This window comes from Dipodomys spectabilis, unplaced genomic scaffold, assembly GCF_019054845.1.
Source record: "Dipodomys spectabilis isolate Male_0828 unplaced genomic scaffold, ASM1905484v1 ptg000275l, whole genome shotgun sequence".
NCBI lineage: Eukaryota > Metazoa > Chordata > Mammalia > Rodentia > Heteromyidae > Dipodomys > Dipodomys spectabilis.
In genome coordinates, this window is record NW_024870952.1 from 3047 (window position 1) to 75135 (window position 72089).

Below are 72089 nucleotides of genomic sequence, written 5' to 3' on the forward strand. Positions count from 1 at the left end.
ATTCATAGGCAGCCCTATAACCATGGGAACAGGTTGTCATCCATGTCCGCACAGTTAAACCTGTCACCTTACTTAGTAAAATACACAATACCCCCATGAGGTAGAGACAAAGTAAGGAGAAGAAGTTCACCGAACACAAGATGCTGTACACACATGTATGTCAATATAGATCGTATGTTTAAATTATGAATTCATGACTATAGTGGACCACCCTGGCGATCAATGTCAGATCTTGGGAATGGCCTAGCTCGTTAGTTGCTCACAGGTTAGTGTGTTCACCTTGACTTATTGGCCAATTGGTCCTACTAGGCCCTGAGTTAAGATCCCAGCACTACCAACAAGTGAATCTTGGAGTAAGAAGCCAAGTGTGAAATTTGTTTTCCTTTTCTCTGAATATCCTTGGTGATCCTGAGAATCCTGGCAAGATGGAGAACATTTCTATAAATCTAGATGCTCTGTGAAAGGATGTCATCAATGTAATACATGGAAGGGGTTTCATCATAGTACAATCAATGGTAAATAAATGAATAAAACAAAAAATAAAAGAACAACCACGCCAAACATGTATGGACTGAATATCTATAGGTAAGTATAAATCCTATCTTTACAATGTATATAAATAGTATGTTTCCAGGGATGGGGCTTGAATTCAGGACTAGTGAACAGGCCTGACTTTCTTATCTTCATCCCCATTGCTGCAGGTTTACCCAGATCCTGAGTTCAAATCCAAAGCCTGGAAGAATAAACAGCGTGAATTGCAAACCAGGGAGCTAAATTTTTTTATTTTACTTTTCTCAATACGGCGCTTGAACTCAGGTCGTGGCAACTCTGCCTCAGCTTTGATCACCGTAGGCTGGGGTACAGCCACTAGATCTACAGTTCCTCCTGGGATCCTAGACCCCCCAGGCCTTGCAGGGAAAGCAATGCACAGAAAAAATACGGTCTTTTTATATTTTCTTCCTTTTCATGGTGACCTTCATGGGTCTGAATGTCACTGTTGCAAAGGGTACTTCACCTTGCATTGCTGAAGGCTGCCAGACTATCAGGATTAACAACGGAATGTTGTCAATGTCACGGTTGAATGAATTGATCATGGATGATGCTCTATAAAATTAGACAGCATCATTTCAGGAGGAGGCTGATTGATTTGATTCAATATTTATGAAGCATTGAAAGAATATTATTACTTAAAGGAACACAATAATTTCAGCACACTGATTTCATTAATAGTTTAAGGATGAAAACAATTAATTAATTACATTACATTAATTACACTGAGGCATAATTAATACCGAAGAATTGGTAAGAATGTAGTCTATATAACTGAATAATGTATAGACATCTTTGACACTCTATAAAGATATATATTTATTACCATAGGGCCATCTGTATGTCAATCTTTTCTTATTTTGGTAACCCCTGGGGCTTGATCTGAGGTCCTGGGAACACTGTGTCAGCTCAATTTGCCCCAGGATGGCATGCTAACACTCACCCATTCATGAATTGGGCCTTGTAGGCTTGTAGACCTTGAGTTCAGCTGTCAGCACTACCAACAATGAATCGTGGAATAAGAAGATGATGGTGAAACATGTTCTCCTTTTCTGTGAAAGTCATGGGTGTCAGGAATGAAGTGGAATACATATGCAGACCTATATCCTGTGTAATAAATGTAATCAATGTTTTATATTCCATAATAGTCAATAAAATAAATAGTCAACACATGAATAAAACAAAAAAAATAAAATAACTATACTGAATGCAATATGCAGTCAACCTATGTATATAAATATAAATCATATATGTAAATTGTACATGAATAGGATGTTTTCTAGTGGTGGGGATCTATTTTAGGCATAAGGAACAGACCTGAATTTCTTGACTTCAAGGAGGCCAGCTTCCCATTCCTACACAGTGCAACAGAGTTACCAAGACCATGAGTTTCAATCCCAGTCCTGGCAGAAAAATGGCACATTTGCAGTATGTGAGGACCAATTCTTATGTATTTTATTATGCCTAAATTTTGTGAATGTGATTGTTTAATTGTTTAATAAAGAATTAACTAAAATCGATCAGTGTCTTATAATTGTGTATAATTTTATCCTAGAATCATTCAAGAACTGCCCATTCAATCATAACATACATCACATTCCGTTGGCATTCATATGGATAAGAATGAGTTCCTTAGGATCTCCTGTAATTTGGAGGTGGCAGGACCAGGATTCCAACTGTGGGCTCCAGCTCCCACCACTTCAACCTGGGGATAGGGTACTCACCGGTCTGTCCAAGAATATTAGCAAGACCAATGATTAGGCAGGCACCAGTGGCTCTCAGCAGTCCTCCTTGATACTTACAAGGCTCTGATGGGAGGATCATGGTCAAAGTCATCTTAGGCAGGAAAGTCCTTGAGACCTCTGTCCAACTTCAGTTCCAACAAAGCCAGAAGCTCTGGGCTCCAGTGTGGAAAGCGAGCCTTGAGCAAAAGCAGCTCACAGACTGTCCCCAGATCCTGAGGTCAAGGTCCGGGTCTGGTAAAAAACAGACATACACAACAATCTTTGTAGCCATCCAGCTAAAGCAGGTCACCCTCTTGTCTCCAACTGAATTGGTCCCTGGGAAAAGGGCTGGGGGAGCTGCTGTCTTCTAGACTCCACCCATGCTGCTTGCATCACAGAATTCCAGCCACACCCCCATTATTTCATGGTTCTTTCTGACCAATGGGATACAAGAATGGTGGCCACGCCCACATTCCATGCTGCCCAGTAGCACCTGGATTCCCTAGGTTAGGTTAGTTTACAACACTACCAGCAGTTGAGGAAGGAAGAGGTGGCTGAATGGTGAGGAAGAGACTCAAGCCACTTTGGATTATAGTAGGAAATTGAGATGCCTACCCACACCACGGCTCCCTCCTCCCTTCCCAAGGTGCAGGATTTCAAACCTCAGGTAATGGTGCTTTGCCAGCCTGTCTAAAGGCCTGACCTGGTCCCTGGCCCTTGTTCTCTGCTCTTGGCCCATCTGTTTTCAATGCCGCTGCCGTTGATTCTTGCTCCACCTGGAACAGCCTCCAGCAGCTTTTCCCAGCAGCACAGGTGATTGGCTGCCCCCAAATCACCACTACCTGGGGTCAGACACCCCTCTCGGGGGCACCATGACCCCCTGCTTGTTTCCTCACCCTGGCTCTGAGGAGTCACCTTTCTGTCTTGGGCATTTCTGAAACAGAGACTCAATATATGCTCTGGTTGGACTGGATTGAGGTCCTCCTATCTGGGACAGGTATGTTCCACCAGACCTGGTCCTCTGTAGTTGGGATGGTTGACATGTGGTGCCATGCTCAGTCATCGATTTAGATGGATTATCCCAAACTTTTAGTCCACAGCAGCCGATTCTTGACCACAGGTGAAGCTCTGGGTAGGGCCACAACCATCAGACCTCATTCTCCTCACAGGACAGTTTTGAGGAAACAAGGGATTTATACAGAGGAAATCTCTGGAGCATGGCTTGGCATCGAGGGAGTGGCCTTTAGAGAAGGTTCTCTGCAGTTCTGTGAGCAAATAACAGGAAGATACCCGCAACGGGCTCAGGTGGGGTCAGTTATTAATCATGCAACAGGTGGGGATTTTGAAACAAAACATGGCTCTCTTTCATCATTACCCTATCCCCATGAGGAAGGGGATCCTTCACTGTGTTGAGTTTTGCATCTGGGGAAACCGAGGCACACAGAATTCAGGTGATTTCCTTATGACTTCAGCTTCACAGGAAGCTCGACCTGACTTCACTACCATGCGCCCAAGGACAATAGGTGCTATTCAATCCACTTCTTGTGGTAGGAAGTCCACTTCTTGTCAGTTTTGGGGCTTGAACCCTAGGCATGGGCACTGTTCCTGAGCTCTTCAGCAAAAGACTAGTGCTCTACCACTTGAGCCCACAGCACCACTTCTGGTTTTCTGGTAGTTCTTTGGAAATAAGAGTCTCAGAGTCGTTCCTGCTGGGGATGACTATGAACCATGATCCTCATATCTCAGCCTCCTGTGTACTTAGGATTAGAGTTCTGAGCCACCGGCACCCGACTTAATTGTAATTCTGACTTTTCTCTCTCTCTTCCACAAAAGCTGGTTGAATGGGTGCTGGAGGAGGGGGCCAGCATCCCCATGTGGCTGGAATCCAAGGTGACCCTCTCATTCTGGAGGTGGGCTATGGATTAGGAGCTGTCTCGCTTAGCCTGTTGAAACAGCTCCCAGAGGTAAGACCCACTGTGCCCTGGCTAGACTGTGTAATTCATTGTCCATCCAGCCTTACTGGACTTATTGTATTGTATTGCTTTCTACATCATTTTCTAGCACCTGGACAAACTTATGATACATAGTTACTGAATGAAAATGTAATACCTTCTTAGAAAGTCATTTAGGGCTCTGGGAATGTGGCTTCATGGTATGGTGATTGCCTAGCATGCATGAAACCCTGGGTTCAATTCCTCAGTAACACATAAAAAAGAAAAACACTGGAAAAAAATGCTGTGCCTCAAGTGGTAGAGTGCCAGCCTCGAGCAAAAAAAAAAAAAAAAAAAAGCTCAGGAATAATCCCCTACCCCTGAGTTTAAACACCTGGACTGGCAAAACAATAGTAAATGGAAAATAAAGAACCCATACTTGAAATATATAATTGCTCCTTCTGTACTGACACCTGACAATGGCCCTTAATTCATGTACTTTACTTATGTTAGGATATTGTGTTGAAAATTTTTGTTGATTAAGTCACAGCAATTAATGCCAGGAATGTGCTTAGATGTTAGGTGAAGATTTATTCTGGAAATTCAACGATTACAGGATTTTGTGTCATCACTGCTAATCACAAAGTGAAAATAGTCTGTGTGATTTTGAAATCTTTTTGGTCAGTTTTGGCACCAAAAAGGCAGAGGCTAATTAATAGTTGTGACAGAAAATAAGGAATAACTCCAGATGGAAGGAAAAAATGATAGTAACTAAGTTTACCAGAAACTGGTCTAGAGAATCGTTTTTGTTTATTGAAGAACTAGTTGTCAAGTAGGCTTTTCCTCATTGCCTTTAGCATTCTAAATCTCTTAGTCTAGTTCTTAATCTCTGGGTGATAAATGTATCTCCTTCTATGCTGTTCTTTCATACCTTATCTCATTTGTTTTCTAAAAATCTCATTCTTTCTATATTTCTCTATGAATATTTCCTGATACTAAATACACCTATACAGATGTCACAGGATGCTAATGTAAGGATCCCATAGCTCATAAGTCATTAATGTAACAAAATGGAAAAGGAGGACATATTTACTGCTACTTCAATTTTTCTGAAATGCTGCTATGTTATCATTTGGTTAAAAATTCCATTCTTTGTCTACACAGTGTCATTCAGTGTACATATATGCAAATATGAGCTGGGTGTTGGTGGTTTACACCTGTAATCCTAACTACTCAGGAAGTTGAGACTAGAGGATTGTGGTTCAAAGCCAGCCTTGTCAGGAAAGTCCATGAGACCCTAATCTTCAATTAACCACCAGAAACCCAGAAGTGTTGCTGTAGCTAAAGTGGAAGTGCGCTCAACTTGAACTGAAGAGCTGAGGGACAGTGCCCAGGATCAGAATTCAAGGTGCACAACCAACAAAAAAGTGAAATATGACTTTAAGTTTCCCCCAAAGGAACGACAAGCTCAATAATCTTCCCAAGCAAAAAATCGATTCCAAAATTATTCAGTGCACCTACTTTTGCTGAGTTATGTTATGGATTCTTTACTGGACATACCTAAAAACAAATTGTTTAGGGATCCAGGTGGACCCATTGCAACAATGAGATGTACAAGTCGTTATGTCAAAAAACGAACTTTACAACTTTGGTGTGGGGAGGATGGGGTAGGGGGAGAGGGGGAGTATGGGAAGGGATGGGAAGGAGAAACAAAGAAGAGGCAACAATGCTTGATAAGAAATGTGCTCGTTATAATGCCCGTGTAGTTGTAACTCCTCTGTATGGTATTCTCACAATAAAAAAAAAGAAAAAAATGTCAAATATTAGCTTTACAATAAACATCTAATACTTCTTCTTTGAAAAGAGACATCTATACTGTTGATGTCATTTAGCTTTACTCCTACGTGGAACATAAACTATGAGGCCACTCCCTTTCTAAATCATGCTTGCAACTTTGTAGACAGTAGAATGGAAGCATAATACTGTTTCCAATGCAAATCAGATAAAAGAGCATGGACTTAATTGGAAAAAAGTCCATCCTGAGAGAGCAGGGATTATACTAGCCATGAACTGGTGGATAAGATCACATTTATTTTCTTTCCTTTACTTATATATTTTTTGTTGGTGGTGGTCTTGGCACTTGAACACTGGGCCTGGGAGCTGTCCCTCTGCTATTCAGCTCAAGGCTAATGCTCTATACTTGAGCCACAGTGTCACTTTCAGTTTTCTTGTAGTTAATTGGAAAAAGAGTCTCAGGGACTTTCCTACCCGGGCTGGATTTGAACCCTATCCGAAGATCTCACCACCACCCAGCTTAGGATCTCGTTTCTTTTTTTTATTTTAATTTTTATTTTTTGTGAACATACTGTACAGAGGGGTTACAATTACATGGGCAAGATAATGCATACATGTCTTATCAAGCATTGCAGCATCCTCCTTTGCTTACCCTTCACATCCCTTCCCAGCCTGCCCCCCCTCATCCCCCCAACCCAATCCTCGCCCCCCCCCCCCCGCACCAACGTTGTAAAGTTCGTTTTCGACATGAAAACTTGTACTTCTCATTGTTGCAACAGGTCCACCTTTATCCTTAAACGACCAGTTTTTCCCCATCTCCTCCACAAATTATACCGGCATGAAATAGAGTGAAAACAGGGGTTATATTGTGGGGGAGGGACATACAAAGCAACAAAGAAATAATCTTATAAATGCGTTAGAAACAAACGCATGAAAGAAAAAAACGTTAAAATACATATTTAAGGGTTCATTTTCCTAACATCACATTATCTGACATTTTCTGCTTGACTCATACATATACTAGATATTGCAAATAAGGGAAACCATGGGACCTATGTTTCTTTGGGCTTAGCTTACTTCACGTAATATATTTTTTTCTAAGCCTTTCCATTTCCTAACAAATGGGGAAATGTCATTCATTTTGATGGAGGCATAGAATTCCATTGTGCATATATACCACATTTTCTTGATCCATTCATCTACTGAGGGGCATCTGGGTTGGTTCCATATCTTAGCTATGGTAAATAATGCTGCAATAAACATAGTTGTGCTGGTAGGTCTTACTTGTAAACATTTGGGTAAATGCCCAAAAGTGGGATTGCTGGGTCATAGGGGAGCTGTATGTGAAGTCTTTTGAGGAACTTCCATACTGCTTTGTAAAGTGGTTGAAAAAGTTTACACTCCCACCAACAATGAAGTAAGATTCCCTTCTGTCCACATCCCCTCCAGCATCTGTTGTTGCTATAGTTCTTGATTTTTGCCATTCTAACTGGAGTGAGGTGGTATCTCAATGTTGTTTTGATTTGCATTTCTTTTATGGCTAGAGAGGTTGAGCATTTCTTCATGTGTCTATTGGCCATCCTTCTTTCTTCTTCAGAGAAGTTTCTCTTGAAGTCTTTCGCCCACTTATTTATTGGGCAGTTGTTTCTTTGAGGATTTGTTGTTGAGGGATTTAATTTTTTTGAGTTCCAAGTATATTATAGATACGAGATCCTTGTCCATTGTATGGCTAGTCAAGATCTTCTCCCAATCCGTGGGCTATCTATTGATCTTACTAGCTATGTCCTTTGCCATGCAGAAGCTCTGAAACTTCATGCAATCCCATTTGTCCAACCTTTCTTTGATTTGTTGTGTTTCCGGGTCTCTATTAAGAAAATTTCGCCCTGCGCCAAGGAGACCTAGGGCTTCTCCTATTCCATCCTGTAATGTTTTCAGTGTCAGCTTTGACTCCGAGGTCTTTGATCCATTTGGAGTTGCCGCTGGTGCAGGTTGATCTATAAGGATCTAGCTTTATTTTTCTACAAGTAGTTAACCAATTTTGCCAGCACCATTTACTGGAGAGGCTGTCTTTCTTCCATTCTATTTTTTTAGTTCCCTTATCGATGATTAGATGGCTATAGGTCTGTAATTTCATTTCTGGGTTTTCAATTCTATCCCATTGGTCCTGAGGTCTGTTCTTATGCCAGTACCAAGCGGTTTTGATTACTATGGTTTTATAGTAGAGTTTGAAATTTGGTATTGATATTCCTCCAGCAGTGTTCTTTCCGTTGAGGAGCCTTTTTGCTATTCGGGCTCTTTTATTGTTCCATATGAATTTTTGGATTGCCTCTTCTATTTCCTTGAAGAATGAGGTTGGAATTTTGATAGGTATCGTGTTGAATTTGTAGATAGCCTTGGGAAGTATTGCCATTTTCAAGATGTTAATCTTTCCAATCCAGGAGCATGGGAAGTTTTGCCATTTTCTAAGTTCTGTTTTGATTTCCTTTTTCAAGATGTTAAAGTTTTCATCGTAGACCTCCTTCACTTCTTTGGTTAAGTTAATTCCTAAGTATTTTATTTTTTGTGGGGCTATTACAAATGGAGTTGCTTTAGGATCACATTTCTAACAGTGTACACTCAACATATGTAATGTGCATGTTCATCTATCTTTATATGAATTCTTGAGTTAAAAATCTAGGCTACAGCTCAGCCTTTACACTCACAAAATGTTTGTAATTTAAAAGTTGATACTACTGGAGAAATAAAACCTAAGAATGTAAAGGAGTCTGGGAAGTTCAATTTGCATCCAGCCTGGGCAGAACAGTCTTTGAGAAACTATATATAATTAACCAGCCAAAAGCTGGATTGGAAAAATGGCTCAAGTATTGGAATACCAGTCATTCGCAAGATTGCTGAATAAGATTTTGAGGCTTTTGCATACATACATGCAATCATACAAATATATACAGAGGCACTTATATGTGCAAAAATACACATATGAAGCAAGTCTCAGAATATGTGGAAAAGTTAGAAAACAATAGAAAATATGTTCAGAGTAAGACTAGAATCAAGTGATAATTGTTAATTTTAGAAAGTCCTCAAGTGAACTTTCTTCAAAAAAGTTTGACTATTACATAGATAGGGACCAGAGATAATAAGAGAGTCAAGTAATCATTATTAAAGGGATTGGATCCATGGAGGAATGAATCAGAGACTCCTGCAGGTACATCTGATAATGTTCATATCCTGTGTCAAATGTTAGAACATCTTTGAAAAGAGTAAATGAACACTCTGAGCACTGCAGTGTATAATATTACTGAGAAGTTTAGAATTGCTAGTCTGTATCTAGATTAAATAAACAAGAAACTATGGCAGGGCAATGTAATATAAGCCTAGAATTCTAGCACTCAGACTAAGATATGAGATTAGATAGTGGAATTACACAGTGATACCTTCGCTAGACCAGGTAGTATAATTTTGTCTTAATAAAATAAACCAAACAAGAAAGGAATACAAAGTTGGACATTTGGGCTAATTTTGTCATTATGTTTTGAGAAGTCAAGTTTCCTATTGAAATGCAACTCATATATAATTCTCAGTTGTGTTTTAAATGCTCTCTTCATTACAGAACATTCTTAGATGCAAAATGGTTCGTGATTCCCATCCAAAATTTGAAAAAGTAAGTAATCATCACTCTGTTAGATTCCAAGGAAAGGATAAAGGATTACAAAAACTTAAGCCTGGAGAAATAGCAAAGTTAATCTAATGAAGGACTATGTAGATCTTGCTAAATTAGAGTTTAGATTTAAAATGAATATTTTGGTTTTGATTGTAATTTCATATTCTATAGGATACTTACAAAATTCTTTTTAAGTAGAGTGTTAAATTGACAAATTTACAAATGTTTCTTGCATTCTACTTGCCTAGAATATTCTTTCATGAGAGTTATAATTAGAACTCAGTTAATAGATACTTCCAACACTTCATGTATAAAATGATAATGTGAATAATGTAGACAGAGTTGCCAACAAATGGATGATATTAATTTATAAATTTAGAAAAAGGTCAATTTTTTGAAGCTTTGGTATAACATGGTATGAAGAAAATAATTGTGTGACATCTTTCTTCTACCTGTATGTAACACAAGAAGCAAATTCCTTAATTGCGTGCCTCTGTATACAATGAGAAAAATGCTAGGTTTGGGATTTGTTTTTATTTTTGTTTTTGTTTTATTGGTTTGTCCTATGGCTTGAATTCTGGGACTGGACACTGTCTCTGAGCCTGTTTATGCTCAATGCTCGTGCCCTACCACTTCAACCTCAGCTCACTTGTGTCTGCCTTTTGCTGAAAAGTTTATTGGAGATAATAATCTAGGGATCCTTCCTGCCTGGGTGGGCTTTTGTCAACATCTACTGCATTGAGGTCCCTGGATAATGGTAACGAAATCACCAGGATATAGGGGATGCAGAGTGCAAACAGCAATTGCCACTGCATGCTGTGCTTTATTTAAGTGGTATTTAAAGACAAGCAAGCATGATCTTTGCCAAGATTTGGTCAGAAGACATTCACACAAAAATTTCAACAGATACATTTTTACTTGAACTATGAGGCAATGTCTTGGTATATTATTATCTAAACTATTTTAGAGCAAGCTCAAACCACTTCTTCAATATCAGTAAAATGCTAGACCAGCTGCTCATCTATGTTTAAGCAAGCAGAAGAGCTACTTCCTCAGCTCCCAGGAGTCTATGACATGTGTTTTGAGACAGGGAGAAAGAACATTTTCCCTCTCCAGCCCGGCATGCCAAGAGCTTTCCTAATACTCAAACACAGTCCTCAGATAATCCTGAGGCCAGAGCCTGCATCATTTTGCCCCTTTAACATAGACCCTGAGTCTTCACAATTTCCTTCTTTTTTCTTTTGTTTTAAAAGTAAAGCTTTCCACAGGGTTATCATAGACACTTGCACTGGTTTCATAAACATGAAATATAACAGTACAAGTGCAAACAAAATAATAACAATCATGTAGTGGCCATAGTTTCAGCAAACACCTGCATACGCCTGGATTCAGATGTAAAGTCTTTGCAGGCCCTTAAATATGTATTCACATCCCCAGATTCTTTAATAGGCAATAGGGCTCGTCTACAGTCCTCATTAGCATTCTCATGAGCCAACATGTGCAGCAGTTGTTGCCGTGGAGCCTCTCCCACAACAGTACGTTCCAAGGTCACTTTCAATCGTGATAAAATTTTAACATAGGGTTTACTAGGTTTTTGAATTACTTTAGTCCAAGAGCCATAATGCTCTCCTACTGGTGGAATCCTTTCCCATGCCTCAATTCCTACGTCTTTTAACTGCTCATGGATCTCTTCAGGAGAGTTTACTTTTATATGAGCATCCGCTTATTGTTCTGTTCCACTTAACATGGGAAACGTTATGATCTGCAGGTGTGGATTACTGCTCTGTGCATTTTGTCTAGCCCTTTTTGTACATAACTCAGTAAACCACATTTGCCATTGTAGGTATTTAGGTGTCTTAAGCAAGGCACTACAAAGCATCTTCCAATCCATGGGAGCAAAATTATTGTAATATCGGGCAAGCCCATTAAGCAATTCCTTAACATAATGAGACTGAGGACCATACAACTGCCTTCTTAAGTTTACCAATATCATCAACAACAACACCTTCATATCTGGCTGGTTGAGCTATACCATTCATAAAGGGTGGTCGAATTACAGGATAAGAAAAAATAGGCATTTCATCATCAAACTCACTGTATTTCTTTCGGATCCAACCCTTCCAATTGTTTAATAAATGCATCATCAACATTAGAAGCACCATCATTTGTAAATTGTTTACCAAAAATATCATGTACATTAAATTGTAACTGAGCAATCAATTGAGGAGCTGTAGAATTTCCAGATAAATACTGCTGTATTAAATTCTAATCATGTATAGATTTATTACATCTTACATTAGTAATGCAAAAGGCAATAAAATTCCAATCACATTTTAACAATAACTGTTTTTCCACAACCAATAACTTTTTTCCTAACCATCCCACTGTCTGTTTAAGAATATTAATCTGTGTTTATAATAGAGCATAAATTTCTACCTGTGAGACCCACAATTCATATGAATTCCGGTGCCATTCTTCCACAAAGTGCTTAGTTTGTAAGGCAGTGTATAGGGCAATTCCAGACACCACAGCAACAGTGGTAATAGAAATTAAGTTTAAGATCACAGATACAAGTTGCAGAGCTTCTGCAGGGCAAATGACATAGCTAGCAAGATCAATAGAAAGCCCACGGATTGGGAGAAGATCTTCACTAGCCATACAACGGACAAGGGTCTCATATCTAAAATATACTTGGAACTCAAAAAATTAAACCCCCCAACAACAAATCCTCAAAGAAACAACTGCCCAATAAATAAGTGGGCGAAAGACTTCAAGAGAAACTTCTCTGAAGAAGAAAGAAGGATGGCCAATAGACACATGAAGAAATGTTCAACATCCCTAGCCATAAAAGAAATGCAAATCAAAACAACATTGAGATATCACCTCACTCCAGTTAGAACGGCAAAAATCAAGAACTCTAACAACAAGAGATGCTGGAGGGGATGTGGACAGAAAGGAACCTTACTTCATTGTTGGTGGGAATGTAAACTTGTTCAACCACTTTGGAAAGCAGTATGGAGGTTCCTCAAAAGACTTCACATAGAGCTCCCCTATGACCCAGCAATCCCACTTTTGGGCATTTACCCTAATGTTTACAAACAAGACCACACTAAAGCTACCAGCACAACTATGTTTATTGCAGCATTATTTACCATAGCTAAGATATGGAACCAACCCAGATGCCCCTCAGTAGATGAATGGATCAAGAAAATGTGGTATATATTCACAATGGAATTCTATGCCTCCATCAGATCGAATGACATTGCCCCATTTGTTAGGAAATGGAAAAACTTGGAAAAAAATTATATTAAGTGAAGTAAGCCAGGCCCAAAGAAACGTAGGTCCCATGGTTTCCCTTATTTGTAATATCTAGTATATGTATGAGTCAAGCGGAAAAGGTCAGATAATGTGATGTCAGGAAAATGAACCCTTAGATGTGTATTTTAATGTTTTTTTTCTTTCATGCATGTGTTTCTAACACATTTATAAGATTATCTCTTTGTTGCTTTGTATGTCCCTCCCCCACAGTATAACCCCTGCTTTCACTATATTTGATGTCAGTATAACTTGTGGAGGAGATGGGGAAAAACCAGTTGTATAAGGATACAGGTGGACCTGTTGCAACAATAAGAAGTACAAGTTGCCATGTCCAAAACGAGCTTTACAACGTTGGTGCGGGGGGGGGGGGGGGGGAAGGGGGGGGAAGGGGGGGAAGGAGAAGGATTGGGATTAGGGGGGGAGGGGGGAGGCTGGGAAGGGATGTGAAGGGTTAAACAAAGGAGGAGGCTGCAATGCTTGGTAAGAAATGTACGCATTATCCTGCCCATGTAACTGTAACTCCTCTGTACAGTATGCTCACAAATAAAATAAAATTAAATAAAAAAAAAAAAGATCACAGATACAACGGCTCCAATCATACGCTTTGTACGTTTTAAAAGTTTGGTAAAAAAAATTCAATAACACTATCCAAAGGATTTTGGGAACATTTTCTTCCTAATTTAACAGGTAGCCAAATATGAGTTCTTTGTTGTAATATCATAGTACTATCACTGTCATTAAAATTAAGAGAGGAATTAACGCAAGAATAAGGAGACAATTAAAACAAGAAATAGTAGGAGAAAATGTAAAATTTCCCACTAAAAATACATAAGGCAGAGGTACACAAGCAGTTACATCATAAGATTTGTACAAAGTAAAATTATAAGTGGACGTAGAGTTCGACTTCCCTGAAAATGATCCATTTGATAGCATCACGGGTTTCAGCACCGGTCTGACCTTCCAAAGATGAGTCTGAACAGCAGTGGGTGCAGTCATGAAAGCCCATCGAGCATCTGCAATGCCTCCATCTCCCCAGGCCATCAGTTGATCTCCAGTAAGTGATTCATTAATGGTTTCCAGCATCCTAGTAACATTTGATAAATCACATCTGGTAATATTCCATTCTGAACATGTATTAATAAACTGTCCAAAAGGTCCCCAATTAATAAAATTATTGAACACTTTTCCAAATTTTCCTCTACACTCTTGCCACACAAAAGGCTGATATTTTAAATCAATATAAGTAAAATCGGGACATATAGGTAAGGATAACTTGCCATCAAAGGTGACACTTTCCCAACTACTATTAATGGACCAAGTAGTTAATCGCTGCAGCTGTGTTCTAGAATTGGAAGTGCGTTTCCCAGGTAAAACCCAATGTTGCCAATTCATAACTAAACATGGAGGAGGCCCCAGACAAACAGGGAAGGGATGAGTATAGTAAGTAAAATTTAAAAAGCTACCATCATCCTTATTGTAAAATGTCAAATTATTCCAAGGAGGAGACAAAACAGCAGGAACATTCTAGACGGCTATATCCATGTCTCTCCAAACAACAGGTTCCAATAAAGGAGGGTTAGGAACAAAGGCCCAATAAGTTAAATTAGAATTAGCATGGACAGAGTTTACAATAAGCAGGGCACACATGGCCAAGAACAAGTTCTCAGTCGTGACAGGTTTACCATTGCATTGTAACATCTTTTGTCCTTCTCCAGTCAACTTTTTAACCTGCCCCCAGGTGGGCAGTGGGGATTTCTTTTTACTCAACTGTGGCAGATAGATTCCTTGCAGGCTGTCCTCACTGGGCTGCGTCTGTATCCATCAGGCAGGAAGCTAGTATTGTTTCCATCCTGTGTAGACAGAAAACCCTATCCTTGCCCCTTATGTAATAATGTTCCTAGTTGCTATTCTGCATCCAATGCAATCTTAATCCATACGGGAGCATTTAAATAAAGTTTTTCTGATATTTGTTCAAAATGGCACTCAGCGCTAGTTAAAATATCTCCTTGTGGTAAGTTTAAAATATTAAGAACAAAAAGAGCTTGATGTAAAATTATTTTAGGATTTTGCATGGAAAACCACAAAATATTCATACCTTCATCCAAACTTTTCCTCCTTTTAAATTTTTTGATTTGTTGTTTTAGTGTTCAACTATGCTTCAGCAAGCAGAAGAGATACTTCCTCAGCTCCCAGGAGTCTGTGACATTTGTTTTCAGATAGGGAGAGAGAACATTTTCCCTCTCTAGCCTGGAATGCCAAGAGCTTTCCTAATACTCAAACACAGTCCTCAGATAATCCTGAGGCCAGAGCCTGCATCATTCTGCCCCTTCAACATAGACCCTTAGTCTTCACAATCTTTGAACTGTAATCTTCCAATCTTCACCTCCTGATTATCTATGATAGTTAAAAAAGTATAAATATAAATAATATTTTCAAGAATACCAGTGGAGGAAAAATGATGCAACCCTGTTTATAGTGGTGTTCTTTCCAGAATATGGAGGGCATCACATTAGCAGAGGTGCAGTGTATTTTCACAATGGACATAAGCTATTCTTGATATGAATTAAGGGAATTTTGAGGTGCACCCTACAAGTTGGAAACTGGTGGGCTAGGATGAGTTTATGGCATGAATCCCGTGATTGATGGTCATAGAAATAATAGCTTAATCTGATAAACAACTGCTTACTCTTGAAGAATTAATTATCACATGCTTCATAGTTTTATCCCATATCAGAATGTGGCTCTTTTTCTGTTCACTTCTCAGTCTGTAACACCCCATTGGAACATGCATCTACTGCAGAATTACATAACATGCAAACAGGTATATTTTGAATCTCTCAGGTATGGAATGTTCAGAATTTGAAAATGAGTTGTTATTAGTCATAGGAATTTTGAAGAACACATACATTCTTTCCTATTAACAACTTATTTACTTTTAAAAGTTATGGCTTTCCATAGAATTAAATTGTTTTCTGTTTTATTATAACAAAGTATTATTTTATTCTATTTTCAAAATATTGGCAAGTATATTGTGAAAAAATTGTCTAGTTGGATATCATTCAAGTTGATGACCCTCTGATAAAGAAGAGGTAATTAATTCAAATTAGATGCCAAATAATACTGATTTTTAAGTTACTACATAAAGAATAATATTTACTCTACCAAAACAGTGAAATTTTATTTCATCAGCTTATTTTTTAAATTTAATTTTAATGTGAAAGTGATGTGCACTGTGGTTAGAGTCATTGTAAGGTAGTGAATACATAACTTTTCAAAGTTGTTATCCCCTCTCTCATTTTTCTCAGTTTTTCCTTCACCCAAATACCTCTCCCAAGTTGTAATGTACATTTCCAACTTATTGTCTTGTGAGAAATGCTATTGCATTGGTTTGCTGTTTGTCCTTTGTCTCGCCATTTTTTTTTGTTCCTGTTCCCTTCCCTAATTAAGGTAAATGTATACACAATACACAGGGTACCAAAATCAAACACAGCAGGGGATAAACCATAGGGGAACATCTCAAAGAAAATAGAGATCACATAGTACATCAAAAAAAGCAACCGCAAATAAATATCTGTTTCCATATCTTGGAGTTCATTTTGCTCAGCATCAGCTTAAATGGTCAAATATATGCATAACAAAGCCCCTGGAAAATAGTAGTTTCATGGACACTATATCATGAAAACAACATGTCAACTGTTTTTGATGGTAAAGGTGGGATTAAGATTGGTGAATTAACGATTTTGATAAAGGAATTTCAAAAGATTTAAAAATTTATGACAGGTAAATTTTAATTGTTCAAACTTTTTAACAACTTAGCCTATTAAGAAAATTTAACATTGTCTGGGAAAATAGGCTTTCATGCAAAGAAATCCATGGAGACTTAGCTGAGAGGGAGCAATGTGGGTGAATATGGCTCATTTTCACACTAAACAAACAAACCTCACAAATCTTGCTGTAAATCCTGTAGGTTCCCTTGAGAATTGTCCTTACCCAGGGAATATACTCTCACTGTGTAAAACAAAGTTGTAGTGGAATTTAAATTCAAAATTCTTTTTAAAAAAGACATCAAAATTTGTGAATGGACATTTAATAACCAAACAGTAATTCTCTGAAAAAGAAGGAAATATAATTCAAAATCACTTGACTTTATTAAAAGTAAGAGAAAAGAGTAATGAAGAGAGATGAGAGAAACCATAGAGGACTGTTTTCTCTCCGGTGGTGTAATGGTTTCTTGATCTTGATTCTTCTATTCTATCTTCATAAGCTATGAAGTCACAGCTCAGGACTGGAGTAACCAGTTCAGACAAAGAATACTCACAGAATGGGGGCTGGGAAAGTGGCTCAGTGGTAGAACGCTTGCCTTGCATGCCTGAGGCCCTGGGTTCAATTCCTGAGCATCACATAAGCAAAAAAAAAAAAAAAAAGCCGGAAGTGGAGCTGTGGCTCAAGTGGTAGAGCGCTAGCCTTGACCAGAAGAGCTAAGGGACAATGCCCAGGCCCAGAGTTCAGGCCCCACGACCGGACCAAAAAAAAAAAAAAAACACAGAAGAAAATATTAGCAGTAGATGTAGGTGATTTATAACCTTAGACAATCTATTTAAATCTCTTCAAAATTCTCCCCTACCCTAAACTGCCCTCTTTGAACAGCTTTGTTTACTTTTCCCAAGACTGCCCTCCATTAACTGTTTAAAATTTTGTGAGGTCATATACATACTTTCTAGAGATTGCTGTTTGTTTGAAATTTTTGTGTGTTTTTGTTTGTAGTTGTGTTTTTAACTGAATTTCAAAAGGTTGTGCAAGTGTGTTAAAATTAAATATGTCCATCTAATTGTCCAATGCTCTTGGATCAGAGTCACTCCTATCATTGTCAACCAACCCTTTCTCCATGATTTATTTCAGATTTACCACTTCCTTTATTACATGTGTACATTGAGTATTCTAGCTGTACTTGCCCCTTGTTCCATTTTTCATTCATTCTATGTCTTTACTATTATTCCTTTCTGGTTTCAACTTCCTGATATTCATTCTATTAAACTGTCTGTTAATACTTTGAAAGGTTTATATACATTTCATGGAGTTTCAATCCTACATATACTTAAACTGATGTCAGCATATACTTCCATAATTCATTCATCTGTAATTACAATTTGCAAGACTGGAGACGTGAAGCATCTAAACATGATTTTATTCTCATCTTTTTGGAAGATTAATCTTTAGTCAACAAGAAAGTTTAAAAATCGCTTAGAATTTATAGCTAACTACCAGTTTTTATAAATGGCTTTGTGCAATGGTGTGTGATTATTTTATTTTACATAGGATATTTTCTACTACCTATAAGTTTTGGAAAAAGAAGAAAACTAAAATTTACTACTATAGAGGAATATGATAGAAATAGAAGATAGATTATAGGTTTGTCACATCTCTGATCAGTACCCATATTCAAGACTTAAAGTCATATTTATTACTATGTTAGACAGATAGGGAAAATATATGATAAGGCAACACATGATAAGGCAACTATTAGTGACTTTTTAAAATGTACCTTCTTATGTGATGAAATTTATTAGCTAATATTTGGGTTTGAATTATGGGAGGCTGATCTATTTAACACATTTCTGGAAGGCACCTACTGAACAACGCAAATGGTGGGAGATACTATTTCTACACTTTAATTAATGATTGAACTTATTTTGCATTAGTGCTGGGTAAATAAATCAACTCTATTGTAACTTGATTCCTACACTTGAAAAACTTTTAATGTCACTATCATCTACTTGTCAAGTGTTATTTTGGTGAATATGATTCTAGAAAGTTTATTTGAAAAGGAATATACTTGAAAGAGATTAAATGTAGGTTATCATTGGTTTGAGAATGACAACATTTTTATACTACAGAACCAAGTTTTACTGAAGTACCAGTGTTTTGAAGCACTAGGGTCTTCTCAATTAGTTTTTTTAAATTATATTTGACATCTAAGTCAAGTTTTCCTAGCCTTGGTAGAACAATTATGGAACTATCATTCCAGGAAATTTTTTGGCCTACTTATGCTGGACTGAAATCTTTCATTTATCATTAGCAGAGAGGTATTAAAAATCTTGTGACATTTGTGATTTTGTTTACTAATATGGGCTTGTCATCTGTAAATTGAAAGTTTGAACTACAGTACTTTCACTCATATTTTGTGATCTCCTCTTTCATTTGAAGTTGCCTTAAATTTCACAATTGCTTGCTGCTAATTACTGCAAGGAATTGGGGCCCTGAAATATTCTAGGAAATGAAAAATTGAGATGGGTCTTCAATTACATTCTGTTAGCATTTTGGATGGGCCAAGGTTAGAAGACTTGCCATTGTTATCTGATGATGCAGATAACCTGGGACCTGGTATCCTCGGACCCGTGGGTACTGTAGAAGAATAATAGCTTTTAGGCATAATATGGAGAAAAACACTTTGGGACCAGCGAGTTAATACAATAAACAAAGCAGCAGTGTAAAATCTCTTCTAGATTAGAGGAAAACAATACTGTTTTGTTTTTTTTTTTTACTATGTGAATTCAGAAGACCAAGAACACTTAGAAGGTATCACAAGTTTATACCAAAGACATTGCATTGATACTTTTTATATTCGAATATCTATTCTAAACCTAATTATTTATGTTCCAATCTATTTATGGGAATAAATTTCAATTTATTTGTCAAATTATAAATTAATTCTAGTAAGATTTACTGTGTGAAATTCAAGATCAGCACATATAAATATAAAATATATAAGTATATATAATATAAGAAATTGTTATGCATTGATCTGTTGTGGTTAGGGTATCAAAGGCAAATCTGTTTTAAAGTATTATTCCATTATCTCTACCTCAGTTTTTGGTAGAGTTAGACCTAAAGCTTTACCATTTGTAAATGTAAAGCCTGGAGGCAAGAGGAAACACTTTGATTTAAACATTACCAATTTAAGGCCTAATATCGAGGAGAAATATATAGACTTCTCCAGGAGCTATGAAAATATTTGGTGATGGAAAGTCAGTAGTGTAAGTTTCTGCCTGGTTGTATGGTAGACAGGCCAGGATATTAAGTAAACATGCATATGAACAACATTTTCACCTTCTTGGCTTTAGCTACTTTTGAAATAATAGGTAAAATAAATATTATATATATGTATATATGTATATATATATATTGTTGTTTGGGTCCAGTCATGGGGCCTGAACTCTGGGCCTGGGCCCTGTCCTTCAGCTCTTCAGCTCAAGGCTAGTGCTCTACCACTTGAACCACAGCACCACTTCCGGCTTTTTTCTTTTTCCTTATGTGGTGCTGAGGAATCAAACCCAGGACTTCAGGCATGCAAGACATGCACTCTACCACTGAGCCAACTTCCCAGCCCAAACAATTATATTTTGATAAAATACCTTCTATTCTGAACAGTTCGGTCTGAAGTGTTCATCTCTCTATGATCCCTTGTAACTAAGATTAGTTTTGTTCCAGTAAGACAATCTATGCTGTCAGTGTAAGATATTCTGGTTGGTCTGTTCCTACATGGAAGAAGGGTAAGGGTCAGGAAGACATTTGTGCCACAGAGACCTCATTTAGGAAATTTTAAGCTGCAGAAGTTTAGAAGTGGATCTTAACCAAGGCTTACTTTGAATCCATTAGCTCCACAAAGATAACTCAGTTGATAAATAAGTACTTGAAAAGCCATCACCTTTGGACTTAGCTGTAAAAGCTTCAAAATATGATCAAATTTAAAATGAAAATGACAAAATTGTTATTGACAAAAAATTGCAAATGTGAGTAATCGACCAAACAATATAATTTTTTTCCACTATAGACAGAAATTTAGAGAAATAAGATCAATAGCATTTTTAGGAACAATAAGGGTTCCTTGTTACAAATAGGCAACCATGAATATGTGCCTGTATAAAGATTGCATCAATAACTACTTAAATTTAGAGGATACTACATGCTTCAGCAGCAGGTCTACCCAAATTACAACAATACAGAGATTAAAATGGTACTTGCACAAGGATGGTATGAAAATTTGTGAAGTATTCCATATTTTTCATTCTTCAAATGCAATAAATGAAAAACAGTTGTTAAAAAGTTGATTACAAAAATACAAGTGTAACAATACATGTAATTCATAGAATTTAAAGTTAGTTTGACATCAGTGTATTAAATCTTCACCTTAGAAAGGCCCTTACATAGCATAACCTTTATAAAACTTGAAATTAGATAACATTGTCATTTTATCCTAAAGAAATAAAATTTAAACCATGCTCATAGGGGCTTCCGGGAAGATGGTGGAGGAGAAGCTGAAGGCTAAACAAGCTCTCGCATAGAAAGCAGTTTTAGAGTTCCAGTGAACAGTCCTAAGCCAGAGAATCACACCAAGTGTGCCATCACAGTACACAGAGTTAGGCCAGAGAGGGAAAATCCAGGCAAGGAGACAGATCTGAGCATTTGCCAGCAGCTTCGGCAACAGCGGTGGCCATAGTCGCCATCCTGTAACACAGAGAGTCCAGGACAAAGGAGCCACATGTGGTTGGTGAGCAGATTCTACTCAACAATAGCAAGAACTGACAAGGAGCAGACATCTTCATCCTGCGGTTCACAGACCAGAGACGACCCAGGAACCAAGACTCGGTGAAAGTAGAAGCCTAACATCCTCACTCCTTCTCAGGGAGCAGAGGAGAGAAGGCCACCCCTCCCCCCCACAACCGGACATCTCCATCTTGGATACTGAAAAAGCTCAGTGGAGCTGCTAGCTCCAACTAAGGCCTTGGAAGAAAACTAGAGTCATTTAGCAGGTCACAAGAACCTAAATTGACCTGCCAGACTCAGCTTCACCCCGGGAAATGTCACCCAGCTCAGGCGCAAGCCCCAGGAATGGCTTTCTTCACTGGGTAATCAGAGCCAGAGGCTGCCCCTCCCTTAAGCAGCCTTGACAATCAATTGAAATTCAGTAAACATAAACCCAGAGAGTGGCTCCAGCCTGGGCTCGTGAGTTTCTAACAAGCTAGCCCTCAGGAAAAGCTAATGTTTGCTGAAAAGCCTCAACTCTACCCAGAACCTAGCCTCATCACAGCATCTCCAAACGAGGAAAAAGCCATCTCCCTCTTTGTGATAATCAAAGCAGATCCCCCTCCCATTAAAGTAACCTGAGAGGAGGATCACAAAATCCTAGGTAAAGCAGAGCATTTTTTGGCCTGTTCAAACTGACTTAAGAAACCAACCAAGCCACAGGAAAATCAAACACCACAAGCAGATCAGAGACTCCAACAAGAGGCTGGTTACAGACACAAGGGAGATACAGGATTTTTCCCACCACTCCCAAAAAAATCAAAATATTTTTTCTTTTTTTTGTACATTTTATAAAAAAAATTTTCTAAAACTTTTTTTTAATTTTTAATTTTTACCTTTTTTGAAAATAAATGTTTCCTAGTAACTTTTTTTCCCTCTTATACTTCTTATTTTAGGAGTATATTTGTGTGTGCGTTTTTCTTTCTTTTTTCTTCTTTAAATTTTTTTTTTGTTTTTTGTTTTGCTCTATTGAACTTCTGATCTTTTTTTCTTTCTTTCTTATCCTTTTCACCTTTTCTTCTCTTTCATTCTTTTTTATGTGACTTAATTGTTTTTCTACACATCCTCAGATATACCCATAGTCGATTATTAGACCTTCTCCTCCATTGTGTACACACTTAATCCACAAATTTATTACTCAGTTCAAAACCTCTTAGACTTAAATTCCTTGATAGCAGTACTACCTCTTTATACCTATATAATATTTTAGCTATTTTTATTTTTAAGTTTTCCACATCTCCTTTATATCCCTCCTCTTCTGCATTATATGCATGTTCTTCTCTCAATATTTCGTTTTCGTATCTACATAATATTTTAATTTTTACTTTTCTATTTTTTCTGGTCTCTTTTTTTCCCCTTTCTCTTTCTTCTTTTTTTTTTCTCTCTCTACTTTCATCCTATTCACCTATTTCCTGTTTTGAGATTAGGACTTAGTTAACTCTCCCTGTGCCTTCCCACATCTCTCTATTCCTATTTTTTACCCACATCTCTCCCTAAACCTAATAATTTCTGGCTTGCCAAATTTGCATTTGCGGTTTGTAGCCCATTAATATATAGTTGTTTGACGTTGAATAGATGTATCCATTGAACGAGATTGTATCTGCAGACTATTGACTGTGCAAATACAGACTTTGGTTGACGCTTGCCTTAAGTTAGAGTTCTAGCACAAAACTGGTGTTTCATTCATCCCAAATGGGCAGAACAAACCTGAAAAACACAGGAAAAATGGCAAGTCCGGGTATCTCAACTCCCACTCATGGTAATCAGGAGGCAGAACAGATAATGAATAATCCAGAGGAGAGAAAAGATTAATCACCTATAAAGGGAAACCAATTAGAATCACCTCAGATTTCTCAGCAGAGACAATCAAAGCAAGAAGAGCCTGGAATGATGTATGCCATGCCCTAAAGACAAACAACTATCAACCAAGAATACTGTACCCAGCTAAATTCTCCTTTATAACTGAAGACCAAATAAAAACCTTCCATAGCCAAGAAAAATTGAAACAATACATCTCCACCAAACCAGCCCTACAAAAGATTCTTAAAGATGTCCTACATATAGAAAACTAACAAGACCACAATAAAGGCCAAGAAAATGCACCCAAACTGAGAATCCAAGAAGATAGGAAGAACCCAGTTTACATAGACCCCAAGAAGGTAGATAACATGGCTAGAACTCCCAAATACCTCTCAGTCCTATCTCTCAACATTAACGGACTTAATTCTCCAATTGACATAGACTGTCTAGTAGGACTAAAAAGCAAGATCCTTCTATCTATTGCCTTCAGGAGTCACATCTTGCTGGTAAACACAAAAATATATTCAATGTTAAAAGCTGGAACAAAATCTACCAAGCAAATGGCCCCCATAAACAGGCAGGAGTTGCAATCCTAATATCAGATAAAATAAACTTCCAATTAAAATTTGTGAGAAGAGATAAACAAGAGGTAAAGAAGGTCACTACATATTAATTTTAAATATCTATTCGAAAAACAATGGAGCACCCAAATTTATCCAAGAAACACTACTTTTCCTCAAATCCCACAGAGATCCAAAGACAATAATTGTTGGGGATTTTAACACACCACTCTCCCCACTAGATAGATCAAGTCGGAAAAACTCAACAGAGAAACTGCAGATCTAAACAACTGCATAGATCAAGTATATTTAACAGACATCTATCGAATATTTCTCCCAGCAGCATCAAAATACAAGTTTTTCTGAGCAGCACATGGAACATTTTCTAAAATAGACCACATTTTAGGCCACAATGCAAACTTGTCCAAATTCAGAAACATTGAAGTTATACCTTGCATTCTCTATGACTACAAGGGAATAAAATTAGAATGCAACACCAAAAGCCACCAAAGAAATTCCTGTAACACATGGAGGCTGAAGAACACACTGTTGAATAATGAGTGGGTCATGGAAGATATTAGAAAGAAAATCCAAATGTTCATGCTATTCAACAAAAATGAGCACACAAATTACCATCTCATCTGGGACACAGCAAAGGCAGTACTCAGAGGCAAATTTATACCTTTGAGCTCCTACATCAACAAATTGGAGAGATCTGAAACCAACAATTTAATGAGATATCTGAGCCTCCTTGAAAAAGAGCAGCAAGATATACCCCAATATAATAGATGGAAAGAAATAATTATTTTAATTAATTAATTAATTAAAATTAAAATTAAATCAATATTAAATGAATTAGAATTCAAAAAAACTATTGGAAAAAATAAAAAAAAAAACAAAGAGTTCATTGCTCGAAAAAATTAACAAAATTGACAGGCCCTTCACAAATCTTACCAGGAAAAGAAGAGAACAAACCCAAATAAATAAACTCAGAAATGAGAATGGAAACATCACCACAGAAACAACCAAGATTCAGGACATTATAAGGGAATACTTCTCAAAACTTTATGCTAATAAGTTTGAGAACTTGGTAGAAATGGACCTTTTCCTAGCAAATATTGACATGCCAATACTAAAGCAAGATGAGTTAAACCATCTTAACAGGCTCATATCAAGCATTGAAATAGAAACAGCAATACGAGACCTCCCATATAAGAAAAGTCCAGGTCCAGATGGTTTACAGCAGAATTCTACAAGACCATTAAAAGCAGAGCTCACAGCAATATTACTCCAAACCTTCAGTGATATTGAACGAGAAAGTTCACTACCGTACACATTTTATAAAGCCATCATAACTCTCATCCCAAAATCAGGCAGGGAATAATCAAAGAAAGAGAACTATAGACCCATTTCTTTGAGGAACATTGATGCAAAACTTCTCAACAAAATTTTGGCCAATCGTCTTAAACAATGTATCCAGAAAATCATACACCACAATCAAACAGGATTCATTTCAGGGATGCAAAGCTGGGTCAATATTCCCAAATCAATTAATATAATTCATCACATCAACAGGAGCAAGGATAAGAACCACATGGTTATCTCAATATATGCAGAAAAAGCATTTGACAAGATACAACACCCCTTTATGTTGAAGGTTCTGGAAAAATTAGGAATTATGGAACATTCCTCAATATAATAAAGGTTATATATTACAAACCTACAGCCAGCATTATACTTACTGGTGAAAAGCTAAAGCCATTTCCACTTAACTCAGGAACAAGACAAGGATGTCCACTATCACCACTTCTCTTCAATCTAGTATTAGAATTCCTGTCTACAGCAATAAGACAAGATGCAAACAAAGGTGATACAAATAGAGAAAAAAGAAATAAAACTCCCCCTCTTTGCAGATGACATGGTCCTGTATTTAAAGAATCCCATAGACTCCACTCCCAAATAATCAAGTTGATTCAAAACTTTGGCAAAGAAGCAGGGAATAAAATTAACTCCCCAAAATCAATGGTTTTTCTGTATGCCAACAATGAGAAAAGTGGCTGAAATTAGGAAAACAACTCCATTTGTAATAGCCCCACAAAAAATAAAATACCTAGGAATTAACTTAACCAAAGAAGTGAAGGAATTTTATGATCAAAACTGTAAAAACTTGAAAAAGGAAATCAAAACAGAACGTAGAAAATGGGAAAAACTCCCATGCTCCTGAACTTGGAAAGATCAACATTGTGAAAATGGCAATACTTCCCAAGGCTATCTACAAATTCAACACGATACCTATCAAAATTCCAACCTCATTCTTCAAGGAAATAGAAGAGGCAATAAAAAATTCACATGGAACAATAAAAGACCCCAAATAGCAAAAACGCTCCTGAACAGAAAGAACACTGCTGGAGGAATATCAATACTAAATTTCAAACTATACTACAAAGCCATAGTAATCAAAACACCATGGTAGTGGCACAAGAACAGACTTCAGGACCAATGGAATAGAATTGAACACCCAGAAATGAACCTACAGACCTATAGCCATCTAATCTTCTATAAGGGAGCTAAAAAAAATAGAATGGAAGAAAGACAGCCTTTTCAGTAAATAGTGCTAGCAAAATTGGTTAACTACTTGTAAAAAATTAAAGCTAGATCCTTATATATCACCCTGCACCAGAAGCAACTCCCAATGGATCAAAGACCTCAGAGACAAAGCAGACACTCTGAAAACATTACAGGATGGAATAGGAGAAACGCTAGGTCTCCTTGGCGCAGGCCGAAATTTTTTTAATAGAGACCCAGAAAGGCAACAAATCAAAGAAAGTTTGGACAAATGGGATTGCATGAAGTTGTAGAGCTTCTGCATCGAAAAGGACATAGCTAGCAAGATCAAAAGAAATCCCACAGACTGGCAGAAGATCTTCACAAGCCAAACAACGGACAAAGGTCTCATATCTAACATATACTTGGAATTCAAAAAATCAAACCACCCAACAACAAATCGTCAAAGAAACAACTGCCCAATTAATAAGTAGGCTAAAGACTTAAAGAGAAACTTCTCTGAAGAAGAAAGAAGGATGGCCAATAGACACATGAAGAAATGCTAAACCTCCCTAGCCATAAAAGAAATGCAAATCAAAACAACATTAAGATACCACCTCACCCCAGTTTGAATGGCAAAAATCAAGAACTCTAAAAACAACAGATGCTGGAGGGTATGTTGGTGGGAGTCTAAACTTGTTCAACCACTTTGGAAAGTAGTATGGAAGTTCCTCAAAAGACTCCTCATTGAGCTCCCCTATGACCCAGCAATCCCACTTTCGGGCATTTACCCAAATGTTTACAAACAAGACCACACTAAAGCTACCAGCACAACTATGTTTATTGCAACATTGTTTACCATAGCTAAGATATGGAACCAACCCAGATGCCCCTCAGTAGATGAATGGATCAAGAAAAAGTTGTATATATACACAATGGAATTCTATGCCTCCATCAGAAAGAGTGACATTGCCCCATTTGTTAGGAAATGGAAAGACTTGGAAAAAAATATATTAAGTGAAGTAAGCCAAGCTCAAAGAAACATTGGTCCCATGGTTTTCCTTATTTGCAATATCTAGTACATGTCTAAGTCAAGCAGAAAAGATCAGATAAGGTGATATTAGGGAAATGAACCCTAAGATATGTATTCGATTGTTTTTTTTTTCTTTCATGCGATTGTTTCTTAATCATTTATAAGATTATTTCTTTGTTGCTTTGTATGTCCCTCCCCCACAGTATAACTCCTGCTTTCACTGTATTTGATGTCGGTGTAATTTGTGGAGGGGAAGGTCAAAAACAAATCGTTTAAATAAGGATACAGGTAGACCCATGGCAACAATGAGAAGTACAAGTTGTTATTTAGAAAACGAAATTTACAACTTTGGTGGGGGGGCGGAGGGGAGGATAAGAGGGGAAGGAGTGGGGAGGATGGGAAGGGATGGGACGGGGAATAAAACATGTTTTCTTTCATGTGGTTGTTTCTAATACATTTGTAAGATGATTTGTTTGTTGCTTTATGTCCCTACCCCACGGTCTAACCCCTGCTTTCACTGTATTTGATGTTGGGATAATTTGTGGAAGGGAAGAGAAAAAAAGAAATCATTTAAATAGGGATACAGGTGGACCCTTGCAACAATGATATGTACAAGTCATTATGTTGAAAAATGAACTTTACAACTTTGGCCTGGTAGAGGGTACTCAAGGGTAGGTGGTAGGGGGAGAGTTGGTGGAGGTGAGGGTTTGAGGGTGCGAGATAGGAAGGGATGGGAAGGGGAAACAAAGGAGGAGGCAACAATTCTTAATAAGAAATGTACTCATTATCTTGCCCAAGTAATTGTAACCCCTTTGTATGGTATTTTCACAATAAAAAAAATCGTAATTTAAAAAAAAATAAAAAATAAATATAAAATAATTAAAAAAGAAATAAAAGAATATAAGGACCTTAGGAAAAGGAATCTTAAACTTTTTCTATATGGAATGTAATCTGAAAGGACACATTTATTAATGAACATATATATTATAAAACATTGTAGACTTCAAAGTACTATATCTAGAAGACAATGAAATAGATTATGGACTTTACACAAACATAGATACCTTTTGTAGACAAGCAACAGGAATATCTTTAGTTTCTATACTATTCATTTCAACCGATAAGTTAAAATTAAAAAAAATCACAAACTCTGCAGAAATCATTATAGATGCATACAAACAACTCTTGAATATATTTTGACATCAAAGTCAGGCAATTCACGTGGAAGAATACTATAGAATCCATCAATTTTTTAATTAAGATATTGCTGTTGCTTTGATTATGAAAATATTTTGTAGGGACACAAAGGATGGACTGGCACTTTTGAAATTTAAGAAACTTAACCAAACCATTTCTACATAGGAGAACAATTTGTACAGCCATCCACAACTTCAAGGAGGTAGTGATACATACTTATCCTTTTGGTAATATCAAATGCAGTTTCTTCCAAGTTGTTCTTCAGGCCCCGTTTGATATTATGGTTCAACAGAAGGAGATACAGCATATCTTTGCTATTTCTATTTCCAGCAGCAAGATGCAAGGGTGTCAAGAGGCCTTTAGTTTGGGGATTGGTATCTGCATCATGATGAAGTAAGAAAGAATCCATTCTGGTGTTATTCCACATATAAGCACTGTGCAGGGGTGCCAAGCCATTCAGAGTTATTGCATGAATATCTGCCTTGAGCTACCAACTCATGGACAATGTCTAAATGTCCAGTCTAGGCTTCCAGATGAAGAGGGGTATACTTACCTCATCCCTAGTATACATATGAGTGGCCTTTTTGGAAAGTAGTCTCGGCACTGTAGTAAGCCGATTAATTTCGGCATACCAAAGAAGAAATTTGCATGGATTCTTCTCCGTTATTTTCTTGCAATTGATACCATTCCTCACGTTTTTATCTTGTTCCTTGTCTTCATCAGAATTGCCTAACCAGAGACTATGAGTACCAGTGGGAATGAAGTGTCCATATATTTCCCCAAAAGCTGACATTGGTTGAACTGGTCAGAAAAATCGGGTGAATTTTCTGCATATGATTTTTCACCATGATTTATTTTCTCTTTTTCCATTTTTACTATTCTAAATTATTCTAACTGGAGATTAGTGAATTGATAGAGAGCAGAAGAAAGATTTTCCTCCCTATTCAAATGCACAGACTGAAAATATGGACCAGTGGTGTCTTCATGTGCAGCTTATTCTAGGAAGGAGAAAATAGGAAACAATGCCTTCTACGTAAATGATTTGGGAAATACCATGATATAGTGTAAGAGAACTTACTATTCAATATATGAGCTTTAAGAACTTTCTAATAGTTCCATTATTTATTGGTACCCAACATTAGAAAAAAATGTATAATACAGTAGTAAAATAGAAGTCCTTTGCATGACTACTTAAATTCCTTTTTTTTAAAGACACTTGGTTTCATCTAAAAAAGTAGGCCTATCTATTGTCCTCAAGTGATATTGGTGATTGAAGATGCTTAATAAGTCAAAATGTATTAGTATTCCTTTGATATCAATTAAATTTCATTTTTCTTCTTGGAGAATATAATGATCAAAGCAATAGTTCAGAATCAGCAAGCAATAGTTCAGCATCATGCTTCCAGTGCAAGTGGATCACCAGTAAGTAATCCTCGATACCATTTTCCACAAAAGTTTTTCACAAATACAATCTGCCTGCCTTCTCTAGCTGCTTTCCTAGCCTGGACCTGTTCTTTCATTGTGCAGGAAAAGTATGATTCAACTGATTTCAGTCATTTTTGTTCTTATAATTATCAAGGATTTAGATTATTTTTTTAAAAAATTAGTTGTGGGGCCTGAACTATGGGCTTCGGCACTGTTCTTGAGCTCTTCAAATCAAGGCAAGCGCTCTACCACTTGAGCCACAGAATCATTTCTGTGGTTCTGTTTATGTGGTGCTGATTTGGGAAATGGCAGAGCAGAAAGTGAAATGATGCAACCAAAAATATAAAAGCAAAGTAAATTAGGACAATTATGGAGCAACCATATTGTCTATGAGAATCATGAAAGAGAGAGAGGAAGAGAGATACAGATGTGCATTGACCTATCTAGACACAAAATCAATGCTTCTTATCTATTTACAAAGCAAACAATTTTATTTTTTATTTGTTAAAAAGATGGAAAGAGAATTTATGTATTTACTTGAAATTAGTACATACATTTTTAGTCGCCTACATAAAGAGACATAGCTCTGACCAAATTACAGACAAAATTTTAATCCTTGGTCTGGGAAGGTGGCTAAGTGCTTTTCTTGTAGCTTAGTACAGTACGGATACTGCTTGCCAAAAAGGCCACTCATATGAATACTAAGGATGAGGATGAGTATACACCTCTTTATCGGGAAGCCTAGAGTGGACACTTAGACATTGTCCATGAGTTAGTAGCTCAAGGCAGATATTCTGCAGTAAATCTGAATGGCTGGACACCCCTGCACAGTGCTTATATGTGAAACATATTGCAGCACACACACACACACACACACACACATCATCATCATCAGATTTCTTCTTAAGTATTTTTTGTGTATGGTCTTAAGAAGAAATTTACATTACTAACTTGAATTTCTGACAGAACAATATAATCACTGTACATCTTGCTTCTATACTCTCAATATTAAATTGCTATCTAAGTATGTGCAATAGATAAATATAGGAAAAAGTAGGAGCCACACTGGTGGCTCATGTCTTTATTCCTAGCTAATCAGAAAGACAAAATCTGATGATTATGGTTTGAAACCAGACAAAGAAAAATAGTCCATTAGATTCTGGTTTGAAAGTAACCAGCAAAAGCTAGAAATGGAGCTGTCTTACAAGCGGTAAAATGCTAGCCTTGAGAAAACGAAAACAAAAGAATAACAAATTCTGGGACAGAGCTAGGCCCTGAGTTCAAGCTCTAGTAGTAGTATTTAACTAATGAAGGAATGAATTAATTAATTACCTAAAATAAAATAAGTGGTCACATGTGGTGGGGCGGTAAAATGTAACAACCCTGGTACTGGAATATGTATTATTTTGTAATAAGGCAAATTATCATTTGTCCTAATCACTACTACTTTATTTGAACTATTTTGTACAATAAACCCTGAATTTGGCATGCGTGTATATGTGTACATGTGCACACATGTGTGTTTAAGTGTGTGTGTATGTGTGTGTGTGCTGTTGCAATGTTGCTTGCCAATATGAACAGGATGAGACTGAAAAGAGCTGTGTTGAAATGTTTTTATTTATCAGTGTTCTGTCCTGTCATTTCAGTTGAACCATCCTTCTGTACATTTTATTTGTTACTAACATCATCATAATCAAAGCATTTACAACATTAAGTTAGATAAAAGAGATCATTTTCAGCGCTTAGTATATGTTAGGTAAAAAGATACACATATAATTGGGTAGTATGTTATTGGTGTAAGATGACTGTCAGTTCAAAATATGTATTTGACCTCTTAAATTGGTTATATTTTTAAGAAATACTCATGGAGTGATTTTGACTGACTTGAACAAATAGGTATTACTCTCTGGTTATTTCTGTGAAACTCAAGGTGGATAAACTCTTTCTGGATTTCTGTTGAAAATAACTTTATTTGTAAGATTGTATCTATTCACACTAAGATAATAAACCCCGTATTTTTAAGGTTTGAATATCCCATCATATTGACTGAAAATCTGTATTGTGGCTATGCTTGTTAGATATATAGTTCAAAAAAACAAACAAAAACATGTGTCACCTCCAGATTGTGGATGCATTTGAAGTTTGTACATACAAAGGTTTCTTCATTAATAGTTCTTTTGTGGGAGTAATAGCACAACTTTAACAAATAAGGCTTTTCAAATATGTTTTCCAATATAAATAACGTCCTAGACCTTGTCTTGCAATTTCTGAAAACCATTTAAATATTTTACTATTATTTTAGTTCATTGACTATACAGCTAAAGACATTTCTGAAATAAATATTGTTAAGATCTGAAAATGTAACTGGGTATACAGGCTTTTTATGCATCATTTTATGAAAAGCCAGTTTTTATGAAACTAAAAGAAATAGAATAAAAGAATGTAAGTGAATTGGGTAACCCAATTATTAGTATAATTTTGTTTTCTATTAGCACAGTCCTTTGAATGTAGATGATGCAGTTAAATTATTTTTGTCTCACTGTGCTTCAGTTATTTTTAGATTATTTGTAGTTATAAAAATGAATTTGTAGTATAAATAAAGGTCTTTTAAAATGATTAGGATTAATCTTGTGCTTTGTATTCTACTCCCATGAAAATGAGTTATTTTCAAGTGTTAATAGTTTATAATTGAATCTTCAGTATCATAAGAAATTTTGAAAAAAAATTGGTAGTATTGATGTCTTTTTGTGGGGGAGGGGTCCGGTAGTGGGGCCTGAACTCTGGGCACTGTCCCTCAGCACTTCAGCTCAATTCTAGTGCTCTACCACTTGAGCCACAGCGTCACTTCCAGCTTTTTTTCTTTTTGCTTTTGTGGTGCTGAGGAATCGAACCCAGGGCCTCATGCATGAAAGGCAAGCGCTCTATCACTAACCCACCTTCCCAGCCCTTCATGTCTTTTTAAACCAATAGTATTCACAAAATGGAGAGTCTTTAATTCATACTTAGTGTCTATGATTTTTAACCTCTCATTCCTAACATTAATGATAGGTCAGAGTGCATTTTTGGTTATAGGAAAAATAAAATATTTATCTAGGGTCAAAGGTGATTTTTATATCAGTCTTGCTTTAATAGCATTTTAAATGTTGGGTATAAAAAGCAATCAAAATACTTCCTAATGGTAAACAACTAAGTTGAGCTACAATTTGGAAATGATTGGTCCATAAGAACTGTAGTCTGTTTCCATCAGGAATTATGGAGGTCATTCTTTCAGTAAGACAGTGTTAAACAGAGATAGTGTCCCCAGGCAGTTCAGTGTTTAGTGAAGGGTTAAAATATGATTTCTACTATTTTGAGCTAGAAATCAAGAATGTTATACATTAGCAGTTCTTTTCACCAGGGAGGTATGCATTGATTATGAACTTTGAGTATTCATATTACAGTTCCCTATTTTCTAACAAAGATAAAGTGAAATATTATGAGTGTACACAATAATTCTGAGAAATTTTCCTAGAATTTGTAGACTAAGTGCTGGTATTTTAGTCATAAAATAGAATGAGGTTAATTGATACAGTGGGAGATGAACCTCAGGCTAACACTTACCATGTGTGCAATGTTGTACTAGTAATTCTAACTCTGAAGACTTCAATATCATCATCTGAGAATTAAAAATGTAAGGAGCTCCACTTTATGCAATTATTGTGAGGATTAAATTGTATAACATAGCTAAAGTACTTGGAAAAACAATCAATTAGCATTTGGCACATTCTACCTGTTATTTTATCATGTGATGAAATCTAGCATTTTTACTGTGATTTTATATGTGCAATGTGATGTATTGATATTCATTGCATTGATCACTTTTCTATCACTATGAGAAAAATACCTTCAAAGAAAATTTGAGGAAGAAACTATTATATTGACTCATGGTTTAAGAGAACGCAGTTTAAGATCAAATGTCTCCATTGTTTTTAATCATGTTTTTATTGTCTTAACTAGTTGTACACGGGAATTTACATTCAATAAATAAGTTTTTAAAGTATAATGTATCTTTATATAACTTTTCCTACCATTCCAAACATCACCCCACTTTAATTTTTTTTAGTTTCATATTATTTCCATTGAATATAATGTCTTCACTGTTACTCCATAACTCTCTTTATTCTTTCCATTTGAATTCCCCTCACATCTTCCAAGTGATAGTTTCCTGGTATTCATTTTTTTGGGATTAAAATTCAATTTTATAAGAAATTACACGTTTTAAATATTGCTCTGAAAAATGAGAGCTTTGGTTAATACTGTTGTTTAACTTGCATAAAATTCTGGCTTCCAAATATGCGACAGAACATGGGTCCTTTGTGTGTCTGGCTCTGACTTTATTTATTTAATATATTTTTAGATCTATCCATTTCTTTGCAAATAATGTAACAGTCCTCATAATGGATAGGTGCAGTACAATTGTGTATATATGACACACTCTCTCCAATCATCCTTCCGCCAAAGGGCATCTTGGCTGTTTCCATAGCATCTTGTCTATGGTGAATAGTGCAGTAATGAAGATAGTTGTGAAAGTGATTTTACTGTAACCTTTTGGAAGAATTCATCACTATCTTTCTGGGAGCAATCCTCTAGCCAGTTTTCCAGAATAAGCACATCCTTCCCTTCATCTCCATCACAACGTATTGCAAGTTCTCAAAAACAAACTACCCCATACAGGTCTCAATAAGCTAAAACCACACTGTGCCCATATTCTTTCAATACATTTTTAATAATTACATAAATTTAGTGAGAACTTTCTATGTACTTTCCTAATGTGGGAATGAGACATAAAAACAGAGTAAAAGAAAGAAATATGCATTTTAATTAGCTATTATCATATTTAAAATCTTTTTCAGCTCTAACAGCCTCACTTATTATTTTAATCTTTATTTGATTACTTCATCTATCCCCTAAATTATAACAGGTGAGTTAAATACAGACAAAAAGAAAAGTGTGGTTTGATTTTGACACTCATGTGCGAGGATGCACAATATGGGCAAATAGATGGATTGGAATTTATAGCAATTATCCATTTTGTTAAAGTAGAGATAGTTTTCCCAAACTGATTCATATTTCATTCAACAAAAAGAAACATGTAACAATTCCCTTTGCTTTCCTCCTCATTAACTTTTGTTTCCATTTTATTTTATAATCAAGGATGATTTCATATATGTACTGTAGATTCAAAAATATGTTAAACTATTTCTATCCGTATGTATTGATACACACACACACACACACACATATATATATATATATATATATATATTACTCAGGTTACAATGATAATTTATAACTTCTGTAACTATACAATTTACTAAATTATTAAAAACATCGATGGCTCATGCCTGGAATCCTGGTTACTCGGGAGGCTGAGATCTGATGAACATGGTTTAAAGCCATCCTGGGCAGGAAAGTCCATGAGCCTCTTATCTCCAAACAATCAACAGAAAATCAGAATTGGAACTGTGGCTCAAAGTAATAGAGTGGTAGCCTTGAGAGAAAAAGCTCAGGGACAACACCCAGGCTCTTAGTTCAAGAACTACAATCTACCCAAAAAATCTATTTAATTTACACCTGTGTAAGTAGAGTATTTCCATCACCCAAATGTATATCCATGCTCATTAGCAAGGTAAATCTCTTTTGTCTGAAGTACCACTAAACATTATCACTTAAATAGAAAGCATTGGAACGTGGGTTCATTCTATCTCTCTCATGGATTTTTCTCGATTCAAACACTCAAGTGCTACAGTTATTCCAATTATTTAAAATCATAGCATTTTTTTCTTTAATGCCCCTAATATTACAGTTTGAATTCAGTGTCTTGTGCCCCCTAAATAGGTGTTCTTACCACTTGGTCATGTGCCCAGCCCTAAATTATCCTGATTATTTTTCAGATAGAAACTGGCTTCCTACTTGTGTATGATCTTGGCCTCAGTCCACTTTATATTATTCTTCCTGGAATTTAGAATAATAAGTGCATGGTATTATGTATAGATCTTTCTGTCTAGTCTGGGCTTTAGCCACTGTTCTCACAACAGTGCACTCCCATGTAGTCAGGATTTTCAAAAGCTTGTCGTAGCTGATTTTTTAAATCTTTGCATTTCCTGCAGGTACTTGAGTACTGAATTAATTTGTGTTTTCTTGTTTTGTTTTATTTGAATGTATGTGTTGAGTTGTTCCTCACTTTTCCTGTTGTTTCTTTCCCTCAACTTCTTGCCTAAAGTGCTGAGAAAACAATTCCTCTTTCTCAAGATAAGGTGAACATTATTTATTCCAAAGTAATTTCAGTAACATTTAAACACCTTCATATCTATGAATGGTATACAAATCCTAAGCGTTGAGAAGGGTGTTTTTACTTTCACGGTAGTTTTGTCATAAACAGATCATGAAATATATGAAGATAATATAACTACAGATGCATGCCAAGAGGAGAAAACCCTATTATTAATTGTTTGACAGAGGCTTCCCTTCTAGTGAAAGAAATATATTACATGATACAGGATTTCACAAAATCATATTGCTAGGAGGAACCTAAACAATCATCTAATACTGTAGACTTGAGAGTGATGAATTGACTTCCTGAATAATTTACTTTTGGGTCAAATAAATGCAGGCTTCCAAAAAGAGAGTAGATTTTAGAGAAACATGATGAATTTTATGTAAATAGGTCCTTAGCTCATTTTGTTAATTTGTGAACTAATACAGGGAAATAAAGTACAACAAGGTAAAAATTAAAGAACTTCACATTGAAATACTCATTTGTGTGTGTGTGTTCATGTGCATGCGAGTATGCAAACGCACATGTGCTTATGCATGCATTCATCATTCTTGAGGCTTGATAGTGCCTGGGAACTATTACTCAGCTTCTGTGCCCAAGGATAGTGGTCTACCACTTCAGCCACTTCTGTTTTTATTTTTAGATAATCGCTTGTATTTTCATGATTGGACTGGCTTTGAACAGACTCCGAGTAGCTAGCTAAGCTTATTCAGCCTCTGAGTACCTAGTTAAAATTCTGGCTGTCCTCTATGCTTCCCTGCTCTTTTATTCATTTCCTGAGGTAATCACAAGCCTAAGTCATATATATGTCTAATTGCTTTAAAATAGTTACTGCTTGGTACCAGGGGTTCCCATGTATAGTCTTACCTACTTAGGAGGCTTGAGAACAGAACCCAGGCCAAAAGTTTAGTGGAATTCCTTCTCAATCTACAGCTGGGTGCATAGGATCATTTCCACCATCCTTCACTATCTAGTTACTAAGATTGCAAGGACTGCGGATCCAGGCCAGTCAAGGTAGCAGGCTAGACAAGTTGGTGTGCAACTCTGATGCCATTGATGATGGGAATGCTAAAAGGACAAATCAGGGAATGCTAAAAGGACAAATCAGGTGCATGTTCTTGTGGAAAGAAAACCCCTATCCTAAAATTAACCACTGATATGACGCTGGCCTATCAAGAAAAATATACCCCAAGTTGAAATACCCACAATTTCCCACAACCAAAATAAGTATATACATGAACATTCAAAAACTTAGTACAATCTGTTCTTTACTCTAATATCAGCTTTATCTGATTATCATATGATGTGACAGAATAGTTTTTTCATTAAACTTATGATAATTTAAAAAGAGCTAGAAAATTCTTTCTCATTTATTAAGTGCAAATGAATGGCAAATTGCCTTTTTTACATATTTGACTACCAGTATAAATTCGTCTTATGATTATTATTAATAGTAATATATTCTGATTTATTACTTTAAACTTTTTGCTTTTCTGCTGAAGTTGAAGTATTTAAATAGTATCATCAAAGTATATTTCTTGGGTATTTAAGGAAGTTTTTTAGAAAGTTTTTAACCAATGGCTTCTAAGAATTCTTAATTGGTGTATATTTTGGTTTATTTTAAATTTCAATTTAATTTTATTGTAATGGTAATATACACAGGGGTTAAAGTTACATAAATGAGGTAGTGAATACATTTCTTAGGGCAGGAACATTGTTATATCTTCCACCAATATTTTTGTACACTTAAAACAAGAACTACTGATGCTTTTGCTGTTGCTATTGATCATTGGGTACTTTTGCTTTCTTTGTTCATACATTTTTATTATAAAATTGATATACAGAGGGTTTACACTTAATTAAGTCATCTAAAGAGTACACTTCATTTTATTTTCTAAATTTCAAATTTTGGGCTTAAATGTTTTCATTTGTTTCTTTAGGATAATTCATTTTTTTCGGAGTTGTAGAATTAGTTAATTTATTTTTGCATGATTTTTACACATATAAATTATTCAGACACATATATTTTGCTTTTATAATATTTAACATGTGACTATTTAAAAATTGTTTTCTTATTTTTTATATGGTTAATGATGTTAAATAAATTTATTTTCTTATACTTATAAACATATTTGTCCAGGTAACAAATACTTACTGTATTTTCAAAAAGCACATACTTTATTAAGAAAGGCTTCATTATTTGGTCACTTTTTGGAAATATTTTTACTTGAGTTAAAAAAAAGTTTGAGCTCGGCATGGTGATTTGTGGCATCCATTTTCTAGCTCTGCTGGGAAGTGTAGATAGAGTTTGTAATTCGGGAGAGACTGGGAAACTCTGTGACCTTATTATAGAACTATTCAGGGTGAACTGATTAGAGGTATAGCCACTGCTACTGTTATATATGGCACCTCGCTATCATATTCTAAATCTTGAGTTAAAACACCAGTAACATCAATCTATTTTCAAATTAGAAGTGCAAATGTTTCAAAATGTTTATTATTTAAACTTATTTGCAAAGGTTCTCATTTCTTCTGTTAATTTTCAATTTACTTAAGCTATTAAAATCGAAGTATATTGTGACTATTTTATTTCTACTAAACTTTTAAATAGTACGAGCAATATTATGATTTCATATAACATACTTTTACTATTTGTGATATTTTTCTCCGTTTAATACGATAAAATCTACATTCCAAATATGTGTATGTGGTGTGTATATGTGTGTTTATGTGGTTTTTGTGTGTGTGTACTTTGTAATGTTTAGGAGGTCACACCATTGCTTCACACATGCAAGGCCAATGTTTTACCGCTGAGCTATACTGCCTAGTTATAATCCAAATAGTGTTTTAAATCATGACTTTGAAACTTTCATTCCTAGTATGTTCTTTCAAAATTATATATGATAAAATGTGATCCATATTCTATCCACTCTAGCAATTTTTATTGTTACTTAGAATATTTCCACTGCCTTTCCACTTCCAAACTCTTGTGTTTGTTATTGATAAAGGTTTTACTTTGCTTCTTTTCTCTCTTCATTTTTTCCTTTATAGTTTAGCTATTCTTTCTCTTATTTCTCTGGGAATTAATTATCATATTCCTATTATAATATCCTTACATTGTAACAGGTATATACAATGCTTTAATTTCTATTTTGTTTTTTCCCATTTTCACTGATTTTTGGTCCAAACTATTAGATGGATTAAAAAGAAACTTGACTTAGGACACTTTATTTTTCTCCTTCTCTTCTCTGAAGTCTTTCTGTTTTTTGAAACACAAAAGCAATGGTATATAGCTCCTACATGGTCCATCATTCTTTCCCCTCTCTCTGTCCTTTGTTGTACTGCTCAAGTTGTTATCATTCAGATTTATAATGCTACAGCATTATCTAAATCTTAACTCATTTCTAAATTAATTTTAGTTGTATCAAGTATTCTCTAAAGACATTTCTCTATATATATATCTGGGGTCTTGTGTTTTTACAAGGTACAAAATATGAGTGACTATCAAACATCTAGATATCTCTGTAGAATATTGGTCCACCTGCTCAATAAACTCTTATGTAAATTCAAGGAATACAGGTCAGTCAGAACAATCTTGTAAAATGGTATAGCTTCAGCCTTCATACTAGCTTTGAATCTTTTTACCATGTTTAGTAGTGAAGACAAAATAGTTCTACTATAAGAGCAGATACATAGAAGAATGTAACCGATTTGTCAAAAATAAATTCTTAGTTTTATGGTCAGTAAATTTTGAAAACTATCCTATAACTTTATGAAATAAAAATAAAATCTTAAATGGTGTATTGGCACTATTGTCTCTCGAGATTTAAAGAATGATCTTAGACTACTACCTCAATACTTTTTTGTTTTGTTTTGTTTTTTGTCATTCATGGGGCTTGAACTCGGCTTAGGCGCTGTTTGTGTGCTCTTCCGCTCAATGCGAGTGCTCTACCGCTTGAGTCACAACACCAGATCTGGTTTTCTAGTGGTTTATTGGATTTAATGGTCTCATGGACGTTCCTGCGTGGGCTGGCTTTAAACTGTGATCCTCAGATCTCAGACTCCTCAGTAGCTAGGGTTACAGATATGAGCCTCAGGCACCTGTCCTACCTCCATCTTTATACAAAAATTTAAAATAAAAAATTGATTATCAAACTAAATGTGAGATGTTGAAACCTATAAAACATAAATGTAAAAATTCATGACATTGCATCAGTAAAGGTTTCTAAAACTTTGATATGGAAAGCATTAGTGGCTAAAGAAAAGCAAGAATAAACTGGATTATATCAAGTGATAGCCTTTCATAATTCAAAGGACACTATAGCAGAAGTGAAAACATATCCAACAGATACAGGGAACATATTTGTTAACAGAAGTGAAAACTTATCCAACAGATACAGGGAACATATTTGTTAATGCTACAATGTTAATGCTACAGTGATTCTGAATCTTAAGTATTTTTATATCTTCTAATTCTATATAAATTTTTTCCTGAATAGGATATTTCTTTGAAGAACATATGTAAATTAATAGTAAATAGAAGGAGCATATGAAATAAGTTCCTCTTTAGTATCTAAGAAAAAAGACAAAGAAAACTCACTAGTCTGACACTAATATAAAAAGATGACACAAAATATAGTAATGCATTTGTGGAGAAAATGATAAGCTCTACATAGGAGAATGATTTGTATAATACTGGGATCATTTTAGCAAGCAAGATTTCAAGTCTTCAAAAGTTCAAAGAGAATTGCATATGATCCAGCCAGTACACTTCTATGTATGTATTAAAGAGAAGTAAAAAAACTTGTTTGGACAGGGAATGTAGTTCATTGACAGTGCACTTGAGTCGTATGTGTGAGACCCTGGAAATAATCCCCAAAAACAAATTTGAAAAGACACACTATAGAGTATATATGCTGGACAAATTCCTGTAAGTGAATTTTATATCTATTTTAATGTCTGTTCTAAAATTTACAGCATTTCTATTTGAAGAAATGCAAGTTTGTGAAAATTAGGCTTGGAAAACCTATTATTGTACAATTTACTTCCGAAGCACTAAAATGTATACAATAAAAGGAGATTATATATTGCATGTGAATTTCATGGCAGCAAAAAAAGAAAACTATTGTTAAAATGCTTCACACAAATTGCAGAATATCTAAAAAGGTGTTTTCAGAGTTGGCTAAAAATTCTTTGTAAACTACAGCATTTAAAACAAAGATGTGATTTCTGTGTATTTTGAGTGTTTTTGGTCCGTTTTTTTTTTTTTGAGTTCATACAGAGTTAAATCAATCAAAAAGTGTATGTGATAACTGTAATATCTAGGAGTTATGCATAACTTATAAGTAATTGATAAACTTTTCCAGAAGAAACTTTTAGCAAATGACAGAAGACCCAAATCTATTCATCTTCATTCTATGAAAGTCATAGGTCACTTCCTCAATCCAATTGCTTTTTTCTACTTTGCTAGGAAAAATATTATTCTCAAGGTAAGATCCAATAGCAATGAAGAGAAACAAAATACATAATCATCTTGATTTATTTGTGAAAATATCAAATGAAATAAAACAATTCCACTTAAGCGACTCCAATATTAGTACCTATGAAGATGTTCCTGAATACCAATATCCAATACATTTTTGGAATTTTAATTTCTACCAACATATAAAAACTAGAATAAGAAAACAAATATAGCCTTAGAGCAAACCCTTGGACTAATTGTTTTTAATTGTTTTGAAATTACAAAAGAATTGATACCATTAAGAAAATGATTTGTTTTGGAAATCAATTAAAAATGTTTATTACTTATTATAACTCAAATACTAAACAAGAGTATTTTTATACAATCATTACAAATATCACTTTATTACTATAGTAAAATAGAATAAAAGACCAGTCCCAATATATTATCATTATTCTTAATTCCTAATTATTACCTAAATATCTTAAACAAACTAAATAGTCATGTCTTTAACATAAACGTAAATATTCTATACTTTTTACTTAACATTTTCCAGGGGCATGTATTCATGTTTCTAAGAAATGTTCACAGCAGTTAAAAGGTGCTTTTGTGAAATTAATGTGATATATTTTGTTGTTGTTTGCAAGGCCTGGGCATTATCCCTAAGCCTTTTTATGCTCAAAGCCGCATTCTACAACTTGAGGCACAGAGGGAATCCCTGTTTTTAGTGGTTAATTGGAGATAAGAATCTAACAAGTACTTTTTTAGTGTGTGTGGGTGTTCCAGTCGTGGGGCCTGGGTGCTGTCCCTCAGCTCTTCAGCTCAAGGCTACCTCGACCACTTGAGCCACAGAGCCACTTCCAGCTTTTTTCTTTTTGCTTATGTGGTGCTGAGGAATCGTACCCAGGGCCTCATGCATGCAAGGCAAGCGCTCTAACACTGAGCCACCTTCCCAGCCCCCTAACAAGTACTTTCCTGTCTGGGCAAGTTTCGAACACAATTCTAAGATCTCATTACCCAGAGCAGCTTAAATTATAGGTGTGAGTCACTGGCACTTGGTTGGATGTATTTTTTAAATTTTAATTATGTTTTAAGATTTTTGTTTCACTATAATATACATCATTCTACACATAAATTCAGATTTATGTATATATTTCTGATGACAACTAATATCTAAAAATGTATGTCTTTCTACATATAATATATGTATATATATATATATATATATAATATATAGCTGAAGACAGACTTACTCTAAAACTTTTATGCTATTTTTTGACCTTTTTCATTTCAAAGATATACAGTCTGTTGTTCCAAAAGTTTCCTAGAATAGAATAACTAATATTTCAATAGAATGTAGAATCTATTATTTCAAGGGAATTTTAGATATACACATGATAGTGCAGTAACATTTACAGTATATTACTTGAAATAATTCTGTTCACACTCTTAAATATTTGCGTGTAGTTATGGGGAGAGACGAAGTTAATTCATACTGGTTAGGAATTTGCAATACTTCCAAAATATATTCCAAAATTTGATATAAGCATGTAGTCAATCTACCTGTTATGGTTTAGTTTTTTTGTTTCTTTATTTGTGCAAATTTTTAATATGGATGCATGCACAGTGGTAACATTAAAAATATTAATCCAGATTTTGTGGGTATTTATATTTCTCTTGGGAAAACTAATGAGCTCCAAGAAAATGTCCATAAGGAGCCTTTCAATTCCAATACCACAGTTTGTCTTAAAATGCTTTAAATTCTACACACTCTAATGTGGACATAGGGTCATATTGTGGAACTTTTCTCCTCAGAGAGTGAGTACTACCCTATTGCTTAACATGGACAATGTACCTTCATACAGAGACTGGACATGTGCAAAGAAGAAGTGGTAGTTGAACAATTTTCTTAGCAGTTTTTACAGATGAAATGGAAATAGAGCAACTATGAGCTCAAAAGGAATGTGCAAAGAAGACAAGGGCACAAAGTAGAATATGCCAAGAAATGCTGAAGTATAATTTCAAATAATGTGCTCAGGTGTGAGGGTGTGTTCAAAGTACAGATTCAGACAATGTACTTGGATATCTTGGGGGGAAAACTGCTTTAACCTATTCTGGGATAATTGTACCAGTACAAGCCTCTAACTCTGACTCTAATCAGCTGCAACATCATCATCTAGGGACTATTTTCCAAACTGCAAAGTGAGAAAAAGGGGCTCATCACAGTTAGTGTTCAGGTTGAAACAGTGGCAATCACATAACTTTTCTATAATTCTTCAATTGTTTTGGAACATTAAAATAGGAAAAAGCCAAGTAATTATTTTACATGTACCTAAATTAAGAGGGATGTATTCTAATGGTGTCTCTTTAACTTGAAAGTTATAGATTATGTCTTTTTATACTCTATCTTGGGACAATGATCTGCTGTAGGTCATTTTCTTCTCGTCCCCTTCTTTTGCCCTTCCACTTACATAATTGTTATTTAAAGAGACATAATAAGCTTGCATTTCTAAATTCTTCAAAATTATCTGAACTACTTTATACTTCTGGCAGCCTCCTATATCTTTCTCAAGGGAAATATTTTTGACACTACCATTTTTATCCTCTATGATACTGGATATCTTCCTACCTAAATCAGTGCAAGATATACATGAGACTCATCCAGATATCTCAAAACTCGTACCACCATAAAATCCTATCTTACTTAGAAGTCATGCTTTTAGAATGTCTGGGGAAGTGGCATCTCTCATTTTTGAATGACACTAAGTGATACTTATATGCAGTCATGTTTTAAACCAATATGCCACTCAGTAGATGAATGAATTGACAAAATGTGGTTTATGTATGCACAGTGGAATTCTATACTTCAAATTCATATGGAACTGGAAAGACTTGGAAAAATCCTACGAAGTAAAATAAACAAGACACAAAGAAACAGATTCCGTGGTTTCCTCATTTGTAATAAGTTGGAAATGTCTAGGATAGTCCTAGCAGTTGAGCAGAATTGCTCAATAACTATGTTTGTATGACCATATAAGATGATGATGAGCAAAATGACCTCCTGGATATGGGAACAGAATTTTCTGTTTCTGGTTGTTGTTTTTAATGTACTATGTGATTTCTTTTTCTTTTGTGTTTTCTCTTTGGTTTATCCCCTGTTATATTTGATTTCAGTATCCTGTGTATTGTATATACATTTATCTTAATTTGGCAAGGGAAGAGGCACAACGAAATGGCAAGACAAAGAACAAAGGGCAAACCAATGCAATATCAATACTCAAAAACAACATGTTGGAATTTTACATTACAACTTAGGAGCGGTATAGGGGTGAAGGAAAACTGTGAGAAAAATGAGGGAGCGGGTAAAAAGTTCAACATGATATGTATTCACTACCTTACAATTACTGCAACCCCTTATATATATCACCTTGATAATAAAATTAAATTAAAAATGAGCTGCATAAAATATAATTTCACTGTATTGGTATAGTAAATATTATTCTATGTGTATTACCTTTTTAAGAAATGAACATTTGGCTACTAATTTGAATTAATTACCCCTTTATCAGAGGGTCATCATCTTGCATATTATGAAACTATACAATATTTTCAGAATATACTTGCCATTATTTTAAAAAAACATTATTTTAGTATTGTCTCATACTAAAACAGAAATAGTTCAATTCTATGGAAACTCCTAACATTTCAAACGGAATAATTGTTTAAGAGGGCAGAGTATATGTGTTCTTCAACATTCCTATTATTACTAACTACTCATTTTCAAATTCTGAACATGCCATACTAGAGACATTCAAAACAGTACCTGTTTGCATTTTATTTAATTTTGCAATAGGTGCAGTTTTCAATGTGGCGTTACATATCTAAATTCAAGAGAAAAAATAGCCACAGTATGGTAGAAGGTAAAACTATGATGTATCTATATTAATTCCTCTAGAGTAAACATTTGTTCATCAAAGTAAGCCATTATTTCTATGGCCATCAATCCCAAGTTTTATGCCATAAAGTCATCCTAGCTCAACAATTTCCAACTTGTAATGTGCACCTTAAAATTCCTTAAATTCACAACATGACAAGCATATAACTATTGTGAAAAAATACTAAACTTCTGCTAATATGATGCCCTTCGTATTGTGGAAAGAACACTACACTAAACTTTGCTGCATCATTTTCCACCCAGTGTTATTCTTGAGATCAGAACACTTGCAAATATTATTTATATTTATATAATTTATATACCATATTCAGGAGAACTGAATGTCTGAATATTAAGATCTGAAGACTCTGGTTCAAATCCCACCCAGGAAGGAAGTTTCATTAAATTCTTACCTCCAATAAACTGCTCACGAAAAGCCTGAAACAAGTGGCACTGAGGTTCAAGTGGTAGAGCAGTAGCCTTGAGCAAAAACAGGCTCAGGGACAGTGCCCAGGTCTAGAAGTTAAGTTCTAGAACAAACCAAACAACAAAAACAAAATAAAAACATACCCTAAGCCTATCATTTTTCTCATTGTATACAGAGGTACATAATTAAGGAAATTTCTTCCTGTGTTATGTATTGTAGAAAAAAAGATGTCACACAATTACTCTCTTCATAACATGTAACACCAAAGTCTCAAAAAATTGCTCTTTTGCTAAATTCATAAATTAATAGCATCAATTTGTTGGCAATTTTATCTAGGTTATTCACATTATCATGTTACTTATGAACTGTTGAAATTAACTATTAACTAAGTTCTAATTATACCTCACTTGAAAGAATATTTTAGGCAAATAGAATGCCAGAATCATTTGTGAATTTGTAAATTAAATCTTCTACTTAAAAACAATTTTATAGTATCCTATAGAATATTAAATTACAAACAAAAATATTTATTTTAACTCTAAATTCTTATTTAGCCAGGTCTACAAAGTCCTACATTAAATGAACTTTCCTATTTCTTTAGGCTTAAGCTTTTGCAATCCTTCATCATTTCTTTAGAATCTAACAGAATGATTATTGCTTTTTCAAATTCTTTTTTGGGAATCATGAGCTCTTTTGCATCTAGTAATGTTCTGTAATTAAGACAATATTTAAACACAACTGAGGATTATATATGAGTTGCAGTTCAATAGGAAACGACTTCTCAAAACATAATGACAAAATTAGCCCAAACTTCCAACTGTGTGTTCCTTTCTGACTTATTTTTTATTCCTTTCTTGGTTTGTTTTATTGAGACAAAATTATACTACCTAGTCCAGTGAAAGTATCACTATGTCATTCCACTCTCTATTTACCTGTTTAAGTCTGAGTAATAGAATTCCTGGCTTGTATCACATTGTCCTACCATAGTTTGTCAATTGATTTAATCTACATACAGACTAGCAATTCTGAACTTCTCCAATAATATTTTACACTAGACTGATGGCTCAGACTGTTCATGTACTATTTTCAAAGATGTTCTAATATATGAAAAAGAATATGAACATTTTCAGATGCACGTGAAGGGGTCTCTGATTCATTCCTTCCTGGACCCGATCCCTTTATCCCTTTATTAATGATGACTTGACTTTCTTACTATTTTTGTTCCCACCTACATAATATTCTCAAGCTTTTGGGGAAATTTCACTTGAAGACTTTCTAATATTAAAAGTTATCACTTGATTTTAGTCTTACTCAGGGCATATTTTCTAACTTTTGTACAGAATCTGAGAGTTGTTCCATATGTGCGTTTGATCATATAAGTGCCTCCGTGTGTATGTGCGTATTTGTATGTATATATGTATGCAAAAACCTCAAGCTCTTCTTCAGCAATCTTGCTCATAACTAGTATTCCATCACTTGAGCCATTCTTCTTCTTTTTTTTTTTTTTTTTTGGTCCGGTCGTTGGGCCTGAACTCTGGGCTTGGGCGCTATCCCTCAGCTCTTCAGCTCAAGGCTAGCGCCCTACCACTTGAGCCACAGCACCACTTCCAGCTTTTTTCTTTTTTCTTATGTGGTGCTGAGGATTGAACCCAGGGCCTTATGCATGCAAGGCAAGTGCTTTACCACTGAGCCACCTTCCCAGCCCCTTGAGCCATTCTTCTAATGCATCTTTTGGCTGGTTAATTATAGTGTTTCAAAGACTGTTTGCCCAAGCTGGATGCAAACTGAACTTCCCAGACTCCTTTGCATTCTTAAGTTTCATTTCTCCAGGGGTATCAACTTTTGAACTACAAACATTTTTGTGAGTGTAAAATCTAAGCTGTAGCCCAGATTTTTAACTCAAGTTCATATAAAGATAAATGCACATACACATTACATATACTGAGTGTACACTGTTAGAAATGTGATCCTAAGCAGGGTTCAAGTGGCTCACACCTGTAATCCTAGCTAATTAGGCTGAGATCTGAGGATTGCAGTTCAAATCCAGCATCAGTAGGAAAGTTTCTGAGGCATTTATCTCTAATTAACCACAAGAAAACTGGAAGTGGTGTGGGGCTCAAAGGTAGAGAAAAAGTTTTGAGCTGAAGAATAGAGGGACAGTGCCCAGGCCCGGAGTTCAGACCTGACTACCATCAAAAAAAAAAAAAAAAGAAAAAAGAAAAGAAAAAAAAAGAAATGTGATCTTAGCCACCACTTTATTGCTAGTATAATTCCTGCTCTCTCGACATGGACTTTTTTCCAGTTAAGTCCATGATCTTATATCTGACTTGCTTGGAACCAGAATTATTCTTCCATTCTACTTTTTACAAATTTGCATGATTACCTATCATGATTTAGAGCTAGTAGAAGAAAGAGAGTGGTCTCATCCTTCATGTTCCACTTAGTGTAATGCTTTAGTAGTAATGCTTTCTCTATGTCACTCCCATAGATCTACATACTGGCCTTGGCTTTATTATTTCAATGTTGTCTTATTTGCAGTCTTCTATAGAGTATTGAACCATTATACTTAAATACAGAACTTCTCTTTCTCCTATACCTATTGTTTCTCCTTCTGTTAACTTATGTACACTTGGGTAATAATGCACAACACAAACACTGACCAAAAAATGTTTCTGAGAACCTTCTTCCCACTTGAAATTGGTCTTAATTTACAGAGCACTTGGGAAATTTGAATTTAGTGTACTCCAGGGTAATGTTTTTTTTTTCATATTTTTTATTGTGAAAATGGTGGACAGAGGGGTTAGAGGTACATAAGTAAGTTAATGACTACATTATCTAAGGAGCAGTGTTACCTCTTCTTTTTTCTTTCCCCTGCCAGCCCTTTTCACCCCATCATCCCAACTCTCCCCTCCTATCCCCAAGTTGTGAAGTTCGTTTTCAACATAGTGTCTTGTTCATCTCATTGTTACAATAGGTCATACTGTATCCTTGTTTCATCATTTTATTTCCCTTCCCCTCCCCACATTAGAAAAATGTATATGCATGATGCAGTTCACTGATATCAAAGAGTGGTTATAACATGGAGGAAGAAAATAGAAGAGAAACAAAAAAAATCACGTAATTCATGTTAGATACATTAAAAACAATAGTAAAAAAGAAAAAAAAACAAGTTGTGTCCCTATTTTGGGGCTCATTTCACTTAACATAGTCTTATATGGCCATATGTACATGGATAATGTTTTATAAGCCATGTAAATTCCATATTTTCTCGTTACTAAGTTGTCTCTGAAACACATGTTACTGCATGCCCAAAGATGTCTTTGTGCTATTTCAATGAAGCCAGAAAACATTCATTTTGCCTGGAGAAGCACCGTAGATTGTTACTGGAAGTAATTGGAAGGAACTTTTACAGGAAGTAGAAACTGAATCCAGGAGAGAAATTGAACATAGAGAAATGACAAAGTTCAAGTTACTTTGTGCTCTCATTTTTACTGTACAAGAAAATAATCCAAGGCTTGAAGGAAACCCTCTCCCTGACTTCTTCGAGTGTGCTATTTACTCATAAAACTTTCTGTAAACTTCTAGTTGAGAGTATTACAAAAGGAAACAATATGAAATTTGAAGGCCAGCATAGAAAAAAATGGAAATAACATTGTTGTACAATGTTCTACTACAAAGAAACAAAGACACGGAGGTTTTAAAATGTCTTATGCATGGATATTTTACTCCTCAGATGATTCTCTTGTTGTAAAAGTCAGATATCCATCCTTTATTCTGGTCCTGAGTTCGCCATATCAATAAGGATTCCAAAAAGCAGGATCCAGTGAGTATGATCAGCAAAAGGAGCCTCTTTTCAAACCAGTGTTTTAAGGATGGTCCAAAGAAATGTGTGGGGATTTTTTTGTTTCATGTTTGTTTGTTTAGTTTGTGCCGCTTCTGGGGCTTGAACTCAGAGGCTGGACCCTGTCCCTGAACATTTTTCTTTCCTGCCCACCTGCTCCCAAAGCTAGTACACTACTGCTTGAGCCAAAAGTCCACTTCCGGATTTTTTTGTGTTTAATTAGAGATAAGAATTTGACAGATTATCCTGCCTGGGTTTTCTTTGAACTGAGATAGTAAGAAAGCTAAGTGACATCAACTTTATGAACTTCCCTTTTGAACCAAGAAATATTAGATGAAGTTTATTATAAAGGTAATATTTGACAATTTTTAAAAGAAGAGAATACATCCAGCAAACAAGACATAACTAAAATAATTCAGCAAAATAGGTGCACTGAATCATACTGGAAAATTTTTTTTGCTTGGGAAGATTACTAGTGACTTCGTAGATCCTTTTGGGGAAACTAAAATTATATTTGAATTTTTTGTTGGTCGTGGGGCTTGAACTCTGATCCTGGGCACTGTTCCTCAGCTCTTGAGCTCAAATTGAATGCTCTAACACTTTAGATACAACACCACTTCCTGGTTTCTGGTGGCTAATTGAAGATAAGTGTCTCATGTACTTTCCTGACCAGGCTAGCTTTGAACCGCAATCCTCTGGTCTCAACTTCTTGAGTAGCTAGGATGACAGGCGTGAGCCACCAGCACCCGGCTCATATTTGCATTTATGTGCACTTAATGACACTGTAGACAAATAATGAAAATTTGAATCAAATGATGACATTTCAGATTTTCAGAAAATTTGAGGTAGCAATTAATATGTCTTCCTTTTCCATGCTGTTACATTAATCACTCATGAGCTATTGGACTCTTAATTTAGCATCCTCTAATGTCTGCGACAGTGGACTTAGTATAAATAATTGTTAGTATAGAAATATAGAAAGCCTGATATTTTTATAAAGCAATGGAGATCAGATAGGAAAGAACAACATAGAATGACATACAATTTATCACACAGAGATTAAGAATTAGCCTAAATGATATAGAATGCTAAAGGTAATGAGGAATAAGCTTAGTTGATAACTAGTTCTTCAATAACCAAATATGGTTCCCTAGAAGTTTCATTCCTGATTTCAGCCACACTTTTCTCATTGTTGGCATAGAGAAAAGGCATTGATTTTTGAGTGTTGATTTTATACCATGTTACTTTGCCAACGTTTAGAATCACCTTGAGTCACTTGAGAGTGGAGACTGTGGTATTCATTAAACACAAGCTAATGTCACCTGCAAAGAGGAAGAGTTTTAATTCATCTTTCCCTATTTGGATCATTTTTATATTTGCATCTTGTCTTATTGCTGTAGCTAGGCATTCTATTGCTAAAATGAAGAGAAATGGAGAGAGTGGACATCCTTGTCTTGTTCCTGAGTTAAGAGGACATGGCTTTAGTTTTTCACCATTAAGTTTTATGCTGGCTGTAGGTTTGTAAGTTTTGTCATATACAGCCTTTATTGTATTGAGGAATGTTCCCTCGATTCCTAATTTTTGCAGAACCCTCATAACAAAGGGTTATTGAACCTTGTCAAATCCTTTTTCTGCAACTATTGAGATAACCATTTGGTTCTTATCCTTGCTGTTTGTGATGTGATGAATTATACCAGATTATTTGGTTATATTGAACCAATTTTGCATCCCTGAACTGAATCCTGTTTGATCATGGAGTATGATTTTTTGGATGAATTGTTCAAGTCAATTGGCCAAAATTTTGTTGAGAAGTTTTGCATCCATACTCATCAAAGAAAGAGAACAAAGAATTGAGTCTATAGTTCTCTTTATTTGATGAGTCCTTGCCTGGTTTGGGGATGAGGGGATGAGGGTTATGATGGCTTCATAGAATGAGTTTGGTGGTGAACTTTCTCCTTCAATTTCATTGAAGAGTTGAAGGAGTATTGATGTGAGCTCTGCCATGAAGGCCTTGTAGAATTCCGCTGTAAATCCATCTGGTCCTGGGCTTTTCTGAGATGGGAGGTCACTTATTACTGTTTCTATTTCAATGCTTGATATGGGCCTGCTAAGATGGTTTAACTCATCTTGTTTACTTTCAGCATTACCATATTTGCTAGGAAAACGTCCATTTCTGCCAGGTTCCCTAACTTACTAGTATAAAGGTTTGAAAAGTATTATCTTATAATGTTCGGAATCTTGATTGTTTCTGAGGTGATGTTTCCATTCTCATCTCTGAGTTTATTTATTTGAGTGTATTTTCTTCTTTTTCTCATAAGATTTGCTAAGGGTCTGTCAAATTTTTTAATTTTTCAAAATACCAATTCTTTGTCTTTTTGGTTCTTTCTGTTTTCATATTTGGATTCTAATTTGTTTAATTCTGATGTAATTTTAATGATTTCTTTCCGTCTACTGTATTGGCGTTTATCTTGCTTCTCCTTTTCAAGGTGGTTCAGATGTCTCATTAAATTGTTGGTTGCAGATCTCTCCAATTTGTTGATGTAGGAACTCAGAGCTATAAACTTGCCTCTGAGTACTGCCTTTGCTGTGTCCCAGAGGAGCTGGTAATCTGTGTGCTCATTTTTGTTGAATATCATGAACATTTTAATTTCTTTCTCTTATCTTCCATGACCCACTGGTGATTCAACAATGTGCTGTTCAGCCTCCATGTATTACAGGAAGTTCTTGGGGGATTTTGGTATGGAGTTCTAATTTTATTCCCTGTGTTCTAAAAGAATGCAAGGTATTAATTCAATATTTCTGAATTTAGACAAGTTTGATTTGTTACCTAAAATGTGGTCTATTTTGGAAAATGTTCCATATGCTGCTGAGAAAAACAAGCATTCTGATGATGCTGCTTGAAATACTCAGTAGATGTCTGTTAAAACTAGTTGATCTATGCAGTTGTTTAGAAGTGCAGTTTCTCTATTGAGTTTTTGAAGAGTTGATCTATCTAGTGGTGATAGTAGTGTGTTAAATCCCCCAACATTTAATGTCTTTGTATCTGTGTTATCTTTGAGACAAAGTAGTGTTTCTTGCATAAATTTGGGTTCTCCCTTGTTTAGCGAATAGATATTCAGAATTGTAATATCCTCCTGAAGTAGAGATTCCTTAATTAGTGCATCATAAACTTTTTTTATCTCTTGTGACTATTTTTAATTTGAAGTCAATTTTTTCACATATTAGGATTGTAACTCCCGCCTGTTTATGAGGGCCATTTGCTTGGTAGATTTTCTGTTTGTTTGGTTTTTTTTTTGGTTTTGTTTTAATATGAAAATATACAGAGGGTTTACAATTACATGGTCAAGATAGTGAGTACATTTCTTATCAAGCATTGTTGCCTCATCCTTTGTTTCCCCATAACATACCTTCCCATTTCCACACCCCCACCCCTACTGGCCTCTACCACCCCATCCCCACCTCTCCACCCCCACCCCACCGAAGTTGTAAAGGACATTTATAAATAAAACGTCTTGTTCATCTTATAGTTGTAATGGGTCCACCTGTAAGCCTATTTAACAGTTTGTTTTTTTCCTTTTCCCTCCACAAAAATATAACAACACCAAATACAGTGAAAGCAGGGCTTATACTCTGGGGGAGATACATATAAAGCAACAAAGAAATCATCTTGTAAACATCTTAGAAACAATCACAGGAAATTAATAAATTTGAATCCTTAACATGTGGTTCATTTCACCTAATATCAAGTTGTCTGACAATTTCTGTTTGTCTCACACATATACTAGTTATTGCAAATAAAGGAAACCATGGGACCTATATTTCTTTGGGCCTGGCTTACTTCACTTAATATAATTTTTCAAAGTCATTCCATTTCCTAACAAATGGGTCAATGCCATTCTTGCTGATGGAGGCATAGAATTCCATTGTGTATGTATACCACATTTTCTTGATCCATTCATCTACTGAGGAGCATCAGGGTAGGTTCCATATGTTAGCTATGGTAAATAATACTGCAATAACTATAGTTGTGCTGGTAGTTTTAGTATAGTCTTGTTTGTGATCATATGGTAAATTGCCTAAAAGTGGGATTGCTGGGTCACAGGGGAGCTCTATGTGGAGTCTTTTGAGGAATCTCCATAGCATTTTCCAAAGTAGATGAACAAGTTTACACTCCCACATACATTGCAGTAATTTTCCGTTCTGTTCAAATCCCCTCCAGCATCTTCAAAACTTTGGCAAAATAACAGGTTACAAAATTAAGCCTCAAAAATCAATGGTTTTTCTGTATGTCAACAATGAGCAAAGTGTGGCTGAAATCAGGAAAGAAACAACCACACAAAAAATAAAATGCCTAGGAATTAAACTAACCAAAGAAGTGAAGGGCCTCTATGATGAAAACTTTAAAAATCTGAAAAAGGAAATGAAAACGGATATTACAAAGTGGGAAAACCTCCCATGCTCTTTGAATGGAAACATCAACCTCATGAAAATGGCAATACTCCCCAAGGCTATCTAAAAATTCAATGCAATACCTATCAATATTCCAATCTCATTCTTCAAGAAAATAGTGGAGGAAATCCAAAAATTCTTATGGAACAGTTAAAGACCCCAAATTGCAAAAACAATCCTTAACAGAAAGAACAGTGCTGGAGGAATATCAATACCAAATTATAAACCCTCCTACAAAGCTATACTAATCAAAAAAGCTTGGTACTGGCACAAGAACAGACCTCAGGACCAATGAAATAGAATTGAAAACCCAGAAATGAACCCACAGACCTTTAGCCATCTAATCTTCGATAAGGGAGATAAAAAAAGAGAATGGAAGAAAGACAGCTTCTTCAGTTAATGGTGTGGTAAAATCGGTTAATCACTTGTAAAAAACTAAAGCTAGATACTTATATTTCACCCTGCACCAGAATCAACTCCAAATGGATCAAAGACCTCAGAGTCAAGCAGATACTTTGAAACTATTACAGGATGGAATAAGAGAAACCCTAGGTCTCCTTGGCACAGGTCGAAATTTTTTTAATAGAGACCCAGAAACACAACAAATCAATGAAAGGTTGGACAAACTGGATTGCATGAAATTGCAGAGCTTCCTTCGGCAAAGGATATAGCTAGCAAGATCAATAGAAAGCCCACGGATTGAGAGAATATATTTACTATCCATACAATGAACAAGGGTCTCATATCTAAAATATGCCTGGAACTCAAAAAATTAAATCATCAACAAATCCTCAAAGAAACAACTGCCCAATAAATAAGTGGGCGAAAGACTTAAAGAGAAACTTCTCTGAAGAGGAAAGGATAGCAAGTAGACACATGAAGGAATGCTCAACCACCCTAGCCATAAAAGAAATGCAAATCAAAATATCATTGTAATACCACCTCACCACAATGAGAATGCTTGGTACATTTTGTTCTAGTCTTTCGCTTTCTAAATATGTTTTTATGGGCACGGTGTGACTCCTGAAGGAAGCAGATAAATAATCTTGCTTTGTAATCCAACTGGATAATCTATGTCGCTTAGTTGGAGAGTTAAGTCCATTAATGTTGAAAGATATGACTGTGAGGTTTTTGGGAGTTCCTGCCATGTTATACAACTTCTTGGGTGCTGAGGCAACTGTGTTCTTCTTATGGTTCTTGGATTCTCACTTTTTGTGCGGTTTCTTTCCTCTTATTGTGGTCTTGTTGGTTTTCTATGTGAGGAAATCTTTAAGTATCTTTTGTAGGGCTGGCTTGGTGGAGATATATTATTTCAGCTTTTCTTTGCTATAGAAAATTATTATTTGACCTTCGGTTGTGAAGGAGAGTATAGCTGGGTAGAGTATCTTGGTTGATAGTTGTTTGTCTTTAGGGCATGGCATACATCTTCTTGCTTTAATTGTCTCTGCTGACAAAGCAGAGATTATTCTAATTGGTTTCCTTTTATAAGTGATTGATCTTTTCTCCTTGACAGCTTTAAGGATCTTTTCCTTGGTTGAATTGATTCTCTGCGGATTTTAATGTCATGGTGGCATGTCCTGTTATGATCTGGTGTATTTTAGGTTCTAAAATCTTCTTGTATCTGAATAGGCCTAATTTTTTGCATGTTTGGGAAGTTCTCTGCTTGTATCCTATTAAATGAATTTCCTAAACCATTAACTTCTGTCCTTATGTGCTGCTCTACACCCATTATCCTCAGATTAGGCCTTTTGATGGTTTCTTCCAAATGTTGAATAGATCTGTTATATTACTTGGATTTGTCTTGGATAGTTGTATGTCCTTTCACTATAATATCTAGGCTGTCTTCCATCACCGTGATTGTATCTTCTGCATGATCAAATCTACTGTCAAGGCTTTCTACTTTGGTTTTTATTTCTTTTCCTTCTAATTGGTCAGCTTTGATGGCTTCAAATTCATTGTTGGAGTTTTGTTTTAGATCTTGTATAAACTTTTTTAATTCCTTAATTTGGTGTTCAGAGTTTATTCTCAAATCACTTAGTTGATTAGCTATGGTTTCCTTGGATTCCCATTCCTTCTGTTGGGCTCCATTCAGCAGTCCATTTCTGATCTCCGTGAATTCCTTCAGCTGTCTGTTTATGAATTCCATGAATGCGTCTATTGATCGTTATCTAGACTCATCCCACTCAGGCAATGCCTCTATTATTCTTTGATTAGCTTCCTCATCTTCACACAATTCCTGTAGCTCTCTTTGACTGTTCTCAGCCTCCTCATGCAATTCCTGTCTTTCTCTTTGACAGTTCTCAGCCTGTTCACACAATTCCTTAATTTCTCTTTGACTGTTCTAAACCTGTTCACTCAAGTCCTGTATCAATCTTTGAGTAGCTTCCTCACCTTCAGGAGATTCCTGTATTAACCTTTGCTTTGCCTCCTCTCTCTCCTTATCATGTTCATCCTGAGTCCTTTGCAGATTTTCAATCTTTTCATTCACCATGTTCACCAGTAGTATTTGTAGATCTTTTTAGGAACTCTCCTCTGGATTATTCATGAATTGTTCTGTTACCAGATGTCATGAGTGGGACTTGAGATACCCGGACCTGCCATTTTTCTTGTGTTTTTCTGGCTTGTTCTGCCCATTTTGTATGAAAGTAACACCAATTTCATACTAGAACACTATTTTAAAGCAAGCATCAACAAAAGTATTGTAGTTGCACAATCAAAATGGCTGCAGATAAAATCTAGTTCATCAGATACAATCTATTCAACATCAAACAACTATGGATTAATGGGCTATAAACAGCAAAGATAAATTTGGCAAACCAGAAATTTTTAGGTTTAAGAAGAAATGTGTTGAAAAATAGGACTAGAGGGATGTGGAGAGATTTAAAAAAAAGAGTGAATTTAACCAAATCCTAATCACAGAGAGGGAAATGGATTGGACAGAATGATAAGAGAGTGAGTAAAACAAAACAACAAGAAAAAATGGAAAAACAAACATTTAAATTTAAAAATGAAACACGTAAAATTATATAAGTTTAAAGAAGTGATATTGAGAGAAGAAAAGGATAGGATGAGAAGAGGGGAGAGATAGAAAGAGGTATGAAAAAATAAAAAATAAAATTTCCTAAAATTAGTTACTTGAAAATTATCTAGGTATAAAGATATAATACTGCTATTAAAGAAGTTAAGCCTGAGGTTGTCAATTGAGTGATAAACTTCTGGATTAAGTATGTACACAATGGGGCATAAGGTCTAATAATCAATGGCAGGAATATATCTAGGATGAGCGGAACAGCAATTAAGTCATGTAAAAAAGGAAGAAATAGAAAAAAATGAAAAGAATAAAAAAAGGACTAAAAGGTCAAAAAAAGCATACATACAAACACACACACACACACACACACACACACACACACACACACACACCTAAAAATTTATGAGAGAAAAAATAGATTAATAGAAAAAATATTTTTCAAAAATATTAAAATTAAAAAAGGTACAAAAATAGAGTTCTTTGATTTCTTTTTGGTGGGAGAGGGTGAGAATGGGAAAATCCTGTATCTCCACTGTGTCCCTAACCAGTCTCTTGGTGGAGTCTCTTGTCTGCTTGTGGTGGTTGGTTTTCCACTGGCTTGATTGGTTTCTTAAGTCAGTTTGTTTGAGCAGGCAGAAAAATGTTCTGCATTACCCAGGATTTTGTGATCTGCTTCCCAGTCTAGTTCAGTGGGAGGGAAATCTGCTTTGAGTATCACAAAAGAGGGAGGTGTCTGTTTCCTCTAGTTTGGAGATGCTGTGATGAGGCTAGGTTCTTGGTAGGGCTGAGGCCTTTCAGCAAACAGTAGTTTTTCTTAAGGGGTTAGCTCCTGAGACACTCACAGAGCTCAGCATTGAGACATTCTTAGGTTTTTTGTTTATTAAATTTCAATTGATTGTGTAAGCTGCTGTAGGGAGGGGCAGCCACTGACTCTGTTTACCCAATGTAGAAAGTCACTCCTCCAGAGGCCGAGCAATCTCTGCTTGGGATGTGTGACTTTGCTCTGGGTGGAGTTGAGCCTGGCAAGTCAGGTCAGGTTCCTGTGAGCAGTTAAATGACTCTTTTGTTTTCGACCAAGGTCTGAGTTGGAGGTAGTTGCTCAGTGGGGCTTTGTCAGGATCAAAGATGGAGATCTATGGTGGTGGGGGAGGCGTGGCCTTCCCTCCTTTGCTCGCTGAGGAGTAAGGATGTCAGGGTTCTACTCTCACCACAGTCTTAGTTCCTGGGCCGTCTCTGTTCAGTGATCTGCAGGATGAAGGTATCTGCTCCTTGTCAGTTCTTGCAGGTGTTGAGCAGAATCTGCTCTCCTGCTGCTTCTGGCGTCTTTGTCCTGGACTCTCTCAGGTTTTATTTTTGTTTTGTTTTGTTTTTAAATTGTGAAAATAACATAGAGAGGAGTTACATTTACATGGGCAAGGTAATGAGTGCATTTCTTATCAAGCGTTGTTGCTTGCTCCTTTGTTTCACCTTCCCATTCCTTCCCATCTACCCCCAACTCCCGGCCAAAGTTGTAAAGTTCATTTTTCGATATAACACCTTGTATATCTCATTCTTGCAATGAGTCCACCTGTATCCCTATTTAAACAATTTGTTTCTTCCCTTCCCCTCACAAATTATACCAACATAAACTACAATGAAAACAGGGGTTATGTCGTGGGGGAGGGACATAGAAAACAACAAAAAAATCATCTTATAAATATGTTAGAAATAATACCAAGGGGGGAAAACATTTGAATACTTATCTTGACATTTTTATCTCCAATAAACCACCAGAAAACTGGAAGTAGACCTATGTCTCAAGCAGTAGAGCTCTCACCTTGAGCTGAAGAGCACAGGGATAGCAATTAAGCTCAGAGTTCAAGCCACATGACTTACCAAAAAAAATGTGAACATATATATATATATATGATGAAATGAATTACATTTAAAATTAAATAAATATTTAAGTTACACATTTAAATCATAACTAAATATATACTTTTATACTATATGCATATATTTAGATATATAAAATCATATTGTATCTTTATGTTTATAAATATATTTGTAATTTATTTCCAAATAGTACATCTGAAGATTTTGGGGAAAATGTAGAGTTTCTAAAGGCTTACTACTGACCCATCATACTTTCAATCATATTTTTCACTAATAAAAAAATGTCTGGAGTACTAAGACAATGATTTTGAAACAGAGTACCTTTTGATTCCTTATGATTTTGGATTAGAAACATCTACTTTGTTGGTATGAAACCTAAAAAATATGATCTTGAACTCACACTCCACAAACTGGACTCATACATTAATTTAGCAACTTACAGGTCTCAAACTGTTATTTGAATCCTGTATCTCACAGTGTCTGTTTCCTTAGAGTCAGCTACATGTACAAACATGCATGCATTTTCATGCTCACATACACCCTCATACTCACATGACATACTAAAAGTAAAATTGTAATAAAAAAATAATATAGATACTGAAAAAAAACTCCTTTGCAAATGTGATTAAATTTTTCTTTTTGAATATAATGTATTACTGAAATACTAATGAAAGAGCAGCTGAGAGGATGTTTCAAATACTAGAGTGCCTACATAAAGAGCATGTTTCTCAGTCCAAACATCATTATTTCCATCCTTCCTTCTCCCACATAAAAAACATAAATAACTACAGAATCAACCTACATGTTCCTTAATCACTCATTGACTAAAGAAACTATAATATATATGCATATATGCACAATGATATATTATTTAGCCGCACATAATAGTGAAATCATATCATCTTCAAGAAAATAGTTAGAACTGGAAACCTTCATATTAAAGCAATACCCCATAGTGTGAAAAACAAATACTAGATTTCTCATATGCAGACTCTAGACTCAGAAAATAAAATGATTGACTCAGGTGTAAAAGTTGGAAAGGATTAAATTTGGAAAAAGTAAGAGAGGAGATGAAGAGAAATATTGTGGAGTAAATATATTCAAATATTTTGTTAGTATGATGACAGAACCAATCATGAGTATAAAAATAGGATAATGAAATTAATAAAAGGAATATAATTTACCAAGCTACATTATATGGACAGATGTATATAACACAATGAAATACTTTGTGAAATTAATATTTGTTAATAAACAAAAATTCATTCAAGTTGTTATAGATTCATATGTTAATTTCCATTTTTTGCTCAGTTGTTTCCTTGATAAAATAGAAGGAGATATTGGTTTTGCTCATTTAGAAAAACAATCTTGTCCAATTAGCATTAAAGTAATCTAGTTCATTACTGTCAATGTGAAATTGTTCAATCAAATTAATAATTATATTAGAATATTTCCAATGCACTCTTCAAAATATTATCCCTTAGGTATATACTTTTTGCAATTTATTGAATATGTTTTCTTTACTTAATTACTATATACCATTTTCTGAATGTAGTTTGGTAGATGCAACTAAGACATATTATACCAGACCAGGAAAACAACTATTCAAAGAGTTTTATCAAAAATGCTTATAACGAAAAAAAGAGGTAAATCCAAATTATGTATATTTGAAGACAATACTTGGTTAGTCTTCTTCTCACATTCCCCATTCCCTTCTTGAGAATAATATACATTGTAAAGAGATGTTTAGAATGTTTTGGAGAAATAGCTTGACTTTAATCTGAGGAGTTACTCTATAAGGCATATTGATTACTTTGTGTTCAGAAAAACTAAATTCTTACCTTATCATTTTCTTAGGTTTTATACTCAAGTTTAATCTCTGATGGATGACAGATAAAGATATAAACATTTTTTAACTGTGGCTAAATTTAGGCTGAGGAATGTAGGTACAACTGTACTCCTGCAGATAGGACTCATCATCAAGAGACCGTTAAATGAAAATATTAACCAATGCTTCATGAAATCTTGCTTATGAGATTTTGTGTATTATAAACAGTGGTTATTAGCATTTGTTTTGTAATCACCATCATTTCATGAGTTAGTAATTGAAGTGAGACATTATACTCAAAACAAAATTTAAGGAGGCATCCAAAATTAATTACCAAAATATACATCATTTAACACAATGTTCTTAAAATACTAGCTAAAGTAAATGATTTAAGAAAAAATAAACATGTAAAATAAATACAGAATGAGTATGACGGATTTTTCTTTTACCCCAGTTGCAATATGGCTTGCATGATGACTTTTCTGGTAACATGTTTAGTTAGGTCTTGATATTTAAAGTTATGTTATTTTGTATATTGATTTGTCAGGTAAAAAAGGAAATGAATTCCATGCCAGTGTGAACATCCATAATGATGTTACAGTTGTATCGTGCTACTTCCAAATACCGCTTAGTCCTAACTCACAACATTAATGGACTTAACTGTCCAGTTAAGCAACATAAAATGTCTAGTTGGATTAAAAAGCAAGATTCTTTTTATCTGCTGCCTTCAGGAGTAACACCTTGCCCATACAAGCAAACAACTTTTGATAGTGAAAGGCTTGAACAATATCTACCCAGCAAATGGCTCCTACAAACACGTAGGAGTTTCAATCCAAATATCAGATGAAATAGACTTCAAATTAAAATTAATGAGAAGAGATTACCAAAGTCGCTACATAATAATTAGGGGATCTCCCCTCCAGGAGATTATTACAATTTTAAATATATATTTGCCAAAGAATGGAGCACGAAAATGTATCCAAGAAACACTACTTTCCCTCATATCTCACATAGATGCAAAGACATTAATTACTGGCGACTTTAACACACCACTATCCTGATTATATAGATCAACTCGTCAAAAACTCAATAGAGAAACCGCACATCTGAACAACAGCATAGATCAGCTAGATTTAACAGACATCTACCGAATATTTCACCCAGCAGGATCAGAATACACCTTTTTTTCAGCAGCACACAGAACATTTTCCAAACAGACGACATTTCAGGTCACAAAACAAACTTGTCCAAATTCAGAAATATTAAATTTGTACCATTCATTCTCCCAGACCACAAAGAAATAAAATTAGAACTCAACACCAAAATCCACCAAGAACTTCCTGTAACACATGGAGGCTGAACAACACACTGTTGTATCACCAGTGGGTCAGGGAAGAGATGAGAAAGAAAATTAAAATGTTCATGATATTCAACAAAAATGAACACACAGATTACCAGCTCCTCTGGGACACAACAAAGGCAGTACTCAGAGGCAAGTTTATAGCTCTGAGTTCCCACACCAACAAATTGGAGAGATGTGCAACCAACAATTTAATGAGACATCTGAACCACCTTGAAAAAGAGGAGCAAGATAAACGCCAGTACAGTAGACAGAAAGAAATCATTAAAACTACATCAGAATTAAACAAATTAGAATCCAAATGTGAAAACAGAAAGAACCAAAAAGACAAAGAATTGGTATTTTGAAAAATTAAAAAATTTGACAGACCCTTAGCAAATCTTATGAGAAAAAGAAGAAAATACACTCAAATAAATAAACTCAGAGATGAGAATGGAAATATCACCACAGAAACAATCAAGATTCCGAACATTATAAGGTAATACTTTAAGTTAGGGACCCTGGCAGAAATGGACGTTTTCCTAGCAAATATGGTAATGCTGAAAGTAAACCAAGATGAGTTAAACCATCAAGCATTGAAATAGAAACAGTAATAAGAGACCTCCCATCTCAGAAAGCCCAGGACCAGATGGATTTACAGCGGAATTCTACAAGGCCTTCATGGCAGAGCTCACATCAATACTCCTTCAACTCTTCAATGAAATTGAAGGAGAAAGTTCACCACCAAACTCATTCTATGAGGCCATCATAACCCTCATCCCCAAACCAGGCAGGGACTCATCAAAGAAAGAGAACTATAGACTCATTTCTTTGTTCTCTTTCTTTGATGAGTATTGATGCAAAACTTCTCAACAAAATTTTGGCCAATTGACTTGAACAATTCATCCAAAAAATCATACTCCATGATCAAACAGGATTCATTTCAGGGATGCAAAGTTGGTTCAATATAACCAAATAATCTGGTATAATTCATCACATCACAAACAGCAAGGATAAGAACCAAATGGTTATCTCAATAGTTGCAGAAAAAGGATTTGACAAGGTTCAATAACCCTTTGTTATGAGGGTTCTGCAAAAATTAGGAATCGAGGGAACATTCCTCAATACAATAAAGGCTGTATATGCCAAAACTTACAAACCTACAGCCAGCATAAAACTTAATGGTGAAAAACTAAAGCCATGTCCTCTTAACTCAGGAACAAGACAAGGATGTCCACTCTCTCCATTTCTCTTCATTTTAGCAATAAGACAAGATGCAACCATAAAAGGGATCCAAATAGGGAAAGATGAAGTAAAACTCTCCCTCTTTGCAGATGACATGATATTGTCTTTAAAGAATCCCACGGACTCCACTCCCAAATAACTCAAGCTGATTCTAAACTTTGGAAAAGTAGCAGGGTATAAAATTAACCCTCAAAAATCAATGCCTTTTCTGTATGCCAACAATGAGTAAAGCGTGGCTGAAATCAGGAAAGCAACTCCATTTGTAATAGCCCCACAAAAAATAAAATACCTTGGAATTAACTTAACCAAAGAAGTGAAAGACCTCAATGATGAAAACTTTAAAAATTTTAAAAAGGAATCAAAACAGAAATTAGAAAGTGGCAAAACCTCCCATGCTTCTGGATTGGAATTATTAACATCATGAAAATGGAAATACTTCCCTAGGCTATCTACAAATTCAATGCGATACCTATCAATATTCCAACCTCATTCTTCAAGGAAATACAAGACTCAATCCAAAAATTCATGTGGAATAATAAAGTCCCCAAACAGCAAAATGATACTTAACAGAAAGAACAGTGCTGGAGGAATATAAATATCAAACTATAAACTCTACTACAAAGCTACAGTAATCAAAACAGCTTGGTCCTGACACAAGAACAGACCTCAGGATAGATGGAATAGAATTGAAAACCCAGAAATGAACCTGCAGACCTATAGCACTGTAATCGTCAATAAGGTTGCTAAAAAACAAGAATATAAGAAAGACAGCCTCTTCAGTAAATGGTGCTGGCAAAATTGGTTAATCACTTGTAGAAAACTAAAGCTAGATACTTATACATCAGCTTGATCCAGAATCAACTCTAAATGGATCAAAGAACTCAGAGTTAAAGCAGACACTTTGAAAACATTACAGGATGGCATAGGAGAAAACCTAGGTCTCCTTTGCACAGACCAATATTTTCTTAATAGAGACCCAGAAATACAACAAATCAAAGAAAGGTGGAACAAATGGGATTGCATAAAATTGCAAAGCTTCTGCTTGGCAATGGATTTAGCTATCAAGATCAATAGAAAGCCCACTGATTGGGAGAAGAACTTCATTCGCCATACATAGGACAAGGGTCTCATATTTAAAATATACCTGGATCTCAAAAAATTAAATCCCCCAACCACAAATCCTCAAAGTAACAACTGGCTAATAAATAAGTGGACTAAAGAGTCAAAGAGAAACTTCTCGGAATAGGAAAGATGAATGGCCAAAAGACACATGAAGAAATGCTTAACCTCCCTAGCCAGAAAAGAAATGCAAATGAAAACCACGTTGTGATACCACCACACCGCAGTTAAAATGGCTATAATCAAGAACCCTAATAACAACAAATGCTGTATGTGATGTGAGCAGAAGGGAACCTTACTGCATTGTTGGTGGGAGGAGAAACTTGTTCAACCATTTTGGAATTTGTTATGTAGGTTCCACAGAAAACTCCACATAGAGCTCCCCTATGACCCAGCAATACCACTTTTGGGCATTTACTCAAATGATCACAAACAAGACCATACTAAAGCTACCAGCATCACTATGCTCATTGCAACATTATTTACCATCGGTAAGATATGGAACCAATCTAGACATTGCACCATTTGTTAGGAAATGGAAAGATTGGAAAAAATTATATTAAGTGAAGTAAGCCAGGCCCAAAGAAACATAGATACCATGGTTTCCCTTATTTGCAATAACTAATATATGTCTGAGACAAACAGAAACTCTCAGACAGGTTGTTGTTTGGAGAAATGAATCCCAAGATACGGATTCAAATGTTTTCTTTTCTTTCTTGTTATTGTTTTCAACATATTTATAAGATGATTTGTTTGTTGCTTTGTATGTACTTCCCTCAGGCTATAAGCGCTGCTTTCACTGTATTTGATGTTGATATAATTTTTGGAGGGAATGAGAAAGACAAAGTGTTTAAATAGGTTTACAGGTGGACCCATTTTACAACAATGAGATGTATAAGACATTATGTCGATAAACGAACTTTACAACTTTGGTGGGGTGGGTGGTGAGGGTGGTGGGGAGGGTAGTGGTAGAGGGATGTGTGGATGAGGGGTAGAGGGGAAGGGATGGTATGGGGAAATAAAGGTGGAGGAAACAATGCTTAGGTTAGGTTCCTGACATTGGGTATGAGAAAATGATCTATCTAATAATAAACTTCCTTGCCCAGTCATAAAATACATTCATAATTACACACATACAAAAAAACTAGATCATTCAAAATAATGAGATTATTTAACAGAACCACCCAGCTCCTGAGCCATCTAATCCCTGATTTCATTCATTCATGACAATGCATTTTTCATATCACATTTAAAAATTTTTTGAGTCTCTCTGATCAGCAGACACAAATGTGCTATCATATAATAGAAAATGTAGTTAAAATTACTTGTCCCTAGGTAATCTTTAATATATCTTAAAGAGTTCTATGTCCTTGCAGAACCTGTTTCTGGCATTTTGCCCTAATGTCTAATATTAAGTTACAAAGGACATACCATTTTCCCTAAAGGTTATGCTATGTAGTTGACTCTGATTTTTTGCTTATTCTAAATTAAAATTTCTCAACCAGTTGAATTATTGTTTATGTTACTCCTAAGCCATTCGAAATATCAAAAAGAACTGGAAATTCACCTTGGCAATGATTTGTGAATGGCAGTTATGGTTGTGGGGAGGTAAAGGACTTGAATTATCTAGAGTGCCTTAAAACTGGCACTGTTATTTAAGGACTGATCACTTAGTAAGCTTTTAAAGTGTGTCTTCTTATTTCATGTATGACGGTAAAAGTATGCTTTTCATCACATCCTTGCCTGCAAAGAACTGCAATTATTTCCTTTGTAGAGTTTGTGCTGAAAAGTCTGACCTAAAGAGGCACAATAAAGAACTAAGTAACCCCATTACAGACTAGCAACCATCTTGTGAGGTATGGATTATTAAACAAACAAACAAACAAACATGAATTTGACCCAGAAATGACACAGGAAAGAAAACAATTGCCAGGCAACTGAAACATATATAATCCTTGGGCAAGCAACAGGAATTTTCTCTGGATACATCAACCAAACACTGGGTGGCCATACAAGACACGGTGACCCAGAGGCCAGGTGGTCCCCGTCAATAACAAGTCAGTATTAATAATAACCAATCACGTATGTGTAGCTTAATTTGCTTAAATTAGCCAATCATGTAATTTCTCATGTAACACTCCCTTAAGGTTGTTTATTCAATACTATAAAAACTGTACTGATTCTATGCTCGGGGCCTCTCTTAGTGTCAGCAGTTACCGAGTGCACGGAGGACCAGGCTCGAATTTGCAAATAAACCAATCTTGTCACTTACATTGAATTTGGTGGTCTTTGGAGGACGTTTAACAGATGGGGGCTCGTCCGGAATAAACCCATAAACCCAACCAGAGACCTGATCAGAGAGTAGCAAAGAATGGCCGGTAAGTTAAGGCATTGCCGCTTTGTAACTGTCTGGGGTCTGTGTGTCCTGCAGGAGTGGTATTGGAATTGGCAAGAAGTCCTTTCGGATAGTGCTATAAGGCAGCCAACTGGACTGGTGGGAGAGGTCGCCTAGTTCCCCGGGAAGGTAAACTATCCACTAGTGTGGATACTTGGGCCTGTTTGTTGTCAGAAACTTTCTGTCTGATAGTTTACAAGGTAGACTGTCCACTAGTGAGGACATTTGGGATTTATCGTGTCTGTAATCCTTCACTTTCTGTCTGACAGTCTACCATGGGCATGCTATTAAATGTGTGTCTTGTCCTAATGTCTGTGTGTTTGTAATGTGAGTATTATGAAACATTTCCTCACTCAGGTTAATCCGGAGGTAGATGCCCAGAGACCCTGTTTGTCTCCATTTGAGGCTGTCAGTCTTCGCTCTGTTACTTTGTCCAATAATAGCTACTTTCTCTTTCAGACTCCCTTATATTTCCACCTCGAAGGGTGAAATCTGGCCTAGAAAGATTGGCCCACTTGAAGCAAAGCTAGAGTCAGGTAATCTATCGATTGCCACTGCTAGATCCCCTTTGGGATCTTAGACAGACCAGCTAGTCCACACTTTACACCTTGGGACATTGTTAGCTCTGTCCTTAACATTCTTTAAATTAGTTGTTAGGAAGGTAAGGGGAGTGCGAGGTGGATTCTGGTTCTGACCCATTTCAATGTATATCAATTCACACATAAGACCAGAGGAAAGGAGAAAAGTAATTACAATTGTCACAAAACGAAATAGCTGGTGCTTTCAGCAATTTGGGATATGACCACTATTCAAAATGACCCAAGGAGTAATAAAGCCCCACGGAATACTTTCGAACAAAACTTCTTGGGTGCAAGGGGTCACATCAGTTAAACGATACTCATGGACCACCCAAAGAACAGTGGATCTGGTGATGGGACGAGTGTCTCACTCATTTTCAGTTATCCCAGAGAGTCTTTAGCCCTTATTAGGAAGATACATACTTGTTGACTAAGGTCAGGGCACAGATTGACTTCTATCCAGAAGGCTCCCAGGCGACAGATGCCCAAGGGAGACCAATACAAGGGCTGACTCTGAGCCTGGAAGACGATTACCGGTTGCACCAATCACCCCAGGCTCCTCACCAAGAAATCACCTACTGGCTGGAAAGGTATCCAGAAGCATGGGCAGAGACTGGAGGAGTGGGACTAGCAAAGAATAGACCAGCTCTATTCATTGACGTAAAGCCAGGAGCTGACCCAGTCAGAGTCTGGCAGTACCCTATATCCATGGAGGCATGGGTGGGAATAACGCCCCACATTAGGTGTCTGCTAGAACTGGGTATACTGCGGCCCTGTCAGTCGGCATGGAACACTCCCCTGCTATCAGTCTGTAAGCCCCACTCCAATGAATATAAGCCAGTAGAGACTTAAGGGAGGTCAACAAATGGGTAATGGACATTCACCCGACTGTACCCAACCCCTACACACTCCTGAGCACCCTGCCTCCCTATAGGCAGTGGTACACAGTATTAGATTTAGAAGATGCCTTTTTCAGCCTACCCTTGGCAGCTAAAAGCTAAGATCTCTTCTCCTTTGAGTGGACAGATGTAGAAAGAGATATTAATGGACAGCTGAACTGGAAAAGACTTCCTCAAGGATTTAAAAACTCACCTACACTCTTTGACAAAGCCCTGCATGAGGACTTAGGTGAGGCTAGGGGAAGCCACCCTGGCTTGACTTTGTTGCAATATGTGAATGACTTATTAATTGCTGCTAAATCTGAAAGAGAATGCAGCCGAGGAATGGAGGATTTACTCCAGACTTTGGGAAGCCTTGGTTTCTTGAGTGTTGGCCAAGAAAGCTCAAATCTGCAAATCAGAGGTAACTTACCTGGAATATTTATGGAAAGGGGGGCAGCAGTGGCTTACAAAAGGAATAAAAGAAACTGTCCTTAAAATTCCAACACCCCAGTCTCAGCACCAGGTAAGGGAGCTTTGGGGCTCAGCAGGCTTTTGCTGTCTGTGGATTGCTGGGTTTGCGGAGTTGGCTAAACCCCTTTATGAGGCTACCAAAGAAAAGCAGCTGTTTTTATGGATGAAGTAGGTTGAACAAGCCTTTGAACAGATAAAAATGCCTTATTGTCAACCTCAGCATTAGGACTCCCTGATACAACTGAATACTTTTATTTGTATGTGGATGAACATAATGGGATTATGAAAGGAGTCCTAAGCCAATATCTAGGCCCATGGAGAAGACCAATAGCCTACTTTTCAAAGAAATTAGACTGGTGGCAGCAGGATGGCCACCATGCCTGAGAATGATAGTGGCTACTGCTCTAATGGTTAAAGATGCAAATTAACTATGGGACAGGAACTCTATGTGACTACGCCCATGCTATTGAGAGTGTGTTAAAGCAGCCACCAGATCGATGGCTCAGCAATGCCTGAGTAATCCATTACCAAGGACTGCTACTCACTCCTCTCAGAATTAATTTCCAGGTTCCCTCAGCTGTCAACCCAGTGATTTTTCTACCAGATCCAGACCTAGACATGTCACTACATGATTGCTCGGAGATCCTGGCGCAAGTCCATAATATCCAAGAGGACTTAAGAGATCAGCGTTACCAGATGCTGAACTCGTGTGTTTTACAGATGGGAGCAGCTTTGTTCATCAAGGACATAGGTATGCGGGAGCAGCAGTAGTGACTGAGAGTGATGTCGTTTGGGCCTAACCTCTGCCCATAGGCACGTCAGCCTAGAGAGCCGAATTAATAGCCCTGACCCCAAGCACTAACGCTAGGAAAGAATAAAAGACTAACTCTGTACGGTGTTAGTCGGTATTAATTTGCAATGGCTCATATACACAGAGCTATCTACAAAGAAAGAGGATTACTGACAGCAGAGGGAAAGTCCATCAAAAATAAAGATGAAATTTTGGCCTTAATCTCTGCTCTTTGGTTGCCTAAGAAGTTGGCCATTGTTCATTTCCATGGACATCAAAAACGTAAAGATGCTGTGAGTAAAGGCAATAACTTGGCCCACAGAACTGCCCGGGAAGTGACAACACAAAAAGACTCTACAATGATGATAAACCTCCCAGACCCCGGTGCAAGAACTCTCCTGGACACTCCTACATATAACACAGAAGATTTAAAATGGATTGATCAACTAACAATGGCACAATGCCTGAATGGTTGATGGAGAGATTCTAAGAGCAACATTATCTTGCTAGAACAGTTAGGGAGTAAAATACTACTGAAAATGCATCGAGCACCCACATGGGTGTGAGGAAGATGCAAGACATGGTGAGAAATACTGGTCTAAGAGTCAAGAATAGTCATGCTAAAATAGAACAGATTGTCAGGGTCTGTGAGGCATGTCAGCTGACTAATGCAGGGAAAATTCAGGCAGGACCAGGCAGTTGGATAAGAGGAGATAGACCAGGAATCTACTGGCAGGTAGACTTCACAGAAATCAAACCTGGCAAGTATGGATATAAATATCTATTAGATTTCCCTTTTCAGGATGGGTAAAAACCTTTCCTACAAAGTGTGAAACAGCACAGGTGGTGGCTAAGAAGTTTCTGGAAGAAATCTTACCCAGGTTTGACTTCCCTAGTATGATAGGATCAGATAATGGACCAGCCTTTGTGTCAAAGGTAAGTCAGAGACTTGCTAATGCTCTTGGGGCAGATTGGAAACTGCATTGCGCTTATAGACCCCCCAAAGCTCAGGACAGGTAGAAAGGATGAATAGAACTATAAAAGAGACCCTGACCAAATTGACCATGGAGACTGGTGGTGAGTGGGTAACACTCCTTCCCTTTGCCTTATACAGAGTATGAAACTCCCCTTTGGAAATTTGTCTTTCCCCCTATGAAATTGTATTCGAAATGCCCCCTCCCATAATTCCTAATTTTCAGAGCAGTTTCTTAGGGAAGATGATGACTCTGAACTTTTGTTCTCTCTCAGGGTCCAGTAGAGGACCCGCCTTTAGGTCTGGCCTACACTGAATGTGCTGTACGAGTCAGGCCCTCCACCGATCCCACATCCCTTCTGCCACCGGACTGGGTCCTGGTGAAAAGACACTGACAGGAAAACCTGGAACCCCGGTGGAAAGGACCTTTGTGGTCATCTTGACGAATTCAACTGTCCTCAAAGTCAACGGCATCACTAGCTGGATCCACCATTTGCATGCGAAGCCTGCAGATCCCATAACCGATTTTGGAGAGAACCCAGAGTGATAAGTCTCACTTTCCAAAGACAATCCTTAAAGCTCAAATTGAGCCATAAAAAGACTAAGTCATGAAATGGTTGTTGACTTATACCTTACTTGGAAATTGTATTGAAATAATAGTGGGTGCCTGCAATCCTAATCGCCCATATAATTGGACTTGGATTATTAGTAATCATGTAATGGACAAACCATTCCCTCTGGCTGTGAAAGAGGGACCCTCCCTATGGTTTCGAGACAGGCTTACATTTAATTTGTGACAGCTCGCTGAGGGAGTATGGGAAGGACCTAGGCTTGTTGAGTGTAGACGGAGACACTGATATGTTTGCCCAGGGGAAGGCAGGACTAGTAATTGTGGAGGACAAGAGGACTTTTACTGTAAGAGCTGGGGCTGCAAAACAAGTACCTCAGGAAAATGGAAAGGAAAAGGATGAGACCTTGTTACTTTTACTAAATCAGGGCCAGCGGGCATCCAGTTTAATG

General features: G+C 36.1%; 1 pseudogene; it reads left to right on the forward strand.

The window, feature by feature from the left end:
* Nucleotides 1–20937: 20937 nt before the first annotated feature.
* LOC122126351 lies at nt 20938–21037 on the forward strand (annotated as a pseudogene).
* Nucleotides 21038–72089: the final 51052 nt, after the last annotated feature.